Below are 60948 nucleotides of genomic sequence, written 5' to 3'. Positions count from 1 at the left end.
GTAGTATATAATAATAGAGGATGAGGGGTGTAGTATATAATAATAGAGGATGAGGGGTGTAGTATATAATAATAGAGGATGAAGGGTGTAGCATATAATAATAGAGGATGAGGGGTGTAGTATATAATAATACAGAGTATGAGGGGTGTAGTATATAATAATTGAGGATGAGGGGTGTAGTATATAATAATAGAGGATGAGGGGTGTAGTATATAATAATGCAGAGTATGAGGGGTGTAGTATATAATAATACAGAGTATGAGGGGTGTAGTATATAATAATGCAGAGGATGAGGGGTGTAGTATATAATAATGCAGAGTATGAGGGGTGTAGTATATAATAATACAGAGTATGAGGGGTGAATTATTTAATACCCAGTATATGGATTATCTAATATATCATATGGAGAAATTGTCCCTAACAGCCAATAAGATGACTCTTTTCATGTTCTAATATGCAGCTTAAACATGAAAGCTCGAATCTGATTGGTTGGGCTTTCTCCAGCGTCATCTATCATACACCAGGTCAATGACAATCAATAGGACACTGGTCACGTGACCGCTGCCCTCTCAGGTCATCTCCAGTCACTTGCGTATTCAAGCCTCTTTCTGTGCCTAAGCGCCGCCCCTATGCAGATCGTTGATTGGCTGTGATGAAACCACGCTCCGGTCCAGTCCCGGAAGTGACGCAGTAAGATAGCGGAGTGACAGGAGGCAGCAGGTACCGGGGGTTGTTCCTCCGGTTTCCCGGTGTTAACAGCACTGTGCTTTTCGGCCTGTGACAGCCGTGATGGGCGGCACCGGATCCAGAGCGGCGCGGGGTCTGTGGCCTTTCTCGTCACAGGGACCCGAGAGCCCCGGCAACAACACCGAACAGAGCGTGGCCCGGATTCGTAAGGCCACGCCATTCATCTTTAGCCGGCGCGGGTGAGCTGAGGGTTCGGGGGAAGGGAGGTGACCCGAATGATGAGCGAGACACCCACACAGCAGTCATCACCCTATATCCGGTGGAGGTGATCCCGGTCCTCTCCTCATCCTATAGCCGGCTGCAGGTGGAGGTGATCCCGGTCCTCTCCTCATCCTATAGCCGGCTGCAGGTGGAGGTGATCCCGGTCCTCTCCTCATCCTATAGCCGGCTGCAGGTGGAGGTGATCCCGGTCCTCTCCTCATCCTATATCCGGCTGCAGGTGGAGGTGATCCCGGTCCTCTCCTCATCCTATATCCGGTGGAGGTGATCCCGGTCCTCTCCTCATCCTATAGCCGGCTGCAGGTGGAGGAGATCCCGGTCCTCTCCTCATCCTATATCCTGCTGCAGGTGGAGGAGATCCCGGTCCTCTCCTCATCCTATAGCCGGCTGCAGGTGGAGGTGATCCCGGTCCTCTCCTCATCCTATAGCCGGCTGCAGGTGGAGGAGATCCCGGTCCTCTCCTCATCCTATATCCGGTGGAGGTGATCCCGGTCCTCTCCTCATCCTATAGCCGGCTGCAGGTGGAGGTGATCCCGGTCCTCTCCTCATCCTATATCCGGTGGAGGTGATCCCGGTCCTCTCCTCATCCTATAGCCGGCTGCAGGTGGAGGTGATCCCGGTCCTCTCCTCATCCTATAGCCGGCTGCAGGTGGAGGTGATCCCGGTCCTCTCCTCATCCTATATCCGGTGGAGGTGATCCCGGTCCTCTCCTCATCCTATAGCCGGCTGCAGGTGGAGGAGATCCCGGTCCTCTCCTCATCCTATATCCGGCTGCAGGTGGAGGTGATCCCGATCCTCTCCTCATCCTATAGCCGGCTGCAGGTGGAGGTGATCCCGGTCCTCTCCTCATCCTATAGCCGGCTGCAGGTGGAGGTGATCCCGGTCCTCTCCTCATCCTATAGCCGGCTGCAGGTGGAGGTGATCCCGGTCCTCTCCTCATCCTATAGCCGGCTGCAGGTGGAGGTGATACCGGTCCTCTCCTCATCCTATAGCCGGCTGCAGGTGGAGGTGATCCCGGTCCTCTCCTCATCCTATAGCCGGCTGCAGGTGGAGGTGATCCCGGTCCTCTCCTCATCCTATATCCGGTGGAGGTGATCCCGGTCCTCTCCTCATCCTATAGCCGGCTGCAGGTGGAGGAGATACCGGTCCTCTCCTCATCCTATAGCCGGCTGCAGGTGGAGGTGATCCCGGTCCTCTCCTCATCCTATAGCCGGCTGCAGGTGGAGGTGATACCGGTCCTCTCCTCATCCTATAGCCGGCTGCAGGTGGAGGTGATCCCGGTCCTCTCCTCATCCTATAGCCGGCTGCAGGTGGAGGTGATCCCGGTCCTCTCCTCATCCTATATCCGGCTGCAGGTGGAGGTGATCCCGATCCTCTCCTCATCCTATAGCCGGCTGCAGGTGGAGGTGATCCCGGTCCTCTCCTCATCCTATAGCCGGCTGCAGGTGGAGGTGATCCCGGTCCTCTCCTCATCCTATAGCCGGCTGCAGGTGGAGGTGATCCCGGTCCTCTCCTCATCCTATAGCCGGCTGCAGGTGGAGGTGATCCCGGTCCTCTCCTCATCCTATATCCGGCTGCAGGTGGAGTGGATCCCGGTCCTCTCCTCATCCTATGGCCGGCTCCAGGTGGAGGTCATCCCGGTCCTCTCCTCTTCCTATAGCCGGCTGCAGGTGGAGGGGATCCCGGTCCTCTCCTCATCCTATAGCCTGCTGCAGGTGGAGGGGATCCCGGTCCTCTCCTCATCCTAAATCCGGCTGCAGGTGGAGGTGATCCCGGTCTTCTCCTCATCCTATAGCCGGCTGCAGGTGGAGGTGATCCCGGTCCTCTGCTCATCCTATATCCGGTGGAGGTGATCCCGGTCCTCTCCTCATCCTATAGCCGGCTGCAGGTGGAGGTGATCCCGGTCCTCTCCTCATCCTATAGCCGGCTGCAGGTGGAGGTGATCCCGGTCCTCTCCTCATCCTATATCCGGCTGCAGGTGGAGGTGATCCCGGTCCTCTCCTCATCCTATATCCGGCTGCAGGTGGAGGTGATCCCGGTCCTCTCCTCATCCTATAGCCGGCTGCAGGTGGAGGTGATCCCGGTCCTCTCCTCATCCTATATCCGGCTGCAGGTGGAGGTGATCCCGGTCCTCTCCTCATCCTATAGCCGGCTGCAGGTGGAGGTGATCCCGGTCCTCTCCTCATCCTATATCCGGCTGCAGGTGGAGGTGATCCCGGTCCTCTCCTCATCCTATAGCCGGCTGCAGGTGGAGGTGATCCCGGTCCTCTCCTCATCCTATAGCCGGCTGCAGGTGGAGGTCATCCCGGTCCTCTCCTCATCCTATAGCCGGCTGCAGGTGGAGGTGATCCCGGTCCTCTCCTCATCCTATAGCTGGCTGCAGGTGGAGGTGATCCCGGTCCTCTCCTCTTCCTATATCCGGCTGCAGGTGGAGGTGATCCCGATCCTCTCCTCATCCTATAGCCGGCTGCAGGTGGAGGTGATCCCGGTCCTCTCCTCATCCTATATCCGGCTGCAGGTGGAGGTGATCCCGATCCTCTCCTCATCCTATAGCCGGCTGCAGGTGGAGGTGATCCCGGTCCTCTCCTCATCCTATATCCGGCTGCAGGTGGAGGTGATCCCGGTCCTCTCCTCTTCCTATATCCGGCTGCAGGTGGAGGTGATCCCGGTCCTCTCCTCATCCTATATCCGGGTGGAGGTGATCCCGGTCCTCTCCTCATCCTATATCCGGCTGCAGGTGGAGGTGATCCCGGTCCTCTCCTCATCCTATATCCGGTGGAGGTGATCCCGGTCCTCTCCTCATCCTATATCCGGCTGCAGGTGGAGGTGATCCCGGTCCTCTCCTCATCCTATATCCGGTGGAGGTGATCCCGGTCCTCTCCTCATCCTATATCCGGCTGCAGGTGGAGGTGATCCCGGTCCTCTCCTCATCCTATATCCGGTGGAGGTGGAGGTGATCCCGGTCCTCTCCTCATCCTATGGCCGGCTCCAGGTGGAGGTCATCCCGGTCCTCTCCTCTTCCTATATCCGGCTGCAGGTGGAGGTGATCCCGGTCCACACCTGCACAGAGATTGTTGCTGCTGGGTTAACCCTATAATCCCCACGGTTTCTACATTACGGTCCTTTCTGTGGTTGCTGGTTTATTAATATTTCTTCGTCCACAGCTCCATGTACTTTGATGAGGACGGAGACCTTGCGCACGAATTCTACGAGGAAACGATTGTGACCAAGAACGGCCGAAAGCGAGCAAAACTGAAACGGATACAAAAGAACCTGCGACCCCAGGTAAGTCCGGAGGGAAAGAGGCGTAAACTAGAGAAGCAGGAGCCTCCCCATAGTGAGCGTAGAGAGGATGACTGTAGGACAGGAGAATACAGTCTATTGCCCCCTGTTATCAGCCATTTCAGGGGAGAGGATGACTGTAGGACAGGAGAATACAGTCTATTGCCGCCTGTTATCAGCCATTTCAGAGGAGAGGATGACTGTAGGACAGGAGAATACAGTCTATTGCTCCCTGTTATCAGCCATTTCAGAGGAGAGAATGACTGTAGGACAGGAGAATACAGTCTATTGCCCCCTGTTATCAGCCATTTCAGGGGAGAGGATGACTGTAGGACAGGAGAATACAGTCTATTGCCCCCTGTTATCAGCCATTTCAGGGGAGAGGATGACTGTAGGACAGGAGAATACAGTCTATTGCCCCCTGTTATCAGCCATTTCAGGGGAGAGGACGACTGTAGGACAGGAGAATACAATCTATTGCCCCCTGTTATCAGCCATTTCAGGGGAGAGGACGACTGTAGGACAGGAGAATACAGTCTATTGCCCCTGTTATCAGCCATTTCAGGGGAGAGGATGACTGTAGGACAGGAGAATACAGTCTATTGCCCCCTGATATCAGCCATTTCAGGGGAGAGGATGACTGTAGGACAGGAGAATACAGTCTATTGCTCCCTGTTATCAGCCATTTCAGGGGAGAGGATGACTGTAGGACAGGAGAATACAGTCTATTGCCCCCTGTTATCAGCCATTTCAGGGGAGAGGATGACTGTAGGACAGGAGAATACAGTCTATTGCCCCCTGTTATCAGCCATTTCAGGGGAGAGGACGACTGTAGGACAGGAGAATACAATCTATTGCCCCCTGTTATCAGCCATTTCAGGGGAGAGGACGACTGTAGGACAGGAGAATACAGTCTATTGCCCCCTGATATCAGCCATTTCAGGGGAGAGGATGACTGTAGGACAGTAGAATACAGTCTATTGCCCCCTGTTATCAGCCATTTCAGGGGAGAGGATGACTGTAGGACAGGAGAATACAGTCTATTGCCCCCTGATATCAGCCATTTCAGGGGAGAGGATGACTGTAGGACAGGAGAATACAGTCTATGGCTCCCTGTTATCAGCCATTTCAGGGGAGAGGATGACTGTAGGACAGGAGAATACAATCTATTGCCCCCTGTTATCAGCCATTTCAGGGGAGAGGATGACTGTAGGACAGGAGAATACAATCTATTGCCCCCTGTTATCAGCCATTTCAGAGGAGAGGATGACTGTAGGACAGGAGAATACAGTCTATTGCCCCCTGTTATCAGCCATTTCAGGGGAGAGGATGACTGTAGGACAGGAGAATACAGTCTATTGCTCCCTGTTATCAGCCATTTCAGGGAGAGGATGACTGTAGGACAGGAGAATACAGTCTATTGCCCCCTGTTATCAGCCATTTCAGGGGAGAGGATGACTGTAGGACAGGAGAATACAGTCTATTGTTCTCTGGTGTCAGCCACAGAGCAGTAATGGCTCCTTCTTCTTCTGTACAGGGCACCATCATGTTAGAACATCCGTGCATCCATGTGGACTTCCCCGTCGTCCTATGTGAGGTCTGACACTGCCGCCCTCGCCTGCCATGCTGCGCCCTCCTCTACCAACCTTTGCACCCTGTGCTGTGCTCCTGAGATGGAGCCGGAAGAGAGTGATGGAGGAGGCACAGGGACTTCTGACTGGTATGTGCAGAGACGATGCCTGGGCAGTGAATAGAGACAATTAACCCACGCTCTGCCAGGGACGACGAGATCACTGCTGGGGTGCAGTGTTCTGCGGTCGCGCTGGTCTGTGGGCTGCTGGACCTTTCTCTCTTCTCGCTTTAATACTGACCAGGGTCTGCACTGTCCTAACTTCAGTCCTCTTCGGGGGGGACGCGGACGCAGCTGCCCAGCGCACCAGGCACGTAGCATAGATACCAGCCTGGCACCATCTAGGAGATACGTTGTTGAGTCTTCTGGCCTCAGTGGTCTTAATATTATCCAGCACATATAGAGTCGGCCTCTGCTGCACAGTGTGTGACCTGCCTGTTCCCTGGTGAGGGGGCGCTCTGCACTGTGGGGGGTGCGCTCGTCTCTCCTGCCATGCACTGTTGATGCAGGAAATTCCCGGGTACAATCACTTGTATGTAAGGGTGGGCATGCCGCCTCCGACTATTTATTACATGTATGTTTTAATTTTGTGTTCTGTACTCTTCAGCTGTGAAGCGCCCCGCGTCCCGATCAGTCTGTGACATTGGGAGATATCCGGGGCGCTGGGAATCTTCTCCCCAATAAAACCTATGTTTGTAGGTTGGACTCCTAGCGTCAGCGTTATTCCAGGTCCCGGAGCCGGGTTTCTGCTGATACAGAGACGGTGTGAGCGCAGAACACCAGGTATAGTGGGGGAGGGGGTGTCCAGCCAACCCGCTCCACTGCTGTCCCCACCAGCCGCCTGGTTCCTGATGGGGGTTGTATCTGCCCTGATTTCAGTCTGTGGCAACTACATCAAGATGTGCATCGTCCTGAGCCAGTGAGTTAGGGGCAGCCTGAGTGCCCCCGGTATCTGCTGTCAAGGATTGGACATGTTGTGTTTCATCATGGCTGGTGTGATCCCCTGCAATGAACAATGCACACAATGCAGGGCAGATGAGAAGAGCGATCTCTGCAGGCCGCCGCCGCGGGTGCAGATCACTGTCCTTATGCCACCCCAGCAGAACATCTGACTCCGTTCATCAAAAATCACTGCCTTGCGTGACTTCTGTCTGTCCACACGAGGGCGCCCTCCCTCTGCAGCCTGTGCTGTACACGATGCATCCATGTCCACTGGGAGCAGAGCCGCCAGTAATGGTGGTAAAGTGCGGTTACCCCCCCCAGGTCTGTCCCAAGCAGGACTCTTGGAGCAGGGAAAAAATGGAGACTTCTCCGCCCTCAGGTGCATGGCTAGTGGGGCAACTGGGGTGATATCAACCATAGGTGATAACATTCAGGCTGAAGCCTGAAAAAAAAGGGGGGGGGGGGGGGGGGATTCTGCATCAGGCCCTGCTGGTGGCGGCAGGGGATGTTCTGCTTGAGGCCCTCCTCTGCTGGGGGGGGGGGTTCCGCGTTAGATCCTCTTGGAGGGGGGGGGGGGGTTCCGCGTTAGATCCTCTTGGAGGGGGGGGGGGTTCCGCGTTAGATCCTCTTGGGGGGGGGGGGGTTTCCCACATTGGATCCTCGAGGCGGGGGGGGGGGGGTGGTGTTTCCTACGTTAGATCCTCGGGGCGGGGGGGGGCTGTTTCCCACGTTAGATCCTCGGGGCGGGGGTGGTGTTCAGTGTTAGATCCTCTTGGAGGGGGGGGGGTTCCCACATTAGATCCTCGGGGCGGGGGGGGGGGTGTTTCCCACGTTAGATCCTCGGGGCGGGGGGGGTGTTCTGTGTTAGATCCTCCTGGCAGAGGGTTCTGCGGTCTCCGAGCAGCACGTTCGCCGCTTACATCTAGGATCCTCGCTGTCCTGTAATGTGACAGGATGGCGCTGTAGCGGGAAGAGGAGGGCGGCTTCAGGGTGAGCGTGTAATCCGGGACCTGTCCACTTCATGTCCGTTTCCTCTCGCCCATGACAGAAGGATGTTCATCCTGAGCTGACGCTGCAGATGACTCCAGAGGAAATCCTGAGGGGTCAGAGGTCACTCGCTCTGTCACATTAGAGTGCAAGTTGTCACATTATGTCCTCAAACCAATGTGATTCATGTCTGATGAGTCGTCATCTTTATTGGGGTCCCCTCCGTCTGTGGCCGCAGCACCCCTCCCCCACCATGGCAATGGAAGACTTAAAACATGGTGGAACTTTTAGTGGAGTTGGTCAGCATGGCGGCACAATCAATGACCAGTATTCCCGTGGAGGTCGTGGCGCTCTGCTAGGAGTCGGGTTCCCACCTCAGACGTAAATAGAAACTCCCGCCATATCGATGCAAAAATGGTGTGACGTTATGGAGACTGCGGCTGTAATAATCCGGGGGGACGTTTCGGCCTCTCGGGGTCTTTATCAAACTGCAGCAAAGCAAGAAGTGAACAACAGATCAACCATAAAGACATTAGTATAAGTATAGGGTAAATACCATCGGGGGCCTGGCAGACGTGGCGGTCCTCTCATAGCGGCCTATGCGCCAGTCTTGATCGTAAAACTTCTACAAAGGTGGCGTCATCGGCTGGATATACACGGAACGGCGAGGAATAAGACGAACAAACCAATCAAGCAGCGGTGAAACACATTGTTGGAATGATTTGGTTACATCTGCGCACCAACGTCTCCCCGAGGTCGCATCGCTATTACACGTGCTTCTCCGAAAAAAGGGTTAGGGCTCATTATTGGGGGATGGCTTATTATTGGGGGTAGGGCTCATTATGGGGTTAGGGCTCATTATTGGGGGTAGGGCTCATTATGGGGTTAGGGCTCATTATTGGGGTTAGGGCTCATTATTGGGGGTGAAACGGACCGTTCAGCACACAGCTCCGTTCAGACGATATTCCCCTTTCCGATTGACAGGCAGCTACTGCAAGCACCCGTCTGCCGAACTGCAAACTACACGAACAATGGAAACCGCGGAACAGGAAAAGCATACAATCGGCTTACACTCCTGGCAATCAGCACACAATCCAATTCCCCCAATAACGAGCAGCCAATCGGACACAATGGGACAATAGAAGCGCACCCAGCATATTCCTCCCCTCCGTCTAGGACAGGGGTGGGCAATTATTTTTTCGATGGGGCCACATGAGAAACTGAAAATATTTTGGAGGGCCGGGCCAAAAGGCTAAACTCAATACTGCATAAAATCACCGCGTCCTGGCACAGGCGGGCGTGATGACATCATCATGCCTGCCTGCGCTGGGATTTCACTACCAAATAGACCTCAGGCCTGTAGCCTATGACAAGTCTTGTCGCCATCTGCAAATTTTAAGGCGCATTGGCGACCATTTTGGTCGCCATCTGGAGCGCTGTATTGCATCAGTGACATGAACACTCTCCACATAGAATGTTATATTACATCAGTGACATCACCGCTCTCCACATATAAGTGATATTTTACATCAGTGACATCACCGCTCTCCACATATAATGTTATATTACATCAGTGACATCACCGCTGTCCACATATAGGCGATATATTACATCAGTGACATCACCGCTCTCCACATATATGTGATGAGCGGTGATGTCACTGATGTAATGTATTACTTACCGGTATATGTGGACAGCAGTGATGTCACTGATGTAATATATTACTTATGTGTGGAGAGTGGTGATGTCACTGATGTAATATATCACTTATAAGTAATATATTACATCTGTGACATCACCGCTCTCCACATATAAGAGGCATATTACATCAGTGACGTCACCCCTAGGCGCTGGGGTGCGCAGCCAGGGCCGGCCTTAGGTGTTCAGGCGCCCTGTGTGAGCTAACCTTGTGGTAGTGTTACCTGCAGTCCTATGTAAAACCACAGATAACACTAGTGCTAAATAATGTAGTAGTGTTACCTGCAGTCCTATGTAAAACCACAGATAACACTAGTGTAGATCATGTGGAAGTGTTACCTTCGTCCTTAGTGTGCCTCCCTGTGTCTATCGCACAGACTCCATGCTGGCGCTGCCTCCTCTTCCATCTTCTTCCCCGCACAGAACGTTCTGAAGCAGCTGCGTCAAGACATAGGAACACTGTGGGCAAGTTGATACACACAGGGAGAGACATACACACAGGGACGGGGACACACACAAAGGGACAGACACACTCACACACACACAAAGGGACGGACACACACAAAGGGACAGACACACAGGGACGGGGACACACACACAAAGGGACAAACACACACACACAGGGATGGACACACACACACACACACAAAGGGACAAACACACACACACAGGGATAGACACACACACACAAAGGGACAGACACACACACAGGGACGGACACACACACACACACACAAAGGGACAGACACACACACACAGGGACGGACACACACACACACACACACAAAGGGACAGACACACACACACAGGGACAGACACACTCACACACACACAAAGGGACGGACACACACAAAGGGACAGACACACGGGGACACACACACAAAGGGATGGACACACACACACACACACAAAGGGACAGACACACACACACAGGGACGGACACACACACACTGGCACACTCAACATCAGCAGCAAGTCCAACCCTTAATGACCCCCACAATCCCTGGGGGGGGGGGGGGTGATGTAGTAGCAGGCAGGAAAGCACACACTGTCCCCCTGTCCTATATGAGCCCCCCCCACCCCCACCAAATACCTGTAAGTTCTGTTAGTTGCTTGGCTTTGGCTGTGGCTGCCGGCTGGGGCTCCGCCTCCTTCCTCTTTCTGCCTGTGCGGCAGCTGCATCACGCTCCAGCAGCCACTGGTCTGCTCTGTTAAAGAGACAGGCAGGCCAGGCAGCAGAGCGGAGCGCAGAGCGGCCGCGGGCCCCGCCCCCTCCTCGCTCCGGACAGTGACTCCGTGCTGTTACAGGGCCGGCGGCGGCGGCGGCGGCAACAAAAATGCCGGGGGCCGGATTAAAAGGCCCGCGGGCCGTAGTTTGCCCAGGTCTGGTCTAGGAGATAATTGAGTCAATTTCTGTATCTACACAACTATCTCCCAAGCTGACAAGTTACACTTATTATAAATTGTTACAACTTTGTGAGTTTACATTGTACATACATATAACTTATATCAATGTAACCCGTATAACTTGGGGACAAACCTATCCAAAATTCACTTGAATAGGTTCAGGGGTTTAAAAGTTAGTAAAAGTATCTTAAAGGGCCGTAATCCAGGGGCAGGAGGCCGGCAAACAGCCCCCTCCAAAACACCGCGGCGAAGTGGCTTTTGCCACAGGGGGTATGGCTCATTATTGGGGGTGGGGCTCATTATTGGGGGTGGGGCTCATTATTGGGGTTAGGGCTCATTATTGGGGGTATGGCTTATTATTGGGGGTAGGGCTCATTATTGGGGGTAGGGCTCATTATTGGGGGTATGGCTTATTATTGGGGGTATGGCTTATTATTGGGGGTAGGGCTCATTATTGGGGTAAGGCTTATTATTGGGGGTAGGGCTCATTATTGGGGGTATGGCTCATTATTGAGGGTATGGCTTATTATTGGGGGTAGGGCTCATTATTGGGGGTAGGGCTCATTATTGGGGTAGGGCTTATTATTGGGGGTAGGGCTCATTATTGGGGGTAGGGCTCATTATTGGGGTAGGGCTTATTTTTGGGGGTAGGGCTTATTATTGGGGGTAGGGATTATTATTGGGGTCTGGCTTATTATTGGGGGTAGGGCTTATTATTGGGGGTAGGGCTCATTATTGGGGGCAGGGCTCATTATTGGGGTTAGGACTCATTATTGGGGTAGGGCTTATTATTGGGGGTAGGGATTATTATTGGGGTCTGGCTTATTATTGGGGGTAGGGATTATTATTGGGGTCTGGCTCATTATTGGGGGTAGGGCTTATTTTGGCTCCATGAACATATTTAATATAGACACATGCAGAACAGTCCCTGGACAGTGTTTATATTAAATATGACTACAACCCCCCTCATCCATAGGAATGCACTATTCTGCAGTACATGGGTGCATTCCTATGGATGAGGGGGGTTATAGTCATATTTGCCAGATTATTACAGCCGCAGTCTCAATAAAGTCACACAATTTTTGCATCGATATCGCGGGAGTTTCTATTTACAATCAATGACCCAGGGGCTTCCTGGGCCCCAATGCTTGGGGGGGGGTCCGGACCTCTGTGACGCCTTATAGAGCAGCACAATGGCTTAGTCATAGAATGCGCTAATGTACTGGATGTTTTCTATAGGGGCCATACAATGTGGGATTGTCACATGTGGCCCCGTGGTACCGCCATAGCGTGGGCGGTCACCCCTACCCCCATGTAAAGCCTTGTCCTTCCTGTAACTCTTTCATGTCTGCCCAGAGACCTGGCTCCGTCACTGGGGTCCTGTGATACTGAAGAGTACAAAAACGTGGAGCCCAGACTGATACATTGTGACAAACCATCCGGACTGGAAATGAATGCTGCTGATGTGCTTGCCAGCCTGAATACAACTGTAACAAACCAGCTGTGAGATGTATGTAAATGTTTCCATTCACTGGTAGGACACAGAGGTCTTGAAAAAAAGTTATTGGTAATTGAAAGTCTGTGGTAAAGTAGGCGAGCTCCCGCTATCCACCCGTGATGACCAGCATGGCGGAGGATCCAGCCGCCTCCTGATGGCGCTAACGTCACGTTTACTGTTCTCTTGTTTTTCAGTCTAAGGTGGAAATTCTCAGGGAATAGTCGTTGATAGAAGATGGTGGCGGTCGCTCGTCAGGTAATCGCAGGTGGGCGGAGGCTCCCGCTCATGAGGCACGGCGTGTGTAGACAGCGCAGCGCTGGCCCGGCGCCACATTCCACTGCGCAGAGCGGCTGCTGATAAAACAAGGACTGGGCTCAGGAATGACATGGGGGGGGGGGGGGGGGGGGGTACTGCGTCAGGACAGAGGACATGGGGGGGGGGTACTGCATCAGGACAGAGGACATGGGGGGGGTACTGCGTCAGGACAGAGGACATGGGGGGGGGTACTGCGTCAGGACAGAGGACATGGGGGGGGTACTGCGTCAGGACAGAGGACATGGGGGGGGGGGTACTGCGTCAGGACAGAGGACATGGGGGGGGGGGGTACTGCATCAGGACAGAGGACATGGGGGGGGGGGTACTGCATCAGGACAGAGGACATGGGGGGGGGGGGGGTACTGCGTCAGGACAGAGGACATGGGGGGGGGGGTACTGCATCAGGACAGAGGACATGGGGGGGGGGTACTGCGTCAGGACAGAGGACATGGGGGGGGGGTACTGCATCAGGACAGAGGACATGGGGGGGTACTGCGTCAGGACAGAGGACATGGGGGGGGGGGGTACTGCATCAGGACAGAGGACATGGGGGGGGGTACTGCGTCAGGACAGAGGACATGGGGGGGGTACTGCGTCAGGACAGAGGACATGGGGGGTACTGCGTCAGGACAGAGGACATGGGGGGGGGGTACTGCGACAGGACAGAGGACATGTGGGGGGGGTACTGTGACAGGACAGAGGACATGGGGGGGGGTACTGCGTCAGGACAGAGGACATGGGGGGGGGTACTGCGTCAGGACAGAGGACATGTGGGGGGGGTACTGCGACAGGACAGAGGACATGTGGGGGGGGTACTGCGACAGGACAGAGGACATGGGGGGGGTACTGCGTCAGGACAGAGGACATGGGGGGGGGGTACTGCGTCAGGACAGAGGACATGTGGGGGGGGTACTGCGACAGGACAGAGGACATGTGGGGGGGGGTACTGCGACAGGACAGAGGACATGGGGGGGTACTGCGACAGGACAGAGGACATGGGGGGGGGGTACTGCGTCAGGACAGAGGACATGGGGGGGGGGGGACTGCGACAGGACAGAGGACATGGGGGGGTACTGCGTCAGGACAGAGGACATGGGGTGGGGGTACTGAAAGGAAGGCGACAGGTGATAAGACAGTATCACACAGGATAGGATTAGATACACAGCTCAGCAGACAGTATCACACAGGATAGGATTAGATACACAGCTCAGCGGACTGTATCACACAGGATAGGATTAGATACACAGCTCAGCAGACAGTATCACACAGGAGAGGATTAGATACACAGCTCAGCAGACTGTATCACACAGGATAGGATTAGATACACAGCTCAGCGGACTGTATCACACAGGATAGGATTAGATACACAGCTCAGCAGACAGTATCACACATGATAGGATTAGATACACAGCTCAGCAGACAGTATCACACAGGACAGGATTAGATACACGGCTCAGCAGACAGTATCACACAGGATAGGATTAGATACACAGCTCAGCAGACTGTATCACACAGGATAGGATTAGATACACGGCTCAGCAGACAGTATCACACAGGACAGGATTAGATACACGGCTCAGCAGACAGTATCACACAGGATAGGATTAGATACACAGCTCAGCAGACTGTATCACACAGGATAGGATTAGATACACGGCTCAGCAGACAGTATCACACAGGATAGGATTAGATACACGGCTCAGCAGACTGTATCACACAGGATAGGATTAGATACACAGATCAGCAGACAGTACCACACAGGATAGGATTAGATACACAGCTCAGCAGACAGTATCACACAGGATAGGATTAGATACACAGCTCAGCAGACTGTATCACACAGGATAGGATTAGATACACAGCTCAGCAGACAGTATCATATAGGATAGGATTAGATACACAGCTCAGCAGACAGTATCACACAGGATTGGATTAGATACACGGCTCAGCAGACAGTATCATATAGGATAGGATTAGATACACAGCTCAGCAGGCAGTATCACACAGGATAGGATTAGATACACAGCTCAGCAGACTGTATCACACAGGATAGGATTAGATACACAGATCAGCAGACAGTACCACACAGGATAGGATTAGATACACAGCTCAGCAGACAGTATCACACAGGATAGGATTAGATACACAGCTCAGCAGACTGTATCACACAGGATTGGATTAGATACACGGCTCAGCAGACAGTATCATATAGGATAGGATTAGATACACAGCTCAGCAGGCAGTATCACACAGGATAGGATTAGATACACAGCTCAGCAGACTGTATCACACAGGATAGGATTAGATACACAGCACAGCAGACTGTATCACACAGGATAGGATTAGATACACAGCTCAGCAGACAGTATCACACAGGATAGGATTAGATACACAGCTCAGCAGACAGTATCACACAGGACAGGATTAGATACACGGCTCAGCAGACTGTATCACACAGGATAGGATTAGATACACGGCTCAGCAGACTGTATCACACAGGATAGGATTAGATACACGGCTCAGCAGACAGTATCACACAGGATAGGATTAGATCCACAGCTCAGCAGACAGTATCACACAGGACAGGATTAGATACACAGCTCAGCAGACAGTATCACACAGGGTAGGATTAGATACACAGCTCAGCAGACAGTATCACATAGGAGAGGATTAGATACACAGCTCAGCAGTCAGTATCACATAGGAGAGGATTAGATACACAGCTCAGCAGGCAGTATCACACAGGATAGGATTAGATACACAGCTCAGCAGACTGTATCACATAGGATAGGATTAGATACACAGCTCAGCAGGCAGTATCACATAGGAGAGGATTAGATACACAGCTCAGCAGACAGTATCACACAGGATAGGATTAGATACACAGCTCAGCAGGCAGTATCACACATGATGGATTAGATACACAGCTCAGCAGACAGTATCACATAGGATAGGATTAGATACACAGCTCAGCAGGCAGTATCACACAGGATAGGATTAGATACACAGCTCAGCAGACTGTATCACATAGGATAGGATTAGATACACAGCTCAGCAGGCAGTATCACATAGGAGAGGATTAGATACACAGCTCAGCAGACAGTATCACACAGGATAGGATTAGATACACAGCTCAGCAGGCAGTATCACACATGATGGATTAGATACACAGCTCAGCAGACAGTATCACATAGGATAGGATTAGATACACAGCTCAGCAGACTGTATCACATAGGATAGGATTAGATACACAGCTCAGCAGACTGTATCACATAGGATAGGATTAGATACACAGCTCAGCAGACTGTATCACATAGGATAGGATTAGATACACAGCTCAGCAGGCAGTATCACACAGGAGAGGATTAGATACCCAGCTCAGCAGACAGTATCACATAGGATAGGATTAGATACACAGCTCAGCAGGCAGTATCACATAGGAGAGGATTAGATACACAGCTCAGCAGGCAGTATCACACAGGATAGGATTAGATACACAGCTCAGCAGACTGTATCACATAGGAGAGGATTAGATACACAGCTCAGCAGTCAGTATCGCATAGGATAGGATTAGATACACAGCTCAGCAGACTGTATCACATAGGAGAGGATTAGATACACAGCTCAGCAGTCAGTATCACATAGGAGAGGATTAGATACACAGCTCAGCAGGCAGTATCACACAGGATAGGATTAGATACACAGCTCAGCAGACTGTATCACATAGGAGAGGATTAGATACACAGCTCAGCAGTCAGTATCACATAGGAGAGGATTAGATACACAGCTCAGCAGACTGTATCACACAGGAGAGGATTAGATACACAGCTCAGCAGACAGTATCACACATGATAGGATTAGATACACAGCTCAGCAGTCAGTATCACATAGGAGAGGATTAGATACACAGCTCAGCAGGCAGTATCACACAGGATAGGATTAGATACACAGCTCAGCAGACAGTATCACACAGGAGAGGATTAGATACACAGCTCAGCAGACTGTATCACATAGGAGAGGATTAGATACACAGCTCAGCAGTCAGTATCACATAGGAGAGGATTAGATACACAGCTCAGCAGTCAGTATCACATAGGAGAGGATTAGATACACAGCTCAGCAGTCAGTATCACATAGGAGAGGATTAGATACACAGCTCAGCAGTCAGTATCACATAGGAGAGGATTAGATACACAGCTCAGCAGTCAGTATCACATAGGAGAGGATTAGATACACAGCTCAGCAGTCAGTATCACATAGGAGAGGATTAGATACACAGCTCAGCAGTCAGTATCACATAGGAGAGGATTAGATACACAGCTCAGCAGTGACCCCATGTAGATTTCTGGCCTCGTTGTGACGGCTGGATCGGGTCTGCGGTTCTGATCACTGGGTATTTCTCAGAACTGGAGCTGATCTGGAGGAGACACAACGAGGTCCTTGTTCTACCGAAGCCGCGCAGCTGGAACCTCAGGAAGACGTCTCCGGCTCTTCTGACAACCAGATAACCGCAACGTACTGTCCACGCACCCCCCAAATAACCGGTGCCCGTCCGCTGCTGCTGTATCTAAGCCTATCTGGAGTGATACTGTCGGCTGAACTACTGTATCTAATCCTATTGTGTGATACTGTCTGCTGAGCTGCTGTATCTAAGCCTGTGTGACACTGTATGCTGAGCCGCTGTATCTAAGCCTGTGTGATACTGTGTGAGCCGCTCTGCTGATGTTTTGAGGAGTATTTGACCAAGGGCTGGAAGAATTTTCCCATTTATTAACAGCAAGCAGAGATCTTGAAAATGCTTATAAGACCAAATCTATAAGAAAGTTGTAGAACTTTTCTCAAACTCAACTTTTATTTGCGTACGGGGAATCCCTGCGGTCATGTGACTGTTGCGCACCTGCGTCCCTCTTTCTACTCGTTATACCACATATTTGGTCGGGGGGGGTACAAGCGTGGCCGAAAGTTTAGAGACTGGCAGAGCTTTGGTTTCTCTCACACTTGCGCTTGCGTTTTTCTCAGGCCGCCTGCGTTATCTCTAGACGTCACGTGATCAGATGAATTGTAGTTAATTGCCATAAAAATGAACTTTATCACAAAACCCCATTTCCCCCGCGTTTCCGCCCGTCCGTGATCTTCTCCTTGGCTCACACGTCAGTGATTTCCGGCTCTAGACACAGGGGCAGATCTCTCCCGTATACCTCATGTCTGTGGAGGCTCCGCTCCTGGTTTTGGCTCAGGATCAGTGATGGAAATCACTGACCGAACACTGACGTGTGACTGAGGCCTTGGCACAGACAAGGCAGCGGATCTCACTCTGTAATGCTGATTGGGGGGGGGGGGGGGGGGGTTCTTAAGATCATGGTCTTCTTCTGTTAACCATGGTTACCTCCAAGGAAGCAGTAATCATTGCATCAAAAAGGATTCACGGGCAAGAGCGTCGCTGCTTGGGGGAGTGCGCCGAGCTCGCCCCCCCTCTGATCATCAAGAACTTCAGGGAGAAAAGGTAAACTGCTGCGAAGACGGCCGAGGGCCCAGGAAGTCCGGCGAGGGCCAGGACCGGAGCGGTCAGGCCGGAGCGGGGGCCTCACATGAATGGGTCCGCAAAAAAACCCAGAACTCTACGGAAGCACTACAGAGCGCTTCTGTCCCGCAAAAAGATAGAACGTATCCTATCTTTTTGCGGAACGGGGACCCGTTAAAGTGAATGGGTCCGCGATCTGCTGCGGACGCCCCACGGTTGGTGTTCGTGCACGGCCACGGGACACACATGTTGGTGTGCAAGAGGCATAATGCTGTATTGTATTGGTAATACGACAGGCGGCAGTGGTAGTGCAGGATTGTACCAGTAATATGACAGGCGGCAGTGGTAGTGCTGTATTGTATTGGTAATATGACAGGCGGCAGTGGTAGTGCAGGATTGTATTGGTAATACGACAGGCGGCAGTGGTAGTGCACAATTGTACCAGTAATACGACAGGCGGCAGTGGTAGTGCTGTATTGTATTGGTAATACGACAGGCGGCAGTGGTAGTGCTGTATTGTATTGGTAATACGACAGGCGGCAGTGGTAGTGTTGTATTGTATATATGACAGGCAGCAGTGGTAGTGTTGTATTGTATTGGTAATATGACAGGCAGCAGTGGTAGTGCTGTATTACACCAGGCGGCCTCTATCTGTGGGTCACGCTCCAGAAGTAAAAGGGTTAACCTGGATGCTGGCACCATCTCCCGCCCAAGCTTCCTTCCTGCCCTGCTGGGTGCGGTGCCCGAGCCTCGGACGCGTCCACGGTTGGCACGGAGGGGTGTGACCCGGAGTGTGTTTAACCCCCGGGGGTCGTCGGCTTCATTCGCACCTTGAACCCTTCTGCTTTCCCACAATCCTGAATGTCTGACCTGCAGAGCGATGGGACGACAGGGGGTTGAGCTCTACCTCCTCCGGACTGCAGGACATGCTGAGAGTAGTAGTACAACAGCTGCTGTACACCAATAGAACGGAGGCTGACGGGACCCCTGGGGCCCCTTGCACCCTCTGCAGCCCCCTTGACCCGTGTTGGACGGCAGAGCCGTGAGGGCCCCGGTGATGTCCCTCGATATAGGGGAGGGGGCCACAGGAAGGAGATTAACAGCATGTTCTTATACACAATGTTCTGAGGGAGAGAATGTCACCTGTCAGCAGATTCCAGCGCGCGGCGGCCCCTCCTGTCCCGAGGGACCGCTAGAATAATAATGATAAGTGATCCCCACACCCATCATCCGCCGGGCCCTCCGTCAGCAAAGCTACTGGGCAGAGATGGGAAAACATCCTACTCCATTCAACAGAGGAAACCAGAGGACTGGGTGGGGGCCGCGGGGCCGGAAGGAAAGGGGAAGCCAAAGTGGACAGGGCAAGACGAACGCAAAGCCGGCGGCATCAGAGAGACAGCGACTGCAGGACTGAGAGCGCCTCGCACCACGAGCAGGACTGAGAGCGCCTCGCACCACGAGCAGGACTGAGAGCGCCTCGCACCACGAGCAGGACTGAGAGCGCCTCGCACCACGAGCAGGACTGAGAGCGCCTCGCACCACGAGCAGGACTGAGAGCGCCTCGCACCACGAGCAGGACTGAGAGCGCCTCGCACCACGAGCAGGACTGAGAGCGCCTCGCACCACGAGCAGGACTGAGAGCGCCTCGCACCACGAGCAGGACTGAGAGCGCCTCGCACCACGAGCAGGACTGAGAGCGCCTCGCACCACGAGCAGGACTGAGAGCGCCTCGCACCACGAGCAGGACTGAGAGCGCCTCGCACCACGAGCAGGACCGAGAGCGCCTCGCACCACGAGCAGGACCGAGAGCGCCTCGCACCACGAGCAGGACCGAGAGCGCCTCGCACCACGAGCAGGACCGAGAGCGCCAGGTGTCACCTCCAGGACTGAGAGCGCCAGGTGTCACCTCCAGGACTGAGAGCGCCAGGTGTCACCCCCAGGACTGAGAGCGCCAGGTGTCACCTCCAGGACTGAGAGCGCCAGGTGTCACCTCCAGGACTGAGAGCGCCAGGTGTCACCTCCAGGACTGAGAGCGCCAGGTGTCACCTCCAGGACTGAGAGCGCCAGGTGTCACCTCCAGGACTGAGAGCGCCAGGTGTCACCTCCAGGACTGAGAGCGCCTCGCACCACGAGCAGGACTGAGAGCGCCAGGTGTCACCTCCAGGACTGAGAGCGCCAGGTGTCACCTCCAGGACTGAGAGCGCCAGGTGTCACCTCCAGGACTGAGAGCGCCAGGTGTCACCTCCAGGACTGAGAGCGCCAGGTGTCACCTCCAGGACTGACAGCCCCAGGTGTCACCTCCAGGACTGAGAGCGCCAGGTGTCACCTCCAGGACTGAGAGCGCCAGGTGTCACCTCCAGGACTGAGAGCGCCAGGTGTCACCTCCAGGACTGAGAGCGCCAGGTGTCACCTCCAGGACTGAGAGCGCCAGGTGTCACCCCCAGGACTGAGAGCGCCAGGTGTCACCTCCAGGACTGAGAGCGCCAGGTGTCACCCCCAGGACTGAGAGCGCCAGGTGTCACCTCCAGGACTGAGAGCGCCAGGTGTCACCTCCAGGACTGAGAGCGCCAGGTGTCACCTCCAGGACTGAGAGCGCCAGGTGTCACCTCCAGGACCGAGAGCGCCAGGTGTCACCTCCAGGACCGAGAGCGCCAGGTGTCACCCCCAGGACTGAGAGCCCCAGGTGTCACCTCCAGGACTGAGAGCGCCAGGTGTCCCCTCCAGGACTGAGAGCGCCAGGTGTCACCTCCAGGACTGACAGCGCCAGGTGTCACCTCCAGGACTGACAGCGCCAGGTGTCACCTCCAGGACTGACAGCGCCAGGTGTCACCTCCAGGACTGACAGCGCCAGGTGTCACCTCCAGGACTGACAGCGCTTGCACCACAGGTAACACTGTAACATACCTTCAGCTGTGATTAGTATTGGAGCAGGATGGGTTTTCAGCGTCGCACTCCAGCTGTTGTGACACTACAATTCCCAGCATGCTTTATTCATTTCTATAAGAGTTCTGAGAAGAGCAGAGCCAGTGTACATGCTGGGAGTTGTAGTTTCACAACAGCTGGAGTGCCAGAGGTTGCCTACCCCTGGTCTAGATGTTTTCATTCATTAGCAGCAAGCAGAGGTTGAGACTGATGAGGTGCATCAGGGCTGCAGAGCTCCGGCTTTAGCTCGGTGACTGCTGGAAACATTCGGGGTTCTTCTTCCATGTGATTTTCCAGAGTCATCCTCCGTCAGCTGCAGCGTCGGGACAGGTGCCTCCCCAGCTGACCTGACATGTCTCACATCTATATATAGGAGACTGACACAATGTAACGACACGTCACCTGCCAATAAGGCTCAGTGCAGACGGGCGCGGGAACCTGCAGAGGATCCATTTACACCAAAAACCAAACACGACGACTGCAGTTTTGAGCAGTTCTTGTCCTTCCGTTGTAAAGGGTGAAATCCGCACAAAAGACCCACAAAATAATTCACACGGTGGTTTCTAGATCAGCGCAGCGGCGGCGGCGGCTCGGCTTCTGCATGGAAAATGAAGCAAAGTGTGTACGAGGTAATCTGTCACGCTGCTGGTACCGAGCAATCTGCAACGTGTGCAGGTGACCTAGGAGCCTGCAGACTCCCCATCACTGCCCTGCATGCCCCCCGCAGACTCCCCATCACTGCCCTGCATGCCCCCCGCAGACTCCCCATCACTGCCCTGCATGCACCCCCCCCGCAGACTCCCCATCACTGCCCTGCATGCACCCCCCCCGCAGACTCCCCATCACTGCCCTGCATGCACCCCCCCCCGCAGACTCCCCATCACTGCCCTGAATGCACCCCCCGCGGACTTCCCATCACTGCCCTGCATGCCCCCCCCGCAGACTCCCCATCACTGCCCTGCATGCACCCCCCGCAGACTCCCCATCACTGCCCTGCATGCACCCCCCCATTCACTGCCCTGCATGCACCCCCGCAGACTTCCCATCACTGCCCTGCATGCACCCCCCATCACTGCCCTGCATGCCCCCCCGCAGACTCCCCATCACTGCCCTGCATGCACCCCCCACAGACTTCCCATCACTGCCCTGCATGCACCCCCTCCGCAGACTCCCCATCACTGCCCTGCATGCACCCCCCCGCAGACTCCCCATCACTGCCCTGCATGCACCCCCCCGCAGACTCCCCATCACTGCCCTGCATGCACCCCCCGCAGACTCCCCATCACTGCCCTCTATGCACCCCCCTGCAGACTCCCCATCACTGCCCTCTATGCACCCCCCTGCAGACTCCCCATCACTGCCCTGCATGCACCCCCCGCAGACTCCCCATCACTGCCCTGCATGCACCCCCGCAGACTCCCCGTCACCACCTTGCATGCACCCCACCACCACTCCGCAGACTCCCCGTCACCACGTTGCATGCACCCCGCAGACTCCCAGTCACCACCTTGCATGCACCCCGTCACCACCCCGCAGGCTCCCCATCACCACCCCGCAGGCTCCCCATCACCACCTTGCATGCACCCCGTCACCACCCCGCAGACTCCCCGTCACCACCTTGCATGCACCCCGTCACCACCCCGCAGGCTCCCCATCACCACCCCGCTGGCTCCCCATCACCACCTTGCATGCACCCCGTCACCACCCCGCAGACTCCCCGTCACCACCTTGCATGCACCCCGTCACCACCCCGCTGGCTCCCCATCACCACCCCGCTGGCTCCCCATCACCACCTTGCATGCACCCCGTCACCACCCCTCAGACTCCCTGTCACCACCTTGCATGCTCCCCATATTTCAGTGACAACCAATATGGCGGCAGTAAAGGTAACCTGATTAAGATCTGCAGCCGTCGAGAGTTTCGCGCTGTGGGCGGAGTCCTCTACAATATTTAGTGTCACATTATGGTAGAGCAGAGGTTCGGGCCCTCATTTCCCCGCTATCTCGGTGCAGGAAAGGCTCCTCTGCATCTATAGGACATAACCTGTGGCCCCTGCAGGGCATGCCTGGGCCTTTTAGATATAACTTGGGGCCCACATGCGGCTATGACAGGCCGGGCAGCGGCCGAGTCGCTGTAATCTGCCCTGTGCCCCAGGGCGTCTGTTGTCTGGGTCGCCTCCATTATGTGGTCTGGAGGCCGGCGGGCAGATGGCGGAGGTCACAGGTCACTCACATTCCCCACATCACAGTCACACAGAGACAGCTGTCAGGGCAACAGGTGCAAAGTGACCGGGCGGCGGTGGCAGACCCTGGAGAACGGGGGAGGGCAACAAACATATCCTCCATAGGTTCCCCCCCGGCCCGGCATCTCCTCCGTCGCCCCCCCCCCCCCCCCCCCCCCCCCCCCCCCCGAGCCCGGGATCTCCTCCATCTTTTCCCACCGGCCTGGAATCCCCTCCATCACAGGATTTCCTCCATCTCTTCTCTCCCAGGTCCGGGATCTCCTCCATCTTTTCCCTCCGGCCTGGAATCTCCTCCGTTGCGGCATCTCCTCAGTCTCTTCTCCCAGGTCAGGGATCTCCTCTGTCTCCATCCCCCCTGCCCAGGATCTCCTCCATCTCTTCTCCCATGTCCAGGATCTCCTCCATCGCCCCGGGTCTTCTCCATTTCTTCCCTCCTGCCTGGAATCTCCTCCATCTCTTCTCCCAGGTCCGAGATCTCCTCTGTCAGAGGATTTCCTCTGTCGTCCCCCTCCAGCCCGGGATCTCCTCCATCTTTTCTCCCAGGTCCGGGATCTCCTCCATCTTTTCTCCCAGGTCCGGGATCTCCTCCATCTTTTCTCCCAGGTCCGGGATCTCCTCCATCTTTTCTCCCAGGTCCGGGATCTCCTCCATCTTTTCTCCCACGTCCGGGATCTCCTCCATCTTTTCTCCCACGTCCGGGATCTCCTCCATCTTTTCTCCCACGTCCGGGATCTCCTCCATCTTTTCTCCCACGTCCGGGATCTCCTCCATCTTTTCTCCCAGGTCCGGGATCTCCTCCATCTTTTCTCCCAGGTCCGGGATCTCCTCCATCTTTTCTCCCAGGTCCGGGATCTCCTCCATCTTTTCTCCCAGGTCCTGGGTCTCCTCCATCTCTTCCCTCCGGCACGGGATCTTCTCCATCTTTTCTCCCAGGTCCAGGATCTCCTCCATCTTTTCTCCCAGGTCCGGGATCTCCTCCATCTTTTCTCCCACGTCCGGGATCTCCTCCATCTTTTCTCCCAGGTCCGGGATCTCCTCCATCTTTTCTCCCAGGTCCGGGATCTCCTCCATCTTTTCTCCCAGGTCCGGGATCTCCTCCATCTTTTCTCCCAGGTCCGGGATCTCCTCCATCTTTTCTCCCAGGTTCGGGATCTCCTCCATCTTTTCTCCCAGGTCCGGGGTCTCCTCCATCTCTTCCCTCCGGCACGGGATCTTCTCCATCTTTTCTCCCAGGTCCAGGATCTCCTCCGTCTCGTCCCTCCGGCACGGGATCTCCTCCATCTTTTCTCCCAGGTCCGGGATCTCCTCCGTCTCTTCCCTCCGGCACGGGATCTCCTCCATCTCTTCCCTCCGGCCCGGGATCTTCTCCATCTTTTCTCCCAGGTCCAGGATCTCCTCCGTCTCGTCCCTCCGGCCCGGGATCTCCTCCATCTTTTCTCCCAGGTCCAGGATCTCATCTGTCTCGTCCCTCCGGCACGGGATCTCCTCTGTCTCGGGATCTCCTCCGTCTCTTCCCTCCGGCCCGGGATCTCCTCCATCTTTTCTCCCAGGTCCAGGATCTCATCTGTCTCGTCCCTCCGGCACGGGATCTCCTCTGTCTCGTCCCTCCGGCACTGGATCTCCTCCGTCTCGTCCCTCAGGCACGGGATCTCCTCTGTCTCGTCCCTCCGGCACTGGATCTCCTCCGTCTCGTCCCTCAGGCACGGGATCTCCTCTGTCTCGTCCCTCCGGCACGGGATCTCCTCCATCTTTTCTCCCAGGTCCAGGATCTCCTCCGGCCCCCAGTGGACACTGCTCCAGCTCACATGGCTTCACGCTGAGGAGGATTTACAGCAGTGGAATAGCAGGTCTTCCCAGCACCCGGCGGAGGCACCGGTCACTTAGGCAGGAGACATGCTGAACCTCATCCATTTTATGAGGGGGGATCAGTTCTGACCATAAGAGCCGACAATCTACAAAGCTACTGATGGACCTGTAACTGCTGAAGCCCTGTAGTGCTGTCATCGGGGAGACTGCATGAGGCCTGTAATGATGGGAGGGATTGTTCAGTAGTCCGTTCCCTCTATAGATCTCACCGCAGAGCTTGCACTCTACCTGCCCTCGCCAGCACTCTCACCGTCCGCGAGCCTGTCCCTTTAATCTTCGACTCCGCCCCCTCATAGTGGACTGTCCCATTCTGAGGGGTATCTGATGCCGCATAGGTCCGGCTTTCGGGGGAGGGGAAGGGGACGGAGAGCAGGACGCCCCTATCTGTGCCGGGAGCGGTGGTTGAGCCGAGATCGGGTTCTTTATGTGAATGAAAGGCCCGGGACGGAGACGAGCGGCGGAGAAACCATGAATCCGGGGAGGAGGCGGCGCTGAGCACCGGGCGGTGAGTGCGGGGCACAACACAACCAGCTCTGCTGCATATATACCTGTGTCATGTGTGTACACCGACAGATATACCTGTGTCATATGTACACCGACAGATATACCTGTGTCATATGTACACCGACAGATATACCTGTGTTATATGTACACCGACAGATATACCTGTGTCATATGTACACCGACAGATATACCTGTGTTATATGTACACCGACAGATATACCTGTGTCATATGTACACCGACAGATATACCTGTGTCATATGTACACCGACAGATATACCTGTGTCATATGTACACCGACAGATATACCTGTGTTATGTGTGTACACCGACAGATATACCTGTGTTATATGTACACCGACAGATATACCTGTGTTATATGTACACCGACAGATATACCTGTGTTATATGTACACCGACAGATATACCTGTGTTATATGTACACCGACAGATATACCTGTGTCATATGTACACCGACAGATATACCTGTGTCATATGTACACCGACAGATATACCTGTGTTATATGTACACCGACAGATATACCTGTGTCATATGTACACCGACAGATATACCTGTGTCATATGTACACCGACAGATATACCTGTGTTATATGTACACCGACAGATATACCTGTGTTATATGTACACCGACAGATATACCTGTGTTATGTGTGTACACCGACAGATATACCTGTGTTATGTGTGTACACCGACAGATATACCTGTGTTATATGTACACCGACACCTACAGATATACCTGTGTCATATGTACACCGACAGATATACCTGTGTTATATGTACACCGACAGATATACCTGTGTTATATGTACACCGACAGATATAATACCTGTGTTATATGTACACCGACAGATATACCTGTGTCATATGTACACCGACAGATATACCTGTGTTATATATATACACCGACAGATATACCTGTGTTATATGTACACCGACACCTACAGATATACCTGTGTTATATATATACACCGACAGATATACCTGTGTTATATGTACACCGACACCTACAGATATACCTGTGTCATATATATACACCGACACCTACAGATATACCTGTGTTATATATATATATACACCGACACCTACAGATATACCTGTGTTATATATATATATACACCGACACCTACAGATATACCTGTGTTATATATATACACCGACACCTACAGATATACCTGTGTTATATATATATATACACCGACACCTACAGATATACCTGTGTTATATGTACACCGACACCTACAGATATACCTGTGTCATATATATACACCGACACCTACAGATATACCTGTGTTATATATATATATACACCGACACCTACAGATATACCTGTGTTATATATATACTCCGACACCTACAGATATACCTGTGTCATATGTACACCGACACCTACAGATGTACCTGTGTCATATGTACACCGACACCTACAGATATACCTGTGTTATATATATACACCGACACCTACAGATATACCTGTTATATATATACACCGACACCTACAGATATACCTGTGTTATATATATACACTGACACCTACAGATATACCTGTGTTATATATATACACCGACACCTACAGATATACCTGTGTCATATGTACACCGACACCTACAGATATACCTGTGTCATATGTACACCGACACCTACAGATATACCTGTGTCATATGTACACCGACACCTACAGATATACCTGTGTTATATGTACACCGACACCTACAGATATACCTGTGTCATATATATACACCGACACCTACAGATATACCTGTGTCATATGTACACCGACACCTACAGATATACCTGTGTCATATGTACACCGACACCTACAGATATACCTGTGTCATATGTACACCGACACCTACAGATATACCTGTGTTATATGTACACCGACACCTACAGATATACCTGTGTTATATATATACACCGACACCTACAGATATACCTGTGTCATATGTACACCGACACCTACAGATATACCTGTGTTATATGTACACCGACACCTACAGATATACCTGTGTCATATGTACACCGACACCTACAGATATACCTGTGTTATATATATATATATATACACCGACACCTACAGATATACCTGTGTCATATGTACACCGACACCTACAGATATACCTGTGTTATATATATACACCGACACCTACAGATATACCTGTGTTATATATATACACCGACACCTACAGATATACCTGTGTTATATATATATACACCGACACCTACAGATATACCTGTGTTATATATATACACCGACACCTACAGATATACCTGTGTTATATATATACACCGACACCTACAGATATACCTGTGTTATATGTACACCGACACCTACAGATATACCTGTGTCATATATATGTACACCGACACCTACAGATATACCTGTGTCATATATATATACACCGACACCTACAGATATACCTGTGTCATATGTATACACCGACACCTACAGATATACCTGTGTCATATGTATACACCGACACCTACAGATATACCTGTGTTATATACACCGACACCTACAAAAATTAAATAAAATGACTATACACCCTGTTACTCTCTGGGGTCAGCTGAGTATATATCGTTACTGGGTATTCACTGTTTGTGTTAATAGCAGATTCAAGGCTCAGCAGTTGTTTGTGTAGAGAAATTCCAAATATTTTTGATTATATTTATAGTTCCATCATTGCAAAGTGTTCGAGGTGCCAAGAAATAGTCTCTCAGTAGTTTGGGCACACCTGTCCATTACTTCCAGCGCCCCATGTGTTCCCTGGGCGCCAAAAGACATCTAATTGGCGGTTTTTACAGCCCTATATTAAGGGCCACCAGGTAAAGACTAGTGTTATTATAGACATATGTCTATCTGTACCTGCTCCTGATGAAGGGGTTTGCATACCCCGAAACGCGTTGAGACTTTTTTATGAGCCATTTTTCTACATTAAAGAAGCCAAAGCCTTCAGCAACATTACTGAGGTGAAGCCTTTCTTTCCATACTGGGCAACTCCCAGTTGTGAAGACTGCACTGGCCGGGGGGTTGTTGGTCCATGCTGGTGTCTGGAGTTTATCCCCCCCCCCCCGTGAAGTGAGTTGATTATTATCTGTGGTTATACCTTCATATGGTTAATATATGTGATTGACTATAGGTGTGCTCTAGTAGTGTTTATTGTTCACTGACTTCCCTTCTCCTTTGAGTCTCACCCTGGATTAGGGTGGGCACCCAACCCTCATTTTTAGCTACTATCTATCTTTGGATCACTTTGTTTTTTTTCTCTGATACACTTTTGGGTTTGGCGCTTCTTATAGGGGTGTAACCTCTTTGACTTGTTTAGTCACTTTCTTTTACTTCTTTCTGGAACGACAGCTATGGAGACCAATTTTAAAGGGGTTGTCCTGGTTCAGAGCTGAACCCGGACATACCCTTATTTTCACCCCCGCAGCCCCCCCTGAGCCTAGCATCGGAGCATCTCGTGCCCTGCGCTAAATCGCGCAGGGCACGGGCTCTTTTGTTTACAATAACACACTGCCGGGCGGTAACTTCCGCCCAGCAGTGTGTTCGGAGACGTCACCGACTCTGAGGGGCGGGCTTTAGCTCTGCCCTAGCCGTTTTACTGGCTAGGGCAGAGCTAAATCCCGCCCATCAGTGCCGGTGACATCACCGGGGTTCCTGTCAGCCCCATGGAGAGCTCCGGTATATATCACCGGAACTCCTAAAAATGCCTTTGCCCTGCGCAATTTAGCGCAGGGCAAAGGAGAGCATCGGAGCATGAACTGCTCCGATGCTCATGTCAGGGGGGCTGCCGGGGTGAAAATGGAGGGATGTCTGGGTTCAGCTCTGAACCCGAACAACCCCTTTAAATTTGTGTGGGGTGTATGGTCTGAGCACTGACAGGCTGACCCCCACCCCTGTAACCTCTGCAGCAATGCTGGCAGCACTCATACATCCTCTGGATATGACACTGATCACTGACAGGCTGACCCCCCACCCCTGTAACCTCTGCAGCAATGCTGGCAGCACTCATACATCCTCTGGATATGACGCTGAGCACTGACAGGCTGACCCCCCACTCCTGTAACCTCTGCAGCAATGCTGGCAGCACTCATACAACCTCTGGATATGACGCTGAGCACTGACAGGCTGACCCCCACCCCTGTAACCTCTGCAGCAATGCTGGCAGCACTCATACAACCTCTGGATATGACGCTGAGCACTGACAGGCTGACCCCCCCCTGTAACCTCTGCAGCAATGCTGGCAGCACTCATACAACCTCTGGATATGACGCTGAGCACTGACAGGCTGACCCCCCTCCCCTGTAACCTCTGCAGCAATGCTGGCAGCACTCATACAACCTCTGGATATGACGCTGAGCACTGACAGGCTGACCTCCACCCCTGTAACCTCTGCAGCAATGCTGGCAGTACTCATACAACCTCTGGATATGACGCTGAGCACTGACAGGCTGACCCCCACCCCTGTAACCTCTGCAGCAATGCTGGCAGCACTCATACAACCTCTGGATATGACGCTGAGCACTGACAGGCTGACCCCCCTCCCCTGTAACCTCTGCAGCAATGCTGGCAGCACTCATACAACCTCTGGATATGACGCTGAGCACTGACAGGCTGACCTCCACCCCTGTAACCTCTGCAGCAATGCTGGCAGTACTCATACAACCTCTGGATATGACGCTGAGCACTGACAGGCTGACCCCCACCCCTGTAACCTCTGCAGCAATGCTGGCAGCACTCATACAACCTCTGGATATGACACTGATCACTGACAGGCTGACCCCCCACCCCTGTAACCTCTGCAGCAATGCTGGCAGCACTCATACAACCTCTGGATATGACGCTGAGCACTGACAGGCTGACCCCCCACCCCTGTAACCTCTGCAGCAATGCTGGCAGCACTCATACAACCTCTGGATATGACGCTGAGCACTGACAGGCGGAGCCCCCACCCCTGTAACCTCTGCAGCAATGCTGGCAGCACTCATACAACCTCTGGATATGACGCTGAGCACTGACAGGCTGACCCCCCTCCCCTGTAACCTCTGCAGCAATGCTGGCAGCACTCATACAACCTCTGGATATGACGCTGAGCACTGACAGGCTGACCCCCACCCCTGTAACCTCTGCAGCAATGCTGGCAGCACTCATACAACCTCTGGATATGACGCTGAGCACTGACAGGCTGACCCCCCACCCCTGTAACCTCTGCAGCAATGCTGGCAGCACTCATACAGTCTCTCGATATGACGCTGAGCACTGACAGGCTGACCCCCCACCCCTGTAACCTCTGCAGCAATGCTGGCAGCACTCATACAACCTCTGGATATGACGCTGAGCACTGACAGGCTGACCCCCCCACCCCTGTAACCTCTGCAGCAATGCTGGCAGCACTCATACAACCTCTGGATATGACACTGAGCACTGACAGGCTGACCCCCCACCCCTGTAACCCCTGCAGCAATGCTGGCAGCACTCATACAACCTCTGGATATGACGCTGAGCTCGTGCACTCCGCTTCTCTGGTCGGCCATAGTGAGGCCGGTTCTGATGGAATCTGTCTTGTTAAACCGCTGTATAGTCTGGGCCTCCGCTCTGCAGCTCAGTGTCAGGGTGTCGGCCATCTTTATGTAGAGCAAGGAGCTTTTTCTTCAGATCCTCGGAGAGTTCTTGGCCATGACCATTGTGTGATAAAGGGACAGTCTAGACAATGGGAAATGAGGAGTCGGGCCCCATGAGAGTGCTGGGGTGGGGGATGGGTCACTAGCAGACTTCATACTGTCCCTGCTGTTCTGCCCTTCCATAAAGACATTCCTAACACTTGGGCTCTGTTCAGACATGTCGGATATTCCGAATCCCATGTATGTGACCATGCAGCTGATAATTTCCAGGTGAACTTTTTGCAAAGAATTATCATAGTAATTAATGTGAAAAGCGAAAGAGTGAATGACAATAGGGCGACGCATGTGAACATGCGCTAAACACGCTAACCGTCTCCTCTCCATGTGTCGGCCTGATGAATACAGCCCCTGTTATCAGCCGCTCCTCTTATAACGCTCCAGCCCTGATATAACCTCCAGAGACATTACATCATCTGTGACTGATATCAGCGGCTCCTCTTATAACGCTCCAGCGCTGATATAACCTCCAGAGACATTACATCATATGTGACTGATATCAGCCGCTCCTCTTATAACGCTCCAGCCCTGATATAACCTCCAGAGACATTACATCATCTGTGACTGATATCAGCCGCTCCTCTTATAACGCTCCAGCACTGATATAACCTCCAGAGACATTACATCATATGTGACTGATATCAGCCGCTCCTCTTATAACGCTCCAGCACTGATATAACCTCCAGAGACATTACATCACATGTGACTGATATCAGCCGCTCCTCTTATAACACTCCCGCTCTGATATAACCTCCGGAGACATTACATCACGTGTGACTGATATCAGCCGCTCCTCTTATAACGCTCCAGTACTGATATAACCTCCAGAGACATTACATCATATGTGACTGATATCAGCCGCTCCTCTTATAATGCTCCAGTACTGATATAACCTCCAGAGACATTACATCATATGTGACTGATATCAGCCGCTCCTCTTATAACGCTCCAGTACTGATATAACCTCCAGAGACATTACATCATCTGTGACTGATATCAGCCGCTCCTCTTATAATGCTCCAGCACTGATATAACCTCCAGAGACATTACATCATATGTGACTGATATCAGCCGCTCCTCTTATAATGCTCCAGCCCTGATATAACCTCCAGAGACATTACATCCTATGTGACCGATATCAGCCGCTCCTCTTATAACGCTCCAGCGCTGATATAACCTCCAGAGACATTACATCCTATGTGACTGATATCAGCGGCTCCTCTTATAACGCTCCAGTCCTGATATAACCTCCAGAGACATTACATCATATGTAACTGATATCAGCCGCTCCTCTTATAACGCTCCAGTACTGATTTAACCTCCAGAGACATTACATTATATGTGACTGATATCAGCCGCTCCTCTTATAACGCTCCAGCACTGATATAACCTCCAGAGACATTACATCACATGTGACTGATATCAGCCGCTCCTCTTATAACGCTCCAGTACTGATATAACCTCCAGACATTACATCCTATGATATCAGCCGCTCCTCTGTATTGCGGTGATATTCTCAGCTCGGGCGGTTGTTGTAGGAGTGAGCTTTGCTGGTGTATGGACAACTGGCAGGTGGGAAGACCCTCATTCTCCACGTAGATATCAATCCCAGAGGCACAGTCTGCGCCTGTCAGATATTATGTATGTGTTGGAAACCCCCCTTTAAGCGGGACGCTCCATGGTCTTAGTCACCACTGCTTTATGCTAAGGCCTCCTGTGTCATGTCTGACTGTAGGACTGACCTTGTTGCCCATAGCAACCAATCACAGCACAGCATTCATTTTTCCACAGCAGTTTACAGAATGAAAGCTGCGCTGTGATTGGTTGCTATAGGCCACAAGGCCAGTCTTGGTGTTAAACATGGTTCTTGGGGGACGTTTCGCACCCGATGTCACGGAGTGTAATAAAACCTATAGAGGCACTGCCCATAGGAGCTAGCAATCTGAGGAGTCCTGGTAAGTTATCAGCACTGTAACCGCCGGCTCGATAAGTCTCTGCAGGGCGGAGTGTCCCTTTACAGAGGATTCACTTGTGTGTTTGTCCTGTAAATATCCTGGGTATGTACCTCAGGTAGGTCTTGTCCCTATCATGGACTGTCACACCCGGCTGCTCATTCTTCATTTGCTCTGTAGGATCCTCCAGGTTGTCAAGTGTAGGAGTCACGTGGGCGGGGCACTGTCAGCATCCTGTGCTGAGGTGTAGGAGTCACGTGGGCGGGGCACTGTCAGCATCCTGTGCTGAGGTGTAGGAGTCACGTGGGCGGGGCACTGTCAGCATCCTGTGCTGAGGTGTAGGAGTCACGTGGGCGGGGCACTGTCAGCATCCTGTGCTGAGGTGTAGGAGTCACGTGGGCGGGGCACTGTCAGCATCCTGTGCTGAGGTGTAGGAGTCACGTGGGCGGGGCACTGTCAGCATCCTGTGCTGAGGTGTAGGGGTCACATGGGCGGGGCACTGTCAGCATCCTGTGCTGAGGTGTAGGGGTCACATGGGCGGGGCACTGTCAGCATCCTGTGCTGAGGTGTAGGAGTCACGTGGGCGGGGCACTGTCAGCATCCTGTGCTGAGGTGTAGGGGTCACGTGGGCGGGGCACTGTCAGCATCCTGTGCTGAGGTGTAGGGGTCACGTGGGCGGGGCACTGTCAGCATCCTGTGCTGAGGTGTAGTGGTCACGTGGGCGGGGCACTGTCAGCATCCTGTGCTGCGGTGTAGTGGTCACGTGGGCGGGGCACTGTCAGCATCCTGTGCTGCGGTGTAGTGGTCACGTGGGCGGGGCACTGTCAGCATCCTGTGCTGAGGTGTAGGGGTAACGTGGGCGGGGCACTGTCAGCATCCTGTGCTGAGGTGTAGGAGTCACGTGGGCGGGGCACTGTCAGCATCCTGTGCTGAGGTGTAGGGGTCACGTGGGCGGGGCACTGTCAGCATCCTGTGCTGCGGTGTAGTGGTCACGTGGGCGGGGCACTGTCAGCATCCTGTGCTGAGGTGTAGGGGTCACGTGGGCGGGGCACTGTCAGCATCCTGTGCTGAGGTGTAGGAGTCACGTGGGCGGGGCACTGTCAGCATCCTGTGCTGCGGTGTAGGGGTCACGTGGGCGGGGCACTGTCAGCATCCTGTGCTGCGGTGTAGGGGTCACGTGGGCGGGGCACTGTCAGCATCCTGTGCTGAGGTGTAGGGGTCACGTGGGCGGGGCACTGTCAGCATCCTGTGCTGAGGTGTAGGGGTCACGTGGGCGGGGCACTGTCAGCATCCTGTGCTGAGGTGTAGTGGTCACGTGGGCGGGGCACTGTCAGCATCCTGTGCTGCGGTGTAGTGGTCACGTGGGCGGGGCACTGTCAGCATCCTGTGCTGCGGTGTAGTGGTCACGTGGGCGGGGCACTGTCAGCATCCTGTGCTGAGGTGTAGGGGTAACGTGGGCGGGGCACTGTCAGCATCCTGTGCTGAGGTGTCGGAGTCACGTGGGCGGGGCACTGTCAGCATCCTGTGCTGAGGTGTAGGGGTCACGTGGGCGGGGCACTGTCAGCATCCTGTGCTGCGGTGTAGTGGTCACGTGGGCGGGGCACTGTCAGCATCCTGTGCTGAGGTGTAGGGGTCACGTGGGCGGGGCACTGTCAGCATCCTGTGCTGAGGTGTAGGAGTCACGTGGGCGGGGCACTGTCAGCATCCTGTGCTGAGGTGTAGGGGTCACGTGGGCGGGGCACTGTCAGCATCCTGTGCTGCGGTGTAGGGGTCACGTGGGCGGGGCACTGTCAGCATCCTGTGCTGAGGTGTAGGGGTCACGTGGGCGGGGCACTGTCAGCATCCTGTGCTGAGGTGTAGGGGTCACGTGGGCGGGGCACTGTCAGCATCCTGTGCTGAGGTGTAGGAGTCACGTGGGCGGGGCACTGTCAGCATCCTGTGCTGAGGTGTAGGAGTCACGTGGGCGGGGCACTGTCAGCATCCTGTGCTGAGGTGTAGGGGTCACGTGGGCGGGGCACTGTCAGCATCCTGTGCTGCGGTGTAGGGGTCACGTGGGCGGGGCACTGTCAGCATCCTGTGCTGAGGTGTAGGGGTCACGTGGGCGGGGCACTGTCAGCATCCTGTGCTGAGGTGTAGGGGTCACGTGGGCGGGGCACTGTCAGCATCCTGTGCTGCGGTGTAGGGGTCACGTGGGCGGGGCACTGTCAGCATCCTGTGCTGAGGTGTAGGGGTCACGTGGGCGGGGCCTCGACCTGCTGGAAATATCTTCTGGTTATGCAAGACCTCGCCGGATGCCCTGAGCTGTAGGGTGGCTTCAGATTTTGCATTGGCAGTGTGTGATGACATCAGAGTTCCCCTGGCAGTGTGTGATGACATCAGAGTTCCCCTGGCAGTGTGTGATGACATCAGAGTTCCCCTGGCAGTGTATGTAGATCATGTGGAAGAGAAGTTTGCTTGAGAAGCAAGAAGAAACTAAAGCTGCACTAAGGGATTCTTAAAAGACAATTATTAACATAAAAACAATAAAATAAAGTTAAAACTACGCGTTTCGGAGATAATCCGTTACCTTCATTAGGCTGAAAACTGCCAATGTGTAGTCTAGTGAAGACCGGAAGTTACACTCAAGCAGCGGTAATGCATACTCCTCCAACATTTAAAAAATAAAAATAAAACTTTATGAAGACTAAACAGCAAATTGTTACATTCAACAAATGATATCCTTGGAATGAACCACAGTAATACAATTCTTAGAGGTAAAGATGTGCAAACAGTGTGACAAGCCACTCTGCATGTGCAGGTGATGACATCAGAGATCTCTGTCTGTGATGTCATCAATATTCAGCAGATGAGGACTTCAGAGCTCCTCTGGCTGTCTGTCTGTGATGTCATCAGAGCTCCTCTGGCTGTCTGTCTGTGATGTCATCAGAGCTCCTCTGGCTGTCTGTCTGTGATGTCATCAGAGCTCCTCTGGTTGTCTGTCTGTGATGTCATCAATACTCAGCAGATGATGACATCAGAGCTGTCTCCACATATTACTCCCAGGATGATTATTGCGCTATTATTGATGACTTGCTGAGCATTTCTCTCATCTTCTCTTCCTTATTCAGGTGTCTCCTCTGTTTTCACCATGCCTGCCTCCTTCATGTCCATCCTCTGGTGCCTCCTCCTCACCTTCCATCTTGACCTTTCATCTCCCGCAGTTGAGAAGCCCACTTTTCGCCCCATTTACAGTCGGCGACCATTTGTGGTCGGCTGGAATGCACCAACGCAGGAATGTCCGCCGCGACACAATGTGCCTTTCGATTTACGACTCTTTGACTTCAGTGCGTCTCCCAACGAGGGCTTTGTGGACCAGAAACTCACCATGTTCTACAAGGAGCGCCTCGGGTACTACCCTTACTATGATGAACATAACACTTCCTACTACGGTGGCGTGCCCCAGAACGCCAGCCTCAGCGCCCACCTCAGCTGGATGCAGGAAGGGTTAAAGAAATACATCAACAAGATGGTGGACGAGGAGGGTCTGGCCGTCATTGACTGGGAGGAGTGGCGCCCCATATGGTTAAGAAACTGGATCCCTAAGCACATCTACCGGGATATGTCCTGCAAGCTGGTGGCCGACCGCCACCCCACCTGGCCCAAGGACAACATCCAGAAGCAGGCGCAATATGAGTTTGAAAGCGCGGCCCGCAGCTTCATGGAGCAAACGTTGCTGCACGCCCGCAGCTTCCGGCCGCGCCAACTCTGGGGCTTCTACCTGTTCCCGGACTGCTACAACCACGACTACCAGACGGACAAGGAGCGCTACACTGGCAAGTGTCCGGACGTGGAGATCTCCCGCAATGACCAGCTGTCCTGGCTGTGGGAGGCCAGCACCGCGCTCTTTCCGTCCATCTACCTGAACCAGACGCTGGAGTCCAGCGCTCAGGGACGCAAGTTTGTGCAATTCCGGGTGAAGGAAGCCATGAGGATCGCAAACAAGCACCACAAGGACTACGCCCTGCCCGTCTACGTGTACTCCCAGCCCACCTACATGAAGAAGATGGACACCCTGTCCCAGGTAAGACCACCTCGTGTCACCGGACAATGAAGAATCCAGCATGGCCGCCCCTCTCCTGCGCTGACCAGTCCTCGCCATGTTTTGCTTTGCTTTTTAATATGGTTTCCTCTATTCACATCCAAAGCTGCTTTTGAAATAGAAAATAATGGTTTATCTCCTCCTCCTTTCTGTCATGTGACCCACCAGCTGACCTCTAAGTATGCAAATTCTGGCAGTTCAGGTTGATATCCCCTGCATGTATGGGGGGAGGGGTAGATGCAGGCAGATATCCCCTGCATGTATGGGGGGGAGGTGCAGGCAGATATCCCCTGCATGAATAGGGGCGGGGGGGAGTAGGTGCAGGCAGATATCCCCTGCATGTATGGGGGGAGGTGCAGGCAGATATCCCCTGCATGTATGGGGGGGGGGGGAGGTGCAGGCAGATATCCCCTGCATGTATGGGGGGGGGGGAGGTGGAGGCAGATATCCCCTGCATGTATGGGGGGGGGGGGGTGGAGGCAGATATCCCCTGCATGTATGGGGGGGGGGGAGGTGGAGGCAGATATCCCCTGCATGTATGGGGGGGGGGGGGGGGGGCAGATATCCCCTGCATGTATGGGGGGGGGAGGTGGAGGCAGATATCCCCTGCATGTATGGGGGGGGGGAGGTGGAGGCAGATATCCCCTGCATGTATGGGGGGGGGGAGGTGGAGGCAGATATCCCCTGCATGTATGGGGGGGGGGAGGTGGAGGCAGATATCCCCTGCATGTATGGGGGCGGGGGGGAGTAGGTGCAGGCAGATATCCCCTGCATGTATGGGGGGGGGGGGAGTAGGTGCAGGCAGATATCCCCTGCATGTATGGGGGGAGGGGGAAAGTAGGTGCAGGCAGATATCCCCTGCATGTATGGGGGGGAGGGGTAGGTGCAGATATTCCCTGTATATGATATAATTGGACAGGGAGACCCGGGAATCCAGCCCTGAATTGTGAGCCATTTGCAGGATCGGGCACGTCCATCGCAGGGGAATCCAAACCCCATGTACATTACACTGCAGCCTGCATCCACGTTCCAGAGCTCGGCTGCTCCCAAACCTCTTAGGGTCCATTCACACGTCCTCAAAATGGGTCCGCATCCGTTCCGCAATTTTGGGGAACAGATGCGGACCCATTCATTTCCAATGAAAAGGCATTTTCTATGAGAGTGCCGGTGATGTGCGGTCCGCAAAATGCAGAACGCACATTGCCGGGGTCCCTCTTTTTTTGAGGATCCACAAAACGCATACGGACGTATGAATGGACCCTAAGGAGGTGGACAGCCCCCAAAGATAATGTCCCCCTTACCCAGGAGCCCCTCATAGAGAATATAACCCCCTCCCCAGGAGCATCCATAGAGAATAGCCCCCTCCCCAGGAGCATCCATAGAGAATAGCCCCCTCCCCAGGAGCATCCATAGAGAATATAACCCCCTCCCCAGGAGCATCCATAGAGAATAGCCCCCTCCCCAGGAGCATCCATAGAGAATAGCCCCCTCCCCAGGAGCATCCATAGAGAATAGCCCCCTCCCCGGGAGGATCCCACCATATAGCCCAACCACAGATGCAGCTGATGCACGGAGATCTCATTTCTCTGTTCAGCCTGAGTCTCTTGCTGCATGAATAAAATGCTGGAATACAGTAAAGACTGACTTTGCGCGGTGTGAGAGGGCGAGTTGTTCCCCTATAGATTTTGTATGTTCCGGTCAACGTCTGCTTGTGGTAATGATTAATGTTTTATCTACTTTTTCCAGATAGATTTAGTCCACACCATTGGTGAGAGTGCTGCACAGGGGGCCGCCGGCGTCATCTTCTGGGGTGATGCCGAATATGCAAAGAACACGGTGAGTGCCCTGTCAGAGTGGTCACGCGTGACTCCGCTAGGAGGCGCCGTCATGTGATGAGTGTAAGATGTGTACATTGTCCTACATATCATCCTGGGGTCATCTGACCTCTCACGAGGCCTCAAAGAAAACGTCCTTCAACCTTGAGCTACATCGTGCTCTGAGCCTCGCCAGCTGATGTCAACTACTCATCCCAGCATTGACCTGCTAGGAGTTGTAGGTCTACAGCGACTGGAACATTAAAGGCTGCCAACTTCTGCCCAACTCTCCACATGCCACATTCTCCTGTATGTGATAACCTCATACACGGCCTCCTCCTGACCTCTGTCCTTCCCTTTCGCGATTCTCTTGGGCTCCACCTCCTCGCCTCTGTCCTTTCCTCCTGTGATTCTCCTGGGCTTGACCTCCTCACCTCTGTCCTTTCCTCCTGTGATTCTCTTGGGCTCATTCTCCTCACCTCTGTCCTTCCCTTTCGCGATTCTCCTGGGCTCGACCTCCTCACCTCTGTCCTTCCCTTTCGCGATTCTCCTGGGCTCGTCCTCCTCACCTCTGTCCTTTCCTCCTGTGATTCTCTTGGGCTCGTCCTCTGTCCTTTCCTCCTGTGATTCTCCAGGGCTTGACCTCTGTCCTTTCCTCCTGTGATTCTCCTGGGCTCGACCTCCTCACCTCTGTCCTTTCCTTTCGCGATTCTCCTGGGCTCGTCCTCCTCACCTCTGTCCTTTCCTCCTGTGATTCTCCTGGGCTCGACCTCTGTCCTTTCCTCCTGTGATTCTCCAGGGCTTGACCTCCTCACCTCTGTCCTTTCCTCCTGTGATTCTCTTGGGCTCGTCCTCCTCACCTCTGTCCTTTCCTCCTGTGATTCTCTTGGGCTCGTTCTCCTCACCTCTGTCCTTTCCTCCTGTGATTCTCTTGGGCTCGACCTCCTCGCCTCTGTCCTTTCCTCCTGTGATTCTCTTGGGCTCGTTCTCCTCACCTCTGTCCTTTCCTCCTGTGATTCTCCAGGGCTTGACCTCCTCACCTCTGTCCTTTCCTCCTGTGATTCTCTTGGGCTCGTCCTCCTCACCTTTGTCCTTTCCTCCTGTGATTCTCTTGGGCTTGACCTCCTCACCTCTGTCCTTTCCTCCTGTGATTCTCCAGGGCTTGACCTCCTCACCTCTGTCCTTTCCTCCTGTGATTCTCTTGGGCTCGTCCTCCTCGCCTCTGTCCTTTCCTCCTGTGATTCTCCTGGGCTTGACCTCCTCACCTCTGTCCTTTCCTCCTGTGATTCTCTTAGGCTCGTCCTCCTCACTTCTGTCCTTTCCTCCTGTGATTCTCCTGGGCTTGACCTCCTCACCTCTGTCCTTTCCTCCTGTGATTCTCCAGGGCTTGACCTCCTCACCTCTGTCCTTTCCTCCTGTGATTCTCTTGGGCTCGTCCGCCTCGCCTCTGTCCTTTCCTCCTGTGATTCTCCTGGGCTCGTCCTTCTCACGCTCTGTGTGTTTTCCGCAGGAGTCTTGTCTGAAGGTGAAGTCGTACCTGGAAGATATTTTTGGTGAATACATCGTGAACGTGACGACCGCGGCGGACCTCTGCAGCCGCTTTCTCTGCAGCTGGAATGGTCGCTGCCTAAGACAACACAATATGACAGACGGCTTTTTGCACCTCAGTTCGGAGAGCTTTCGTATAGTGCGTGCCGCGAAAGGTGTGAACACGGCAGCCCCTATGTGGGCGGAGGGGCAGCTCTCTGAGGACGACAAGCGCTACCTGAGTTCACATTTCCGCTGCCAGTGTTATGTGGACTGGTACGGCGACAGCTGCGGGACTCAGAGAAGCACCGGGAACCGAGCAGGAATCACAGGGCGCCCCAGGGGCCACTGGCTGCTGGGGTCACTGCTAGCCTTACTGCTCTTGCTGCTCTGAGGGTCACATGTGTCGTACTGGAAGTTAACACTACATTAGACTGTGGGTGATGGGGCCCCAGAATGTTATCATTTGGTCCCTGGAAACGTATTTACTTATTTATTTGAAATGAACTCTGTATCCGCCATGGGATGGCGCTGTGTATCCTACCTCGGACGCATTGATTCCGCCTGTGCCTTCACACAGGACCCAAGGGCTAGTGGTCCCCTCCACGTCTGAGACTGTGCAATAGGGTCTTCATCCTGCCTGCCCGGGGGCCCAATGTTTGACCTGGATCAGTGCAGCCTCCCAACCCCCAACAGGTTAAGGGTAATTGCACTCAGGAACCGCGTTACCTGCCGCTCACGCCGGTGCCTTGACCCGTTTTTTATACTGTTGGATGCTGCCATTTTGTAGTATTTTCTGAAGTCTCCTTGTCGTGTAGCTTTCGGGGCCACCGGGCATTGTGTGAATGTGCAGCGTCTAATCTGGAGCCGGTCATCCAGACTGCACACGCGCCCAGCTCTGCTATTCCCGACTGCCAACAACCAGAAACACAAAACAATAAAGTATTGTAAGAACCCAAAGCATCTCATGTTATTCCAGAAGAGACGGCGGCGCCGCCCCCCGGTGCTGGTAATAACCCCCTGTAGGGGGCACTACTTAAAGGAACACTCCACCATCTAATAAGTGTAAAAACCTTCACCCCCAGTGAAAAGTCCAGTATAAATAGAACTCCCTGCTGAGTGTTTGTTACTGTGTATCACCACAGTGGAAGCTATCAGCCTGGTATTCAGGATAGGTGTAGCTCAGAGAATTATCTACGCTAATACACTGCAACATACCCTCAGCTGTGTGAGTAAGACGCGATTTTAACTTCTAGATTTCAACAAGTCTGCTGCCTTTCGCTGACAGTAGGCAGAGATACTGAAAGGTAGGTGTCTTTCTGAGTTTTCGTTCCTTCAGTTAAGTTTAGTATCTCCCCCCCCCCCCCCCCCCCCCTTCCTTTACTGCAAATAGATGTGGATCATGTAAGAGCGTGGTCAAGGCGATGCTGGATCCAGCTCTGCGGGGGGTTGGGGCGATCTGTGGGATGGGCTTCTACACCCCCCCATATTCCAGGAATTGGTTGCAGCACTAGTGTCTACTGCATATGTCCTCACACCCTCTGACGCCCTGTAAGAGCAGCCGCTCGCCCGCTCTACTTCAGCAGGAGCCCGGGCCTCATTCTCCTCCTCCTCCTCGCAGCAACGTCTTCCAGATGTGAAACCCGATGTCTCCTTTACTGCCGTCGACCCCAAGGGTGTTATATGAAGCTTAACCCCTTCCTGAATGCCCGCGGTCCCAGTAGAATGAGCATCCTGCCAGAACCTGCTTCAGAAAGTGCTGCCGTTCTCACCCCTACCTACAGGCCATATAGACATCATTATAGGGGCTCCCGCTGCGGTGGGCTGAGCCCACACATCTGGTATACAAGGGCCATTTTATCTGATGACACCCCAAAGATGTGTGCCCAGATCAAACTTCCAGCGGTAATATCAGGTGACGGCCAAGGGGCGCCAGAAGCTGAACCTGCAGCAACCACTACAGAAGAGTCCGCCCTCACTGCGGCAGCATGAAGAGTCCTGCAAATCTCCAATACATTTCTGTTTCTGTTCTTTGCTTTTTTCATAATGTCTGCTTGATGTCAGAGAACAGAAACTCCTTATTTACAGGCAGAGACTAACACCCTGTTCTGACCTAAACTTGTTCACTCAGCTGGAGATTTATTACAATGGCATCCGGACATTATTACATGAAAGGAGATGATTTGTGGTCCTGATGTCCAGAAGATCCAGACCAGAAGAACAGAGGAAGTTTCCAAAACTTTCTAATAATAGAAGAAACATCTCTGCTAACAAGGGGGATGATTAAGTAACTTCCCTCCCACTACAGCCACCACTAGGGGGAGCTCACTACATACAGATTATACAGCCACCACTAGGGGGAGCTCACTACATACAGATTATACAGTCACCACTAGAGGGAGCTCACTACATACAGATTATACAGCCACCACTAGAGGGAGCTCACTAGATACAGATTATACAGTCAGCACTACAGGGAGTTCACTACATACAGATTATACAGCCACCACTAGAGGGAGCTCACTACATACAGATTATACAGCCACCACTAGAGGGAGCTCACTACATACAGATTATACAGCCACCACTAGAGGGAGCTCATTACATACAGATTATACAGCCACCACTAGGGGGAGCTCACTACATACAGATTATACAGCCACCACTAGGGGGAGCTCACTACATACAGATTATACTGCCACCACTAGAGGGAGCTCACTGCATTCAGATTATACAGCCACCACTAGAGGGAGCTCACTACATACAGATTATACAGCCACCACTAGAGGGAGCTCACTACATACAGATTATACAACCACCACTAGGGGGAGCTTACTACATAGAGATCTTGCAGCCACCACCAGGGCAAGCCCTCCCCCCCTTCCCTCGCCAATCTCATATTGATGACCTATCCTGAATATAGGTCATCAATATAAAAAAAAAGCGGACAACTACTTTAGTTTCAATTTCATATACCCTCTGAGTGAGTTGATAACATTTCTCTAAATAGCGACACCTGCTGTTTTTTCTTTTCCATATTTCTCTGGTCACATTAGTATTATTGATAAATTGGATGCACATAATCATTTCATAGAAAATATATGGAAATGTGGTAACCTTTAATAATTAACTTTTATTAATACTTATAATAAAATAAATGCCCTTAGATATAGGTGCAGAAAAATGGAGAAGGGGTGGACATCCACCCCACCCGTGGTGAGTATACAGTACTCCTAGGGAGGGTGTAGGGAAGAGGGGGAAGGGAATGCTGGGTCTCAGCCCCTATTATTACCCTGGTCAGAGGGCCCTTCTCCTGGTACACCGCAACCTCCTATACTGCCCCTAAATGTGTCCCTGACCATGTCTTGAGAAAAGCATATCAGAAGGTACTCACCTCTGACCGCACAGAGATCCCGAAGTCAGGAAAGGGCGATACGTCTGATAGGCACTTTTGACATGGGGGCTGAAGAGATAAAAGAGATCCTGAAGAAAAACTGGGGAACTTTGCTGCTTGATCCAGATATCGCAAAAATGGTGACCCCCAATGCTCAAGTCACATATCGAAGGGGGCGCAATATAAGAGATCATGTGGTGCATAGCCACTACTCGGGCGCCGGCAGCACGCCGACTGCATGGCTGAGAGCACCACATGGCTCCTACCACTGCAGTGGTTGTGTTGCTTGCCCATACATCAAACAGGGGCAAAGCTTTACTGGTCATGTGACAAAAAATGTGTATACCATCAAACAATTTATAAATTGCCGCACTAGAGGGGTGATCTATCGAGCACAATGTGTATGTGGCCTGGAATACATTGGCAAAACAAAGCGGGAGCTGCGCAGGAGGATAGGAGAACATCTGGGGGATCTACGTCACCAAAGGGACACCCCCCTGGCACGCCATGTGACAACGTTCCATGGCGGCGATTACTCACAAGTTCGATTCATGGGTATTGAGGTCGTCCTACCCCCAATAGGGGAGGCGACTGGGACCAAAAGATCCTACAAAGAGAGACCTGGTGGATCTTTCAACTAAAAACTGTCCGCCCACAGGGACTAAATGAACAGCTTTCATTCAGCTGTTTTATTGGAGTTAATCCCTACCTCCTGCGCAGCGGCTCACTCCGGTGTCACTCCGGTGTCACTCCGGCTTGTATTTGCCATTGCACGGTCTCTTGACATGTCATAAACATCGAGGCACATTGCTGTGTATGTGCAACAGCGTGTGAAGTGCATTAAGTTCTCCCCTGTATAACATGATAGGGGATCTACACTGATCACATAGCCTTAACCTTTTTGATTTCCACCGGCCAAAATACTCTGGGTTACGCCGCGCCACTTTTTGTGTGAGCTACAGCGGCGTACCGTCCTTCTGAATATGGAATTTCATTCATCCATTTGCTACAGTGTGGGGTACCCCTATCCCTGTAGGGCATCCCCACACACCATCTCCGCCGTGGTCTCATGGGTATTAATTACTCAGATATTCTACTGAGACTCCATCATAGGGGGCTAGCGGGTGTGAGCTGTGAGCACGCCCTTTTACCGTGAAAATCTTCCTATTAATCTTTCCCTGTCCTAGTATGGTCGCAGGACCTGCGATCACATGACGCTGTTGTCACGTGATGGGTCACCTGATCGGGATGATGGGCGGAGCAATGATGACGCGGACGGCTTTAAATGGTGCAGCGGTGCCGGCGTCGTCTGCGGTACTGCCACACGCGGGATCCAGCGCACAGACTGGCGAGGAACAGGAACCAGTCTGTATCGTGGGAACAGGTCCACTGACCGGTCACTCCTGACGAGATAAGTAAAATCCTTCCACCCCCATCTGTGATTGCGGCTAATGCTACACTGCCACACTACGGGAGTCTGTGAAGTCGGAATTATGCATCGATACAGTTGTTGTCATTAACCACTGCTGAGCACAGGTTTTTATTTTGGTGACCTGCCCCCACCCGAGGGTAGGCCATTGATACTGTTGCTGATATCAATCCCTGACGAACTGAAATACATCAGAGAAACGCGTCGGGCATCTTATGGTTACTGATCCTTTCAGCAGAATCTATCTATGAATGTTGGGTGACTCACAATTTCTTGCAGGACACAGATCCTCGCAGGTCTAGTGTCGCCTTTCACAGTCGATTCCAGGGACCTGGGAGCGAATCTGTGGGTGGTGTACCTGATCTGCCTCTAGGGACTCCCCCCCCCCCCCTTTCCTACCCCCTCAGGACGAAGCTGGGCAGTCGGAGCACTGCACAGGGACACATTTAGGGGCAGTATAGGAGGTTGCGGTGTACCAGGAGAAGGGCCCTCTGACCAGGGTAATAATAGGGGCTGAGACCCAGCATTCCCTTCCCCCTCCCTAGGAGTACTGTATACTCACCACGGGTGGGGTGGATGTCCACCCCTTCTCCATTTTTCTGCACCTATATCTAAGGGCATTTATTTTATTATAAGTATTAATAAAAGTTAATTATTAAAGGTTACCACATTTCCATATATTTTCTACGCAATTACCAGGTACCTATTACTCGAACGGTCTATCTCTTAGTTAGTTTACAGCACATAATCATTTCACTCTTTCAACTGTTGCCTCACTGAAGCAGTCAGGACACACCTCCTGAGATGTGACAGGTGGAGATCTGCAGCAGTAAGGACACACCTCCTGAGTTGTGACAGGTGGAGATCTGCAGCAGTAAGGACACACCTCCTGAGTTGTGACAGGTGGAGATCTGCAGCAGTAAGGACACACCTCCTGAGCTGTGACAGGTGGAGATCTGCAGCAGTAAGGACACACCTCCTGAGATGTGACAGGTGGAGATCTGCAGCAGTAAGGACACACCTCCTGAGATGTGACAGGTGGAGATCTGCAGCAGTAAGGACACACCTCCTGAGATGTGACAGGTGGAGATCTGCAGCAGTAAGGACACACCTCCTGAGCTGTGACAGGTGGAGATCTGCAGCAGTAAGGACACACCTCCTGAGATGTGACAGGTGGAGATCTGCAGCAGTAAGGACACACCTCCTGAGATGTGACAGGTGGAGATCTGCAGCAGTAAGGACACACCTCCTGAGATGTGACAGGTGGAGATCTGCAGTAGTAAGGACACACCTCCTGAGCTGTGACAGGTGGAGATCTGCAGCAGTAAGGACACACCTCCTGAGATGTGACAGGTGGAGATCTGCAGCAGTAAGGACACACCTCCTGAGATGTGACAGGTGGAGATCTGCAGCAGTAAGGACACACCTCCTGAGATGTGACAGGTGGAGATCTGCAGCAGTAAGGACACACCTCCTGAGCTGTGACAGGTGGAGATCTGCAGCAGTAAGGACACACCTCCTGAGATGTGACAGGTGGAGATCTGCAGCAGTAAGGACACACCTCCTGAGATGTGACAGGTGGAGATCTGCAGCAGTAAGGACACACCTCCTGAGATGTGACAGGTGGAGATCTGCAGTAGTAAGGACACACCTCCTGAGATGTGACAGGTGGAGATCTGCAGCAGTAAGGACACACCTCCTGAGATGTGACAGGTGGAGATCTGAAGCAGTAAGGACACACCTCCTGAGCTGTGACAAATGGAGATCTGCAGCAGTAAGGACACACCTCCTGAGATGTGACAGGTGGAGATCTGCAGCAGTAAGGACACACCTCCTGAGCTGTGACAGGTGGAGATCTGCAGCAGTAAGGACACACCTCCTGAGCTGTGACAAATGGAGATCTGCAGCAGTAAGGACACACCTCCTGAGATGTGACAGGTGGAGATCTGCAGCAGTAAGGACACACCTCCTGAGCTGTGACAGGTGGAGATCTGCAGCAGTAAGGACACACCTCCTGAGCTGTGACAGGTGGAGATCTGCAGCAGTAAGGACACACCTCCTGAGATGTGACAGGTGGAGATCTGCAGCAGTAAGGACACACCTCCTGAGATGTGACAGGTGGAGATCTGCAGCAGTAAGGACACACCTCCTGAGATGTGACAGGTGGAGATCTGCAGCAGTAAGGACACACCTCCTGAGCTGTGACAAATGGAGATCTGCAGCAGTAAGGACACACCTCCTGAGATGTGACAGGTGGAGATCTGCAGCAGTAAGGACACACCTCCTGAGCTGTGACAGGTGGAGATCTGCAGCAGTAAGGACACACCTCCTGAGCTGTGACAAATGGAGATCTGCAGCAGTAAGGACACACCTCCTGAGATGTGACAGGTGGAGATCTGCAGCAGTAAGGACACACCTCCTGAGCTGTGACAGGTGGAGATCTGCAGCAGTAAGGACACACCTCCTGAGCTGTGACAGGTGGAGATCTGCAGCAGTAAGGACACACCTCCTGAGATGTGACAGGTGGAGATCTGCAGCAGTAAGGACACACCTCCTGAGATGTGACAGGTGGAGATCTGCAGCAGTAAGGACACACCTCCTGAGATGTGACAGGTGGAGATCTGCAGCAGTAAGGACACACCTCCTGAGCTGTGACAGGTGGAGATCTGCAGCAGTAAGGACACACCTCCTGAGATGTGACAGGTGGAGATCTGCAGCAGTAAGGACACACCTCCTGAGATGTGACAGGTGGAGATCTGCAGCAGTAAGGACACACCTCCTGAGCTGTGACAGGTGGAGATCTGCAGCAGTAAGGACACACCTCCTGAGATGTGACAGGTGGAGATATGCAGCAGTAAGGACACACCTCCTGAGATGTGACAGGTGGAGATCTGCAGCAGTAAGGACACACCTCCTGAGATGTGACAGGTGGAGATCTGCAGCAGTAAGGACACACCTCCTGAGATGTGACAGGTGGAGATCTGCAGCAGTAAGGACACACCTCCTGAGCTGTGACAGGTGGAGATCTGCAGCAGTAAGGACACACCTCCTGAGATGTGACAGGTGATCTGTAGCAGTAAGGACACACCTCCTGAGCTGTGACAGGTGGAGATCTGCAGCAGTAAGGACACACCTCCTGAGCTGTGACAGGTGGAGATCTGCAGCAGTAAGGACACACCTCCTGAGATGTGACAGGTGGAGATATGCAGCAGTAAGGACACACCTCCTAAGATGTGACAGGTGGAGATCTGCAGCAGTCAGGACACACCTCCTGAGATGTGACAGGTGGAGATCTGCAGTAGTAAGGACACACCTCCTGAGATGTGACAGGTGGAGATCTGCAGCAGTAAGGACACACCTCCTGAGATGTGACAGGTGGAGATCTGCAGCAGTCAGGACACACCTCCTGAGATGTGACAGGTGGAGATCTGCAGTAGTAAGGACACACCTCTTGAGATGTGACAGGTGGAGATCTGCAGCAGTAAGGACACACCTCCTGAGATGTGACAGGTGGAGATCTGCAGTAGTAAGGACACACCTCCTGAGATGTGACAGGTGGAGATCTGCAGTAGTAAGGACACACCTCTTGAGATGTGACAGGTGGAGATCTGCAGCGGTAAGGACACACCTCCTGAGATGTGACAGGTGGAGATCTGCAGTAGTAAGGACACACCTCCTGAGATGTGACAGCTGGAGATCTGCCGTAGTAAGGACACACCTCCTGAGCTGTGACAGGTGGAGATCTGCAGCAGTAAGGACACACCTCCTGAGCTGTGACAGGTGGAGATCTGCAGCAGTAAGGACACACCTCCTGAGATGTGACAGGTGGAGATCTGCAGCAGTCAGGACACACCTCCTGAGACTGAGCTGTTATATGTAGAGAGCTGTAACAGTCAGGACACACTGCCTGAGCTATGATAGGGAGAGAGCTGGAGCAGGAAGCATTCATTTTAACGTAAATTTGTTTTCCCTTAGTCCTAACAGCAGCACAAGTGGTGAGTTCTTCCCTGTGAAACTGGTAGGACAGGTGGAATTTTTATTGCTTAAAATTGATACCAAGACAATTAAACAATTAACCCACCCCCTATAAAGGGACGCCCGCCCTTCAACCAGTGCTTTATCAGAAAGTACACAAACACGGTGGGAAATTTGTGTGCTGCTGTTAGGACTAAGGGAAAACAAAATTACGTTAAAATTAACGCTTCCCTTACGTCCTAACCAGCAGCACAAGTGGGGACCTAGCAAGGAGCGACAGACAAATTGGGAGGGTTCCCCGTGTTGTTGTTTTTTATGAGAGGGCGGCACTGAGAATGGTACGTCCAAATGCCACTCCCTCAGAGCGCCTAGAATCTAGGCGGTAATGCTTCATTAAGGTGCTGTGGGAGCTCCAAGAGACTGCAGCACAGATTTGTTCCAGCAAAACCAAACTTTTCTCTGCGTACGAAGTAGATACTGCCCTTGTAGAGTGGGCAGTGACAAAGGATGGAGGAGCCAACCCCTGGGCTAGGAAACCTTCATGGATTGCCTCTTTTACCCATCTACTCAAAGAGGGTTCAGAGGCCTTTAGACCTTTGTTTTTCCCCGACAAGGACAGCAGGAAGTGTTCGGATCTTCTGAAGTCCGCAGTTCTGTTCAGGTAGATTCTGAGATTTCTTGAAATGTCCAAGGAATGGAGGGCTTCTTCCTCTGGAGATGAGGGAGAGGGACATCAAACCAGTAAGGTGATGGTCTGATTAGTATTTCTAAACGATGGTACTTTGGGGACAAAGGTCGGTAGGAACCTCAACAGAACTCTGTCCTGGAGGAAGAAGGTACAAGGCTCAGCGGCCACTAAGGCCTGTAGTTCTCCAATCCTCTTGGCCGAAGTTATGGCCAGTAGCAATGTGACCTTCAAAGATAAGAATCTAAGGTCCACATTTTCCAAGGGTTCAAAGGGGGGAGAGGATAGCCCCTTCAGAACCACAGATAAATCCCATTCAGGGATAGGTCTCAGGATTCTAGGTTTTAGTCTTTCGACTCCTTTGAGGAACCTCCTGAGTAGGGGGTCTTGAGCTAAAGGTCTGCCTAAACAGGCAGAAAGCGCACTGGTATGAACTCTGAGCGTTGACGAGCTTAGACCCTTGTCCAGGCCGTCCTGCAGAAACTGTAGAATCGCTGAAAGAGGAGGATCTGAGGGTACAACCTCTATCAGCACACCACTGAAAGAAGATCTTGTATATCCTTGAGTAAGCTTTGTAGACTCCGCCCTGGAGTGTGAAATGGTTCTCAAGACCTCCGCAGAAAGCCCTCTAGCTGTCAATCTCCAGGCTGTCAGATTGAGTTTCCTCAGATCTAGGCAGGGGCCTGTGTCCTGATACACAAGGTCCTGCGTTAGGGGAAGTCTCCAATATGTGCCCTGACTCATCTTCATGAGCTGGGTGAACCAAGACCTCTCCGGCCAGAATGGTATTATCGCAATGACCGGGGTCTGGTGTTACTTGATTTTCGTCAATACCCTTGGTATCATGAAAAATTGGAGGGAATATGTAAGCCAGCCTGAACCTCCATGTTATGGACAGAGCGTTTATCGCCAGAGGATTGTCCTCCTTGTAGAGGGAGCAGAATCTGTCCACCTTGGCATTCAAGCGGGTCGCCATCAAGTCGATCTCTGGAACACCCCATCGGAGTGTGATCTGGGTCAAAACGTCTCTGTTCAATGGAACTGGCAGACCCCGACTCAGCCGATCTGCAACTATGTTGAGATTCCCTCTGATGTGAACAGCCGAAAGGTGGGATAGACTGGTTTCTGCCCAAGCAAGAATTAAACCAACTTCCTGGAGGAGACGTTGAGATCTTGTGCCTCCCTGTCTGTTGATGTAAGCGACTACCGTCGTATTGTCCGAGCGGACTCTTCCCGCCTTCCCGGGGATAAGAGGAGCAAAGTGGTAGAGAGCGAGACGAACTGCTCTCAATTCTCTCAGATTGGATGAGAGAAGCCTCTCCTGCGGACTGCAGGTACCTTGTACTAGATTGTCCTCCAGATGGGCTGGCGCTCAGCTCTGCTATATCTCTATATATGATAGCTGCCCCAGCACACCCAGCTATGCTACATCTATACACATGACAGCTGCCCCAGCACACCCTGGAAGTAGATGGTGGATGGAACGATCTCTGATTTTTTTTCCAATTTATGAGCCAGCCCAAGCGCTGGAGAGACTGAAGAGCCAGCTGAAGATGAGATAAAAGAACGTCTAGAGTGGCGGCTTTTAGAAGCCAGTCGTCTAGGTATGGCACGATCTCTAGTCCTTGAAGCCTGAGTTGGGCGACAACCCGAGCCACAACTGTTGTGAAAGTGGTAATGTTTTACCACCCTTCTTATGGAGACCGCAATTCTTAAAAATCTCCTGTGAGCTGGGTGAATGGGGATTATATAGGTAAGCATCCTTCAGATCTAAGGTGATCATTAGATCACCGGGGTTTAGGATGCTGATTAGTGATCGAATGGTCTCCATTCTGAAGCGCTTTGGTCTTATGAACCGATTTAGGTAACGCAGGTCTATGATCATGCGCCAATCACACAATGGCTTCGGGACTAGAAAATGGGGGAGTATACTCCCAGCCCTTGTTCGCGAGGAGGAACTTCCTCTAGGGCCATCTTTTGAACATAAAGGAGGACAGAATCCTCTAAGATAGACTGTTTGGTCTGTTTAGGGTTCTGGTTAAAACAAACTTCTCTTGGGGATGGGACAGAAAATCTATTTTGTACCCCCACATAATTATTTCTAGGACCCACTGGTCCGGAATATTTTGCAGCCAGGCCTGCTGAAACAAACTTAGACGACCTCCAACCGGAGGGGAACTGAAATTCTGAGCATCGTCCAGACCATTTGGAGGGGATGGGGGAGGGTAAGTGGGAAAGTCATAGCTCTGCTTTACGGTCCTTTCCACGACCGTGACCCCGTCCGTGTCTGGACGATTCCTGACCTGTCTGAGACCTTGAGGGGCCCTGGGTTCTAGAACCTCTGGGCCTACTCCGGCCCCGAAAGGATTGTTGGGGGAGGGACTTCCCCTTTTTATCCACCCGGCTCTCCATTAACTTATCTAATTCTGAACCAAAGAGTCTTCCTGGTTCATATGGTAAGCCCCACAGATTGAATTTAGAGGCGTTATCGGCAACCCAGGGACACAACCATAGGGGCCGCCGACTGGCGGAAGAGAGAGCCATGCCTTTGGCGGCTAATTTCAGGTGCTGTGTGGAAGCGTCACACCAAAAGTCAGTTCCAAGGAGTAAGGTCTTGAACTGGTCTAGTATGTCAGTTCTGGAGACTCCAGATTCCAGGTCCGACTGAATTCTGAGAACGCGGGAGCGAACAAACTCCGCGACTTGTGAGGAAGCAACTGCAACTGAAGCAAAGGCTGCAGCTGCGGAATAGCTGCGCCTCAGAGTGCACTCGGCCCTCCGATCTAATGGATCCTGAAGGTTGCTTCCGTCATCAGAAGGAACTAAGGTCCTCTTAGACAACTTGGAGATCGCCATATCGACCTTCGGAGGCGGCATCCACAGTTCTGATTCCGACTCCTGGAGAGGAAACATCAGTTTAAATCTCTTCGTGAGAACCGGACCTTCTTCAGGATGCTTCCATTCAGTTAACATAAGCTTTTTTAAATCTTTATCCACTTTAAAGGCCCTTGGTCCCCTAGAGGTGGACGGTGGAGCTTCCCCTTGCTCAACATCATGATCCCTTGATCGGATGGAGCGTAGAAGTCTTTGCGTCTTCTCAGCAGGAAAAAGATAAGTGGCATCATCTTCATCAGAAGAGGAGGAGGAACGGTCTTCAACCGAAATGATGTCTTCAGCCATAGGTGCAGGACCTGGCGATGAAGCTCTGGGCCTCTTAGAAGAAAGGGCGCTCTTGATCTCCATAATGGAATTACCCATGAATTCCTTCATCCAGCCGAACATGTCACCCATCTTGGGTTGCGTCGGAGGAGGACGGCATAAAGGACACCATTCATAGGAGTGCGGCATCGGCATCTCGCAGTTGGCACAAGTTAGGTGCTTCTGTTTATGGGAGGATTTCCCATGCTGGTCGCCATTGGGAGACGCCATCTGCAAAACAACTTGGAGAGTAGTTTAGAATGGACTCACTGCAGAGAGGGAGAGTCTGGGGTCTGCAGAGCTTTTATAGCTGACAGCCCCTCCCCCTAGCGTAGCTCCGCCCCCCCACACACACCAGGGGCCGAAGTGTAGCTAAAACAGTTGCCGAATATATGCGCGCCACTGACCTGGAAGTCGTCATCTGACGCACTTCCGGGTATGGCGCGCATGCGCGCGAAATGCCGAGCGCGGCAGCCGGGACCGCGGCCGAGCCCAGAGGGATATCGCCGGGAAATAGAGGTGCTAACAGGCCCCCCCGCTCCATATAACTGCGGCAAAGGCCGCAACCCGGCCGAACTTAGGAAAAAAACGGCCACAAGGACCAAGACTTGGCAGCAAACAAATCTGTAAGGTAACAGGCAGCGCCTGAACCTGTCCTCCGTCCACAGGACAGATAAAAAAGCACTGGTTTAAGGGCGGGCGTCCCTTTATAGAGGGTGGGTTAATTGTTTTGGTAGCAATTTTAATCAATAAAAATTCTACCTGTCCGACCAGTTTCACAGGGGAGAACTCCCCCCCTCCCCCACTTGTGCTGCTGGTTAGGACGTAAGGGAAAGACACTTCTCCTGAGTTGTGACAGGTGGAGATCTGCAGCAGTAAGGACACACCTCCTGAGATGTGACAGGTGGAGATCTGCAGCAGTCAGGACACACCTCCTGAGCTGTGACAGGTGTAGATCTGCAGCAGTCAGGACACACCTCCTGAGCTGTGACAGGTGGAGATCTGCAGCAGTAAGGACACACCTCCTGAGATGTGACAGGTGGAGATCTGCAGCAGTCAGGACACACCTCCTGAGCTGTGACAGGTGTAGATCTGCAGCAGTAAGGACACACCTCCTGAGCTGTGACAGGTGTAGATCTGCAGCAGTAAGGACACACCTCCTGAGCTGTGACAGGTGTAGATCTGCAGCAGTAAGGACACACCTCCTGAGCTGTGACAGGTGGAGATCTGCAGCAGTAAGGACACACCTCCTGAGCTGTGACAGGTGTAGATCTGCAGCAGTAAGGACACACCTCCTGAGCTGTGACAGGTGGAGATCTGCAGCAGTAAGGACACACCTCCTGAGCTGTGACAGGTGTAGATCTGCAGCAGTAAGGACACACCTCCTGAGCTGTGACAGGTGGAGATCTGCAGCAGTAAGGACACACCTCCTGAGCTGTGACAGGTGGAGATCTGCAGCAGTAAGGACACACCTCCTGAGCTGTGACAGGTGTAGATCTGCAGCAGTAAGGACACACCTCCTGAGCTGTGACAGGTGGAGATCTGCAGCAGTAAGGACACACCTCCTGAGCTGTGACAGGTGGAGATCTGCAGCAGTAAGGACACACCTCCTGAGCTGTGACAGGTGGAGATCTGCAGCAGTAAGGACACACCTCCTGAGCTGTGACAGGTGGAGATCTGCAGCAGTAAGGACCCACCTCCTGAGCTGTGACAGGTGGAGATCTGCAGCAGTAAGGACACACCTCCTGAGCTGTGACAGGTGGAGATCTGCAGCAGTAAGGACACACCTCCTGAGCTGTGACAGGTGGAGATCTGCAGCAGTGAGGACACACCTCCTGAGCTGTGACAGGTGGAGATCTGCAGCAGTAAGGACACACCTCCTGAGCTGTGACAGGTGGAGATCTGCAGCAGTAAGGACACACCTCCTGAGCTGTGACAGGTGGAGATCTGCAGCAGTAAGGACACACCTCCTGAGCTGTGACAGGTGGAGATCTGCAGCAGTAAGGACACACCTCCTGAGCTGTGACAGGTGGAGATCTGCAGCAGTAAGGACACACCTCCTGAGCTGTGACAGGTGGAGATCTGCAGCAGTAAGGACACACCTCCTGAGCTGTGACAGGTGGAGATCTGCAGCAGTAAGGACACACCTCCTGAGCTGTGACAGGTGGAGATCTGCAGCAGTAAGGACACACCTCCTGAGCTGTGACAGGTGGAGATCTGCAGCAGTAAGGACACACCTCCTGAGCTGTGACAGGTGGAGATCTGCAGCAGTAAGGACACACCTCCTGAGCTGCGACAGGTGGTGATCTGCAGCAGTCAGGACACACCTCCTGAGCTGTGACAGGTGGAGATCTGTAGCAGTCAGGACACACCTCCTGAGCTGTGACAGGTGGAGATCTGTAGCAGTAAGGACACACCTCCTGAGCTGTGACAGGTGGAGATCTGCAGCAGTAAGGACACACCTCCTGAGCTGTGACAGGTGGAGATCTGCAGCAGTAAGGACACACCTCCTGAGCTGTGACAGGTGGAGATCTGCAGCAGTAAGGACACACCTCCTGAGCTGTGACAGGTGGAGATCTGCAGCAGTAAGGACACACCTCCTGAGCTGCGACAGGTGGTGATCTGCAGCAGTCAGGACACACCTCCTGAGCTGTGACAGGTGGAGATCTGTAGCAGTCAGGACACACCTCCTGAGCTGTGACAGGTGGAGATCTGTAGCAGTAAGGACACACCTCCTGAGCTGTGACAGGTGGAGATCTGCAGCAGTAAGGACACACCTCCTGAGCTGTGACAGGTGGAGATCTGTAGCAGTAAGGACACACCTCCTGAGCTGTGACAGGTGGAGATCTGCCTCAGTAAGTACACACCTTCTGAGCTGTGAAAGGAAGAGCTGCAGAGGTAAGTAGACACCCCATGGGTTGTAACAAGGAGAGCTGCAGCAGTAAGGACACACCTCTTGAGCTCCCTGCTTAAAATAAATCTTGCAGAGCAATAAATGGTGATATCTCTGGATCCATGTGACGTACGGGGCTGATTCTAGCTTTGTTAAAAAGAGGTTGTCATTTTTATATTAATCGTGTGATAACCCCTTTAATTCTTCCAGTTTGTCCAGGTGTTTGGCAGTTATTTTTAGCTCTAGGAAAGCTGGGTGATGAGTAATATGGCAGAAAATGTCTCACTTATATGGGGTTATTTATTATAACCAGCGCATGATGCGCCTAAGTAATATAGCGGCGGCGTCCTCTACATAACTTCGACGCATCCACCTCCAGCCTAAGGCTAGGTCTGCGCGACAATAAGTCGCGCAACAGATAGGGCACAACTACACTGCAACATTTGTCGCGCTACATTTTGTTGCACCAATGTCGCGTGACAATTTTTATAATGGCAGTCTATGGTGTCGTACTGCAACATGCGACAGTCGCAGAAAAATCCATCTCAAATGAATTTTCTGCGACTGTTGTGTCGCAGTCGCAGCGTGTCGAATGTTGCAGTGCGACACGATAGACTGCCATTATAAAAATTGTCGCGTGACATTGGTGCAACAAAATGTCGTTGTGTAGACCTAGCCTAAATCTACACCAGCAACTTTGCAGGCATAGATTCAGATCATTTTCTGCACCTAAAACAGAAGTAGAAAATGATAAGACGGGCCAGAATAATATCCCTCGGCTATATAAGGTGTAATAGGCTGTCTGCACACATATCCCTCGGCTATATAAGGTGTAATAGGCTGTCTGCACACATATCCCTCGGTGGGTATATAAGGTGTAATAGGCTGTCTGCACATATATCCCTCGGTGGTATATAAGGTGTGATAGGCTGTCTGCACACATATCCCTCGGTGGTATATAAGGTGTGATAGGCTGTCTGCACACATATCCCTCGGTGGGTATATAAGGTGTGATAGGCTGTCTGCACATATATCCCTCGGTGGTATATAAGGTGTGATAGGCTGTCTGCACACATATCCCTCGGTGGGTATATAAGGTGTGATAGGCTGTCTGCACACATATCCCTCGGTGGGTATATAAGGTGTGATAGGCTGTCTGCACACATATCCCTCAGTAGGTATATAAGGTGTGATAGGCTGTCTGCACACATATTCCTCGGTGGGTATATAAGGTGTGATAGGCTGTCTGCACACATATCCCTCAGTAGGTATATAAGGTGTGATAGGCTGTCTGCACACATATCCCTCGGTGGGTATATAAGGTGTGATAGGCTGTCTGCACACATATCCCCCGGTGGGTATATAAGGGGTTTGAAAGCTATCTGCACACATATCCCTCAGTGGGTATATAAGGTGGGTGATAGGCTGTCTTCGCACATATCCCTCAGTGGGTATATAAGGTGTGATAGGCTGTCTGCACACATATCCCTCGGTGGGTATATATGGGGTGTGATAGGCTGTCTGCAGACATATTCCTCGGTGGGTATATAAGGGGTTTGAAAGCTATCTGCACACATATCCCTCGGTGGGTATATAAGGTGTGTGATAGGCTATCTGCACACATATCCCTCGGTGGGTATGTAAGGTGTGATAGGCTGTCTGCACACATATCCCTCTGTGGGTATATAAGGGGTGTGATAGGCTGTCTGCACACATATCCCTCAGTGGGTATATAAGGTGTGATAGGCTGTCTGCACACATATCCCTCAGTGGGTATATAAGGTGTGATAGGCTGTCTGCACACATATCCCTCTGTGGGTATATAAGGGGTGTGATAGGCTGTCTGCACACATATCCCTCTGTGGGTATATAAGGGGTGTGATAGGCTGTCTGCACACATATCCCTCTGTGGGTAAATAAGGGGTGTGATAGGCTGTCTGCACACATATCCCTCAGTGAGTATATAAGGTGTGATAGGCTGTCTGCACACATATTCCTCGGTGGGTATATAAAGGGTGTGATAGGCTGTCTGCACACATATTCCTCGGTGGGTATATAAGGTGTGATAGGCTGTCTGCACACATATCCCTCGGTGGGTATATAAGGTGTGATAGGCTGTCTGCACACATATCCCTCGGTGGGTATATAAGGTGTGATAGGCTGTCTGCACACATATCCCTCGGTGGGTATATAAGGTGTAATAGGCTGTCTGCACACATATCCCTCAGTAGGTATATAATAGGTTTGAAAGCTATCTGCACACATATCCCTCGGTGGGTATATATGGTGTGTGATAGGCTGTCTGCAGACATATTCCTCAGTGGGTATATAAAGGGTTTGAAAGCTATCTGCACACATATCCCTCTGTGGGTATATAAGGGGTGTGATAGGCTGTCTGCACACATATCCCTCAGTGGGTATATAAGGTGTGATAGGCTGTCTGCACACATATCCCTCAGTGGGTATATAAGGTGTGATAGGCTGTCTGCACACATATCCCTCTGTGGGTATATAAGGGGTGTGATAGGCTGTCTGCACACATATCCCTCTGTGGGTATATAAGGGGTGTGATAGGCTGTCTGCACACATATTCCTCGGTGGGTATATAAAGGGTGTGATAGGCTGTCTGCACACATATTCCTCGGTGGGTATATAAGATGTGATAGGCTGTCTGCACACATATTCCTCGGTGGGTATATAAGGTGTAATAGGCTGTCTGCACACATATCCCTCGGTGGGTATATAAGGGGTGTGATAGGCTGTCTGCACACATATCCCTCGGTGGGTATATAAGGTGTGATAGGCTGTCTGCACACATATCCCTCAGTGGGTATATAAAGGGTTTGAAAGCTATCTGCACACATATCCCTCGGTGGGTATGTAAGGTGTGATAGGCTGTCTGCACACATATCCCTCAGTGGGTATATAAGGGGTGTGATAGGCTGTCTGCACACATATCCCTTGGTGGGTATATAAGGGGTGTGATAGGCTGTCTGCACACATATCCCTCGGTGGGTATATAAGGTGTGATAGGCTGTCTGCACACATATCCCTCGGTGGGTATATAAGGTGTGTGATAGGTTGTCTGCACACATATCCCTCGGTGGGTATATAAGGTGTAATAGGCTGTCTGCACACATATCCCTCAGTGGGTATATAAGGTGTGTGATAGGCTGTCTGCACACATATCCCTCAGTGGGTATATAAGGTGTAATAGGCTGTCTGCACACATATCCCTCAGTGGGTATATAAGGGGTGTGATAGGCTGTCTGCACACATATCCCTCAGTGGGTATATAAGGTGTGATAGGCTGTCTGCACACATATCCCTCAGTGGGTATATAAGGTGTGATAGGCTGTCTGCACACATATCCCTCTGTGGGTATATAAGGTGTGTGATAGGCTGTCTGCACACATATCCCTCTGTGGGTATATAAGGGGTGTGATAGGCTGTCTGCACACATATCCCTCTGTGGGTATATAAGGGGTGTGATAGGCTGTCTGCACACATATCCCTCTGTGGGTATATAAGGGGTGTGATAGGCTGTCTGCACACATATCCCTCAGTGAGTATATAAGGTGTGATAGGCTGTCTGCACACATATTCCTCGGTGGGTATATAAAGGGTGTGATAGGCTGTCTGCACACATATTCCTCGGTGGGTATATAAGGTGTGATAGGCTGTCTGCACACATATCCCTCGGTGGGTATATAAGGTGTAATAGGCTGTCTGCACACATATCCCTCGGTGGGTATATAAGGTGTAATAGGCTGTCTGCACACATATCCCTCAGTGGGTATATAAGGTGTGATAGGCTGTCTGCACACATATTCCTCGGTGGGTATATAAAAGGTGTGATAGGCTGTCTGCACACATATTCCTCGGTGGGTATATAAGGTGTGATAGGCTGTCTGCACACATATCCCTCGGTGGGTATATAAGGTGTGATAGGCTGTCTGCACACATATCCCTCGGTGGGTATATAAGGTGTAATAGGCTGTCTGCACACATATCCCTCAGTGGGTATATAAGGTGTGATAGGCTGTCTGCACACATATCCCTCGGTGGGTATATAAGGGGTGTGATAGGCTGTCTGCACACATATCCCTTGTTGCTGTCATGGGTAAAAGGGGTGATTTATCAGAGATGCAGGAAGGGATGATTATTCAGGGGGCCCCAGGTGGCGGCATTGATGAACTTGCGCGATGTGAACTGTTCTCATACTGCTGTGGTGACAGTGTATCATGAGTGGACAATGGCACAATTCTGAGTAAGCAACATGGAAACTACGGAGACCACATGCCATTGATATAAGAGGTGAACGGCAGCAATGAAGGTGTGCGACGGCGGACGAACACGCTACAGTGGAGCAGCTCACCACCAAAATGAACCAGTAGGCAGAAGATGTGTGTGTAACAGAACAGTCCAGAGAACGCCATGATATACATGTCAAGGTATAAAGTTAATAAAGAGGCAGAACCTCCTGCCCAGACCCGGCTTGTGCAATGACTTTCCCATGAGTTGGT

General features: G+C 52.4%; 2 protein-coding genes across 6 annotated transcripts; both read left to right on the top strand.

Moving 5' to 3' along the window:
- Positions 1 to 671: 671 nt before the first annotated feature.
- On the top strand, positions 672 to 6583 carry TUSC2 (tumor suppressor 2, mitochondrial calcium regulator). The gene is made up of 3 exons (XM_040408567.1): positions 672 to 926; positions 4131 to 4251; positions 5786 to 6583. Exons 1-3 carry the CDS (start codon positions 790 to 792, stop codon positions 5849 to 5851), a joined length of 324 nt encoding a protein of 107 aa, XP_040264501.1. The 5' UTR covers positions 672 to 789; the 3' UTR covers positions 5852 to 6583.
- Positions 6584 to 19434: 12851 nt separating this feature from the next.
- Positions 19435 to 41802, top strand: HYAL2 (hyaluronidase 2). 5 transcript variants are annotated; one of them, XM_040408555.1, is made up of 5 exons: positions 20713 to 20870; positions 21122 to 21133; positions 36537 to 37489; positions 39254 to 39343; positions 40832 to 41802. In XM_040408555.1, exons 3-5 carry the CDS (start codon positions 36557 to 36559, stop codon positions 41240 to 41242), a joined length of 1434 nt encoding a protein of 477 aa, XP_040264489.1. In that variant the 5' UTR covers positions 20713 to 20870; positions 21122 to 21133; positions 36537 to 36556; the 3' UTR covers positions 41243 to 41802. The 5 variants fall into 5 exon arrangements, with proteins under 5 accessions (XP_040264486.1, XP_040264489.1, XP_040264488.1 ...); XM_040408554.1 differs by having other exon boundaries at positions 20737 to 20842; XM_040408556.1 differs by having other exon boundaries at positions 20787 to 20898.
- The last annotated feature ends 19146 nt before the right edge of the window (positions 41803 to 60948 follow it).

Source organism: Bufo bufo, chromosome 9 (assembly GCF_905171765.1).
Source record: "Bufo bufo chromosome 9, aBufBuf1.1, whole genome shotgun sequence".
NCBI classification, from domain to species: Eukaryota; Metazoa; Chordata; class Amphibia; order Anura; family Bufonidae; genus Bufo; species Bufo bufo.
This window is presented reverse-complemented; position numbering and strand designations above follow the sequence as displayed.

Excerpts from the sequence above, each read along its gene's own strand:
- TUSC2 (XM_040408567.1), top strand. The coding sequence starts at position 790 with ATGGGCGGCACCGGATCCAGAGCGGCGCGGGGTCTGTGGCCTTTCTCG. Across the intron at positions 927-4,130 it reads TTCATCTTTAGCCGGCGCGG|CTCCATGTACTTTGATGAGG; the intron begins GTGAGCTGAGGG and ends CTTCGTCCACAG. Across the intron at positions 4,252-5,785 it reads AAAAGAACCTGCGACCCCAG|GGCACCATCATGTTAGAACA; the intron begins GTAAGTCCGGAG and ends TCTTCTGTACAG.
- HYAL2 (XM_040408552.1), top strand. The coding sequence starts at position 19,450 with ATGATAAGTGATCCCCACACCCATCATCCGCCGGGCCCTCCGTCAGCA. Across the intron at positions 37,490-39,253 it reads AGATGGACACCCTGTCCCAG|ATAGATTTAGTCCACACCAT; the intron begins GTAAGACCACCT and ends TACTTTTTCCAG. Across the intron at positions 39,344-40,831 it reads CCGAATATGCAAAGAACACG|GAGTCTTGTCTGAAGGTGAA; the intron begins GTGAGTGCCCTG and ends TGTTTTCCGCAG.